This window comes from Equus przewalskii, chromosome 2 (assembly GCF_037783145.1).
Source record: "Equus przewalskii isolate Varuska chromosome 2, EquPr2, whole genome shotgun sequence".
NCBI classification, from domain to species: Eukaryota; Metazoa; Chordata; class Mammalia; order Perissodactyla; family Equidae; genus Equus; species Equus przewalskii.
Window position 1 is genome coordinate 49762615 of NC_091832.1, and position 71399 is coordinate 49834013.

The following is a 71399-nucleotide window of genomic DNA, read 5'->3' on the forward strand; positions in this document are numbered from 1 at the left end:
ACCCCAAACAGCAGACTAGCCCCCTACAGACCAACTTTGAAAACCACGAGCTATGTTGGAGGAGGAAAAAGAAGATTTTGGCTACATATGGAAATTTACCGTCTGAGAAAATGTTGAGTTTGAAGACACCGTAGAGATGACCTAGCTTGAATCTTCTCAAACTTTCTCCTGAAGGCAAAGCAGAGTAAACAGTTCCCCAGTAATGGCATATACAAATTTCTTTGAATTCATGTGCTTTTTATTTCAAAAATCGTGCATCTGCCCATTTCCCCTTTCCATCTACTGGTCCACAAGGCCAGCCTTCAAGCAACCGTCTTGCTTTCACTGAAGCATCGGCAGAACCCTTGCCCAGGCAAGTCATTCAGATGCGACCCATCGGGAGGTTAGAATTCAAACCAAAATAGACTAGGAGTCAGAGCTCTAGAGGAAAACCCAAGAGCGCCTGCTGCGGAGGCTGCTGAGCGGCCCCGGCTCCCCCCACAAGGCCACCTTGACTGCGAGTTCTCCAGTACCCCATCAAGACCTCCCTTTTCAGACTTCAGTTGGCTTGATTTGAGTGGACGTCAATTCTTTTGCAGGTACAAGCTCTTTTACAGATATATGTCTGTTTCATACTCGGTTCTGCTCTCACAAACAATTATTTCTGACATTTTTATTTAATTAGTGAAAATCCTTTGTCCCTGATTAATTTAGATATCCTACAATTTTAATAATGTAATATAGTCTGCTAAAGGGTAGTTCACATCAAAATGGGGAAGAAAACATATAAGATTGAACCATTTTAAGTTGCTGACATTTGACTATTTTTGAACCTACAGTGATTTCATACGGTTCAAATTAATACATCTAAAATTAACTGGCAGGAACAACAAGGAAAACATCCAGGCACCCACTCAATCATTTATTCTCTCAAGAAACGCTCATTGAGAGCCCTTGTGTGCAGTTCAGCCCATTAGAAGCTTGAAGAAGCACAGAAAGGATGATATACAGACTCTACACTTGAGGGGTTTACTGAGGAGGTTATACTATAAGGTAGACAGTGATGCAGGTGATAAACGAGATTTCGATTAAGTCCCACGAGAGACGAGGGAGAGCAGTGGAGGGATTCGGTACTAAGAATATTAAAGTTATCGGGAATGGGATTGTTTTAGAATGGGGCTTTTAAAGATAAGTAACATTTTTATCTTCAAATATTTGGGAAAAGGAAAGTATTCCAGAGACAGGAAAGAAAGCATGAGCTGAGAGAAAAAGAAGAAAGCTGTGAAATTATGGTTCACGCACAGGAACCAGAAATTAATGTCTTGGCTAGAATGCAGTGAAGGGAAACCACGGGGCAAAACATTGGAAGGAAAGATTGCAGCCAAATTACAGAGGACTTTTTAGCAACGAGGAATTACAAAGATTCTCCAACCAGGGACTGCTGTGATTAAAGCTGAATTATAGGAAATATCTTCAAGCAGCATGAGGAGGTCGAACTGGAATGGGGTGACTGGTGGCAATAGTCCAGGAGCAAGGTGGTGGGCAGAACCTGAGACCGCAGTAACACGGGCTCTGGGGGTGTAGCTTGGTCTCACTGGACCAAGGGGACCACACACAGTGGCAATCTCTTTGCTATGTCAATAATGAAGATTGATCGTATCGCCTTCATTCTATGAGATCCTTAAGGAAGAGAATTGAAGGGACTTGCTTCCAACAGGCAGTTTGTGTTAGCTTGAGGTAAGGAGTCAGTCAGAAAGACTTATGTTAAGCAAGGGAAAATGTAACTTTAGAATTCATTTTATTATAAATATAAATGTAAAATTTTTAAAATTTATATTTAAATATAAATATTATGTTTAAATATAATATATAAGTATTATGTTTAAATATAACATATAAACATTATACTTAAATATAGTTTTTGAACTCACTTCTACCTAGTGAGGCCTCAATTCACTTCCTCTATTCGTCTTTGGGCATTTGGAATCCAGTGCTTCTCAGAATTATGAAAACCAAATATTGTACAAAGAATTCTAAAGTTTTAGCCGTGAAAAGCTCTCCAGGTGAAAAAGGTTGACGATAAAAGCAGCCCTGAATTTTCTCCCTTGAATTTCACCTTCTTGAAGCTCTTTCACATTTACCCTGTTGGCGGAGCCATCCTGGCTCTTTGGGTGCCTGTTCTGGAACTCTCAAACCTAGGAAGGTCTTGTGGCTTAGTTTAAAAAACAGATATAAGACTTCCACATTGGTCCATGTTGGAATTACTGGAACCATACTTGTCTTCCTGCTGTAAACAACTAGAAAACTGGAAAAAATATGAGGCAGTAGCTTTTGTACACGGAACAACAGGTACTAGGACTGTGGTTCCAAGAGAAACGAAAAACAGAAAGTAAGCTCTTAAAATTGCTCCAGCTTTCTGCCTGGAGGCACTTTCTGGATGTCAACACAGGGAGGTAATCCCAAACAGAACACAGCAGACTTTCTGAGTGGAGCAAACAGAGAACAGAGTTTGGAGGTGGAGGGGGCTAAAGTAGCCTAAATTTCTGGAATTGTGTGCTGGAGATGAGGGAGCTGTGTGGAAAAAGAGATCTAGAAATCCACATAGTTGTCCCCTTAGATCTATTGCTCAATATCAAACTACACATGCATAGGGTGAAACTCTACCAGGCCAGTCAAAGGAAAATTCAGGGAAACGCTGAACTGAGCACAGTCTGGAACCTGTTTGGGTTCTGACCAAATGGAGTTGAGAGTCCTCACTGAGTGCTCAGGGCTGATGGTGGGAGCTCCAGAAGTGTCCTGCCTTCCTAGTGGGGCTGAGCTAGTGGAGGGTAAGGCCTTCTCTCACCCACTGTAATAAAGCCTGGAAACAAGCCTTCGGAGGCTCACGCAGATCCACAAGAAACTTATCTGGCTGCCAGAATGAAGTCTAATACTCTCAATACCTTAAAAAAAAAATCCAGCACACAAAATATAAAACCTGATTTCTAGCATCCAGTCAGAAATTACTAGACATGTGAAGAAGCAGAAATACATGACCTATAATCAGGAGGAAAATCAGCCAATAGAAATGGACACAGAAATGATGGAATTAACTGACTAGGACTTTTAAAACCACTAACATAAATATGCTCAAGAATTCAAAGGAACATGTGAGTAAAAGAAAGAAATATGTTAAAAAAGAAACAAATGAAGCTTCTAGGAATAAAAAATAGAAATATGAAGGGGCCAGCCCCATGGCCTAGTGGTTAAGTTTGGTGGTGCGCTGGCCAGAGTCTGAATCAAAACGAGTCAAGGACAGTGGAGGGTCTCCTAGGGGTGGTGTGTCCCCGGGCAGCAGCAGCCACAGCGCAAGCTGGGAAGTCCAGGCTCTGTGATAGAGGCCCAGTTCTTCTGCCAGACCGAGCCGTTGGGCTTTGCTCCTGGAAGCAGAGTTCCGGGCCGGGTATCCAACGCTCCCAGATCCTCTCCTTGGTTCCATCCCCCTCCTGCCCAATTCAGCCTGTGTCAGTTTCTGTCGCTTGCAACTAAGCAGCACCGTAATTGATACCAGCGTTTGGACCAGATGCTCTCTGAGGTTCCGTCCAACTCAGTGTTCTGTGATTCTGGAATTTGTCTTCCCACCGGCTGGGCAGTGCCCAGCCCTTGATTAATGCTTCCTGGGCGAATGACCAAAGGGGCACAACTCTCTGCCTTAGACTTTCCCTTTCCCTCGCTTCTCATTGTCTCACTCAGTGATCTAAGAGATACCAACATGGAGGCAGCAGGAGGCCTATCTGCAAGGAAGAGAAATGCTCCTCTACCTTCCCGATAATTTTATTTACTTCTTAACAAATTGGTCAACACAGACGCGTGTTCTCCCTGCGTGGTGTTCGTCCCAGGGGGAGGCAGAAAACGTGGAAGGCGTGTTGTCTGTCCCCAGAGAAGCAGAGTCTGGTTAGGGAGATGAGACCAGCACATTTTAAATTCTAGTGCTAAACAGTGTGGAAGAGACATACGGACTCAGAGAATGGAGAAATTGGTGAACAGAGGGAAAGAAGCTCAGGATAGAGGGGAGTATGGCAGTTTGAGTAGGATTTAGATAAGCAGAAGGGAGTCACATTTGATGGGGCCCGTGGAAGCAGCTGGGGGGCCCAGAGGCGAACATGAGTTGGGAAAGCATGTGGGGGCGGAGGGAGGGCTCACACAGGGCGGCAGGGTGGAGGTGAGCCCCGTTTTCAGGGCCTTGATCATTCTGTGATGTGGAAAAGAGCACTTCCCACTTTTTACTAATGAGTTCAGAAAACAAAGAACGTCAACCACCAAAAAGGAGATCCCTAGGCTCAGCTCAGAAGGAAATCATCCAGAGATAAGGGAGGAGAATTCAGCTTGACCCCGTAAGTATTTTGAGTGCCTACAATGTGTCAGGCACTGTTCCAGGCACAGAGGTACAGCAATAGACAAGCATTTCTGGTCTCACAGAACTTGTGTTCTGTCAAGATCAAATAGATCACAGACATGCTAATACATACCTAGGCATATGTGTGTCAGGTGGCAGCGAGCATCGGAGAAAATGAAGCCATGCTGAGGGTGGACGAGAGTGCAGCTGTGAGGGGGGTGCCTCGGATATGTGGAGGTCAGGCCACCTCTCTAAAAAGGTGACATTGAGCAGAAACCAGAAGGAAGAGAGCAGTTATTTGGATATCTGGGGGAAGACTATTCTAGGCAGAGGGAACAGCAAGTGCAAAGGCCCTGAGGCAAGAGCATGTTTGATGTGTTCGAGGAATAACAAGGAGGCTGGTGTGGCTGAAGCCAATAGACCAGAGGAGAGGGGTAGGGAGAAGGCCAGAGAAGCAGTGGGGGTAGATCCTGATGGGGGACAGGAATAAGGGAACATTATCAGCCGACCCACCCCATCCACCCCGCCCTCTCCCCTCCACCCCTGCCTCAGGCTGCTTGCCATTGGTGAGCTGCACCTGGAGCTGTCACACTTCATCAGGGAATGATGGTGTGGAGAGATTTCGTGACCAGCTCCTCCTCGCATTTCCACTGGTCTTCCTCAGGAAAGCCCCCCTTTTGCCCTGTCAGCTAATCTCAGACCACTGGGGGCGCTAGCTCAGGCTAATGCTCTCTCTTGGTCTATCCTCACTCTGACAACATGAAATAGGTGCTGAATTTCCTCGAGTGACTATAGGACCAACAACTGGCGAAGGGACCCCAGGAATTATCACTCTGAGCATCCATCTGGGCAATGTCAGCCATCTCCACTTGCGTGTAGGTTTGCCCCGGGCCCTGCAGTTCCTGTGTCCAGGCCACCCCAGGCCTCACCACTGGCTCAGCCATCACTACTAGCAGCGGTCCTCTCTCCCTATTAGTGCATGGCCATGACTGCACCAAAAACTGCTTCAGACACAGCTCCGAGCTTCTCTCCTTCCCCTCTTTAAGGCTACCCACCAGGGTCTTGGCTCCCTACCCGGTGGTGGACCCCTTGCCTGCAAGCCCAGTTTTCTCAGCAACTAAGGCTACGAGGGTCTACTCTTTTCTAGCATCTTCTGATTGTCCCTCATGTCCTCATTGGACTTCTCCCTGCATGGCTGCCACACACCCTCAGGACAGAGGACACAGACTGTGGCCGCCACCCAGTGATGTGAAGTAGGGGATCTTTGAGGATTTCACAAGATCAGAGCAGGACAGAATTGCATAGTAATATGGAGGATGGGTTTGGGAGCAATCAAGGACTCCTGTGCTGGGGCCTGGCTAACCCTCAGGCAGACGGGAAGGCCAGGCTGCCTCTCAGAAGCCCTCTATCAGGTGAGTGCCAAGTGGCGGCTCACAGGAGGGCTCAGGATGTCCTCGTGAGGAGAGGGCTCCCCGGGGCCAGAGAGGCTGCTCTGCCCTGTGTGCTGCCCCTCTGCAATTGCTCCACCTCCCCAGGGCTCTGTGGTCTCTCGATCCCCTCATGCCTTGTCCTGTGTCCCTCCACCTTCGGGCACCCTGCGACTCTGCCCGAGTACAGTGGAATGCTGAGGCGCACGTGCTCTGAGCCAAACGGCCTGGCTTCCATCTGACTCGTACCTTTCTAGTGGGGGCGAGTGGCTCAACATCTCTATGCCTCAGTTTCACTATCTACAAAGTGGGATAATGATAGGCCCTACTTCAAAAGACAGTTTTAAGGTTTATATGTGCAAATACAGGTAAAGCTCTTAGAATCATTAACGCATGAAAAACATCTAGCACTTATTATTGATATGAATGACTTCATAGCATTTGCCGGCTCTACCTCAAGGTCCGATGGAGTCACCCAAGTTTTTGCCCATCTCTGGCCAGAATGAATTATGAGTTATGGCTGAATTATGTATTATGGTTGGCAGACATAGGTACTCTCCTCTCCTTAATGAATGAAGAAATAAATGAATGAGCATAGGAAGCCTCAGATCTTCAAGCAAGTGGATAAGTTCTTGTTTGCACCCATTTCCTTGGAGCCGTAGTTTCATTTTGTCCATGTATTGAAGAACCATTGTAGAAGCGCTGGGGTGAGGGAGGGTGCAGGAGAGTGGTCTTATGCAAACAGAGACCCTTCCATTAATGCACTTACTTGGCTTTGCTCTAGACCACTGTGAGGGAAATTCAAAGATAAACGAGATATGATTTCTGCCCTCTAGGAACTTACAGTCTTGTTAAAAGATAAGATGAAAGAAAATGAGACGCTAAATCACAGTGAGAGCTTGGAGAAGGAGAATATTGATGAGGCTTGGAGTATTCTGGGTGGTCTTCACCACAGAGGTGGGCATCAGGGATGAGTACCTGGAATAGGTGGGAGGGTGATCATCTCAGGGAGAGGGTGGCACCAAGGTAAGACAGAGCCTAACATATTTATCTGTGAAGAGAACCAGGGGAGGCAACTTTACCTCCTGAGAGTGGCTCCAGTCCAAAGGAAGATGCATCGTTTCCATCCACCTGCAGTCTTTCTTAGTTCGGGGTAGAGCAGAAGTCTGGGTCTCCAGGCTAGAGCACTCTTAACACCCCTCGGGTAAGAAGCACAGTATGAAGGACAGGCCAACCAACAGCTGTCAGGGCAGTGTTTTAAAAGTAGCGATCTCGTGCTCTTTACAATGACGCGGCAGCTGGCTTTTCTGTACACATGTCACACGTGGAGTCAGGAGAGCAGAGGGTGAAGCTACGCGCCAGGGCTGCAGAGCTATTGAGGTCAGAACTGAGGTTTGAGCCCAGCGGACTCGGGCTGCGCTCGTTGCTGGAGGGAGGCAGGGCCTGTAGAGGGGCTCCCTCTCCAGGAGCCCTTGAAAAGCCATCGCCAGGACTGTCTCCCACACGCGTCTCTTGTCCTCCTCTGGGCCCTTCTTTCCTAGGGACCAGAGTGTTTATATGCAGGGACCCCGAGGCAGGGGAGTACGGGCTACACAACTGCTGAGGGAGCTGGACAGTCAGCGACAATGGAAGATGAGGGAGAGAGCACTGGCTTCTTGTCTGAATCTGCCTTGGGCTAGCTGCGACTTGTCATCCCGCTTTCTGAGCTTCAGTTTTCTCATCTTCAAAATAAAAGGCTGGGACTGAAGGAGCCATGGGATCTATTTTTTCTCTGGAGTTTGACGGAAGGTGAAGTCATGCTGGGAAACTGCAGGCTCCTCCTCTGCGCTGCATCTTCTGACTATTAGCTGACACCCTTTTCTCCAAGGAGGAGACTGGGGGCTTTTCCTGCTTTCTGTTCCTTGCCCTTCCTTTTCATCTCACCTGCATCAGAGCTTGAGTTGTCTGGGTACTACCAGGAGCTGTAGGATCAGGGGCCCAAGCTTCTCTCCTGGCCTAATGCAGCTGCCTTTCCCCGGGGGCGCTGCAGGAATTGGACTGGCTTGGCACTTGCTCTCCGGTTCAGGTAGATGGGGGAAGGCAGGAGAATGGATGGTTGTGTTTGGTGTTGGGGGCTTTGGGGGAGGAGCAGGGCTTGGCAGAATTTCCTCACAGCTTGGAGGGCCCTGGAGGCACAGGGCGCTGCCTGCCCGATTTCAGGGGCTCAGGCACAGATGGCCCGCGTCAGCCTTTGATTGGGGGCAGCTTCTCACTCGGGTGAGTCTAGGGGAGGGGTCTCCAGAGGCCTCCGCCCAGCTGGCTGTCGCTTGCCTGAAACTCCTGCCAGGAACTGTTTAGGGTAGAAGGGGGAGGGAGAAAGACCAGATGGCCGCAGCCTTTAGGCCTCAAGGTGCAAACTCTGTCCCAGCTTCCATCATACCGGGTGGGGGGACAAACACCTCTTGATTAGGCAGCTGTCTGGCATTAACCTGGGGCTTGGAGGGCACTCAAGTGGGAGGCCACAGCATGGCGCCCGCTCTGCTGCTGTGATCTTTGTAGGGGTGGGGTGGGGTGGGGAAGAGTCCTTGGAGGCAGGCTGGCCTGGGATGCTGGACCCCTGGAGACCACAGGTGGGGTTTGAGCTGTAGGGGAGAAGGCCATTTGGCAGGAGTGTCCTGGAGGGGAAGACAGTCCCCAGAAAGAGTGAAGGAAGCGTTTCCCTAGACTGCATGTGTTCTGGCCCAAGGCTTCGAGAGAGCACTTCGTAGCAGTGTTCAGGAGAATCCTCCCGGGCTCAGCTGGCCAGAGGGCCCAAATGGGCTTGAGAGTGAGGCCGGTGGGCAGTGAAGCTAGGCATGTGGACATTCCACCTGTGCAACCAGACCAGGACACCTGTTCTGAGCGGCCAGGGAACTCCCCTCTGCGTGGCTGTGAGGGAGGTGACAGAAAGGTTGGGAGGGTGGATGGGGGGACAATGAATCACACCTAAGGTTTTGGATCTTGCTTTCCCACTCACGAGCTGAGCTATCTTAAGCAAGTGGCTTAAATCTCTCTGAGACTCAGTTTTTCAAGGAAAATGGAAGTGCTAATACCCTCCTGGGGTCAATTTGAGGATTAAATGAGTTAGTGTAGGTAAATGTGCTGTGTAAACTGTCAGGTACTACGAAATGTTGTTTCTACTGTCATTTAGTTATTGTTACAAAAAGAAGAGATGGTCAGTTTGGGCCCAAGGCCCTGAATGTGATGGCCAGGAGAGGGTTGGACAGCACTGACCATGCTGGGGGTGGAGTTCTAGCTCATAATAAACCAGGAAAAAAAAAAGGAAGACAAAAGGTAACTTCCAAGTACAAGAGCAGCGCCAGACCAGCACCAGACCAGATCACCACCAGACCAGATCACTACCAGACCAGCACCAGACCAGATCACCACAGACCGGATCACCACCAGACCAGATCACCACCAGACCGGCACCAGACGAGATCGCTACCAGACCAGTACTAGACCAGGGCAGCACCAGCTTGCTCTGCAGGTTCCGAGGGGAGAGATCATGGGATGGAAAGCAGTGTCCTCAGCCGGTCCAAACCCCTGGGGACTTCAAGGTGAATGATTTCAAGGGATTGTCTAATTTACAGGCACAGGGAGTATTTTAGTCAGTCTGAATAAATAACGCTTCCCTGTGAAACTGTCTTTTCACGGGTGCATAGATGCTGTTGTGATTATAAAAATAGAGATCACTTTAAAAGCGTCACAGAATTCGTTGTGGTGGCTTTTCAGTGTGATGAATTTTCTTAAAGGAGAGAGACTAATTGTTGGGGATGCTGGATGACCTGGTAACTCTAGAAGAGGGCACATGATCGCAGGGTCTGGTTTCTTCATGGAGATAAGACAGGCATCTGAGGAGAGAGGGCTCAGGACCCCGGCCTGGACCAGGGGTGAGGAAGGAGGCAGCCGGGGGACCATGAGAAGACACGACATGTGCAGCCGCGTTTCGGGAAGAGTCTGGCCCCGGGGTCGTCCGGGGCTGGCTTCAAATCCCAGTCCTGCCGCTCTTATTGACCTTGAGTAATGCACAAACACATGCGATAACCTTCAGCCTTCACAGAGGGCATGAAGATCCAATGAAATAGCATTTTAAAGCCGTAGTAAGTCCTTGAAAACGTGAGTTGAGTAATGAGAAGATGGCATCCTCTCTGACAGAGCATCTCCTTCTTGTGTTCTCTCTAGTCCACTGCTCCCTGGAAAAGGAACTCAGAGAAGTGCGTCTAAACTTGGAGGGTTTAGTTAAGAAGAAAAACCATGGAGAATGTTTATTTTCTCTCCAAGAAGCAGGGAAGGGAGGGGCCCGTCGGTTAGCCCTCGCTCCCCTCCTTGAAGGAGGGAACCGAACAGTTGTCCGAGGGTTTTCCAGCTCCGTGTCTGGCTCATTTGGTAGACGGTGCTGTTCCTGGGGGCTCAAGGCCTGAGTGAAAGGCGCCTCCCCCATCAGGAGCCTGTGAGGCTGCAGCGGGAAGGGGTCATCAGAGTGTCGCCTCCCTGAGGCCTTGGGGGTTGGCGCAGAGTGGTGTTGAGAGAATGATGGACCCGGCATCTGTGCCTGGTCCTGCCTGGCAGCTGTGGGGCCTGTGAGGTGGTCTCTTCCCCCTTCTCCTGCCCACACGGTCACCCAGGCCCACCTCAGAGTCCCGTGTGGATGGTGAGCTCTTCCCAGTCTCCTTCTGTGAGGAAGCGTTTGGGTTCCCAGTCAGGTAGTGGGAGCAGCACCTTCACTGCGGTCTGATCCTAGGACCTGAGTCTCAGCTTTGTCCCGTGACAGCAGGAGACGCAACCTCTAGTGTGAGGGCTGCCCAAATCACAGGCGGAGGGTCTGCCCCCACCCCTTTCTGTCCTCCTTTCTAACCAGACTGAGTTCAATTAAAAAAAAGGTGTTAAACCAATTCACATTGCTAACATTAAGGTGCTGATAACTTGGAGTTAGACCCCCCACCACCCCCAGGAACACTTATTTGCATTTTCCTAGAGCAATTGCTCTGCAGAGAAGGAAGTCTTTGAATGAGGAGTCTTGAATTTGGGTTCAATCCCCATGCCCCATCAGCCCTGCAGCCTGGGGTGAGTGACCTCTCTCTGTAAATTTAAAAAAGGTGGGCTAGATAAATCAGCCAACGTAGCAGAATGCAGATTATCCTGCGCATTCTTTAAAACAGTTTTATGAGAGGTACTATTAATGGCACCATTTTACAGATGAGAAAGGTGAGGTCCAGAGCAGCTAGGAGGTTGATGGCTATTAAGGAGCAGAACCAGGACTCAAACCCAGGCTGTACGATGCCAGCATCTACACCCGTCAGCTTCTCCCTCTCATATTAAAAAAATAAACAGTCCTGTGTCATCACAACCAGGAAGAGATTGGGGCTGGGTGAGGCCTGAGGGAAAGTTTGCTTAGCAGCCATCCCCCCCTGCTCACCCCCAGGCCGCACACCTGGCGCTGGGGAGCTTGCTAGACACAGGTGTGGTGTTCACAGTCTCAGAAGAGGCCCTCCCTCAGCCCGTTACCCATCTCTCCCGCCCCTCTTTAAAGTATCAGGTAACATCATGCAGACACATGCAGACGTGTATTTGACAGCAACAGTTCCTAATTTCCAGATGATAGTGGATATTGTGAAAACAAAGATCTTCCCCAAATCCTGTGTGTTAAAGCTAGATAACAATCTGGAATAACAGACGGAAGTAATCAAGAGTAGGTAGATATTAGGCACGCTGAAGGATGTGACCAAGGGTGGGAAGGTGAGCGGTGTGCCCAGCAGAGGCGCCCCTTCCCCTCCCCGCAGGGCCCTGGGGACCAGAGGAAGTGTGGACTGGAGCTTGCCCTGGCCAAGGCTGGAGCCTCCACCTGAACTAGACGTGCTGACTGAGGCTGACTGAGCAGTCGCGCTCCTGCCCTCCCTTCAGTGCCTGGAGCAGCTGGTTGACAATACTGCAGAGGAAGTGACAGTGGAGGCTAGAGGGGAGGCCCAGAGGACACATGCCAGTCTCCCAGGCAGGGCTGTGGGGGGATGCTGCCCTGCACGCAGGGGAGCCTCTCAGGCAGGCTTCATTGGGAGAAATCTTGATGGACTACACAGACAGACAATCCAGTTTTACCCAGTTTTAAATTGCATTCTCACGAGTTTTCCTCAATTAGGATACCTGAGTCTAGCATCCAGGGCCTTCGGCCTGGGTCATTTGGTCTTTAGTCAGCCTTGGAGGGGCAGGTACCACTGTGAGGGGTGGGGTAGGGCCCGGAGTCTGGGGGTAGGACCCTCATCCACTCCTCTAGTTTACACCACCTCCCCCTCACCCCTGCTTTCTGGGGGCCTGGAATCTCTAGGGAAACAATAAGCAAATTGTCTCTCATCCTCCTTGTGCTCCTCTACAGGCCTCAAGTCGTAAGACACTGTGCTCTGATAAAGGGGGTGCCTTCCTCCAGCTGCGCCTTTTTACCAGCTTTATTGAGGAGTAATTGACATACAGATAACCACCCGTGTTTACAGTGTACTCCTTGAGAAGCTCTGACGAATGAACACACCTGTGAAACCACCGGACAGCCAAGACAGTGACCATGTCCACTACCTCCAAAAGCTTCCTCCTGTCCGTTGTAATCACCTTCTGGTCTCCCTCTGCACCCACCTGCCCAGACAACCACTCATCTCTTTCCCTTAGGCTACATTTGTTGGCATTTTCTAGACTGTACATTAACGGAATCGTACAGTAAGTACTTTTTTGTCAGCTTCTCTCAGTATATTACTTTGACAATTCCAGTATTTTAGTTTTAGAAAACAATTTCCTATTTAAAATAAAAAAGCAAACAATATCCGTTTGACTACTAAGAAGCTTTGCATCTCCAGCACAATCTTGTCTGCATCAAATGGACAGTCCCCAGTCCTTGCCGTGCTCGTTAGTGGTCCAAAACAGAGATTCATCCAGGCACTTGCATGGCTCGAGAGTTCACACTCTTATCCCTGAGGAGTGTCCACTGCGTGGATGAACCACCTAGTTGAGGCATCCAGGCCCTGGTGCAACCGTGGCCAGGGACAGACACCAATACATGCCTACAGGGCCCTGACATGCTCATTTTGTAAAATTTGTATTTGACAAATGATAAGCTTACAGATATATTGTTTTAGATGATTTTAAAGTACTTAAATACTTTAAATGGTGGTGTTCTCTTAGAAATAGTAACAGATTACGCTGATCATTTTCTCCCTTATTATTTTCAAAGCCTGAATGCTTCGTTTGGCTGGTCGACTCCAGGCAGTTTCTTGTTGGAGACAAAGCATCATTGGACCATGTGCTAATCTTTTTCTCCTTGATTTTACCCATTTCCAGGCTAATTATATAAACAATAGCATGTCTTCTTAAAATTATTATTAAAGACTATTTTTTTAGAGCAGCTTTAGATTCAGAGCAAAATTAAGAGGAAGGTACAAAGAGTTTCCACATACATCCTGCCCCCACATATGCACAGCTTCCCACACTATCAACATCCCCCATGAGAGTGGGATGTTTGTTAGAATTGATGAGCCGTTATTGACACGGCAACATCACCCAGAGTCTGTGGTTTACCTTAGGGTTCACTCTTGGTGTTGTCCATTCTGTGGGTTTAGACATATGTCTAATGGCTTGTATCCATCATCATAGTATCATACGGAGTTTTTTCACTGTCTTAAAAATCCTCTGTGTCTGCATATTCATCCTACCCTCCCCCCCAGCTCCTGGCAACCACTGATCTTTTTACTGTCTTGATAGTTTTGCCTTTTCCAGAATGTCGTAGAGTTGGAGTCATACAGTGTGTAGCCTTCTCAGACTGGCTTCTTTCACTTTAATGCGCCTTTAAGTTTCTTCCATGTCTTTTCATGGCTTGATCATTCATTGCTTTTTATTGCTGAATAATATTCCATTTTCAATTTATTGATCTGTTCACCTACTGAAGGACATCTTGGTTGCTTTCAAGTGTTGACAATTATGAATAAAGCTGCCATAAACATCCATGTGCAGGTTTTTGTGTGGACGTAAGTTTTCAGCTCCTTTGGGTAAATACCAAGGAGCACAACTGCTGGATCGTATGGTAAGAGTACGTTTAGTTTTGTAAGAAACCACCAAACTGCCTTCCAAAGTGGCTGCACCATTTTGTATTCCCACTAACAATGAATGAGAGTTTCATCACTCTACATCCTTGTCAGCACTTGGTGTTGTCAGGTTTCCAGATTTGGGCCATTCTAATGGGCATGTAGTGGTATCTCATTGTTTTAATTTGCATTTCCTTGATGATGTATGATGTGGATATCTTTTCATGTGCTTATTGCTCATCTGTATGTCTTCTTGGAGAGGTGTCTGTCAAGGTCTTTGGCCCATTTTTTAATTGGGTTCTCTGTTCTCTTATTGAGGTTAACATGCCCATTTTTACCAGGAACTATTCATCAGAGGGAGGAAGGCCTAGGGAAAGTTCCTGATTCGCCATGAGAGAAATCACATGTCAGAGCTGGAACAACTCTAGAGACCAGATGCCTGATTTGAGTTGATTTACGGCCCCCCACACCCCCCAATTTATATATTGAAGACCAAACCCCCAACAGTACCTCACAGTGTGACTGCATTTGGTGATAGGAACTTAACTAAGTAATTAGGTTAAAATCAAGGTAGTAAAGTGGGCCCTAATCCAAAGGACTGGTATTCTTATAAGAAGAGGAAATTAGGACACAAGCACACACGTAGGGAAGACCAGGGAAGACACAGGGAAAAGATGGCCATCCACAAGGCAAGGAGAGAGGCCTCAGGAGAAACCAACCCTGCCTGCACCTTGATCTTGCACTTCCAGCCTCCGTAATTGTGAGAAAAAAAATGTCTTTTGTTTAAGGCACCCAGTCTATGGTACTTTGCTATGGCAGCAAACTAATGGCATCACCTACTCCCCATTCAGTTCAACAAGCACTTGCTGAATGATTCCTACATGCTAGGCTGGGAAGGGGATATATGTGGAGGAAAAGATACAGTTTTCATCCTTAGGAACTTATGGCCTAGTTGTGTCATTTTGCACAGGAAGAAACTGAGTCTCAGCTGGGTGGATTGACTTGCTTGAGATAATAACATGGACCCTCTCTGCTCCCTCTTAATTCCTTTGGTTGCCCCCCCACCCCGACACACACACACCCCGACATCACAGGCTGACCCTGTTTGTGGGCTTGGAGGACATTTTGATGTAATGGAAAAGTGCCCTGAAGTAGGGGCCAGAGAAGCTGATTCTAGTCCAGACTCTGTCCTTGCCAGTTGTGTAGCCTCTGTTTTGGTGCCTCTGTGAAACGGGCATTATAATTCCCACCCGGCGTTCTCCCCAGGTGGCCATGCAGCCCAGAGCAGATGATGTAGGCAGAGCAGCAGGTTGAAAGTATAACTGTGAGGACAGAGGAGGCCTGGGGGCAGCCTCCTGGACCCTGTCCATGGCACAGGGCCCCAAGTCTGCACTTGCCCCCGAGGCAGCTGTTTGCCATTGGCTTCCATGAGAGCTACTGCTCCAGGTGTGCTGATGAGGTGGCCTGCACACCCTCTCTCACCCTCAGCAGATCTAGACATGGGAGCCCTGGCTCCAGAGACAGCCTTGGCCTTGGTGGCATTTTAAGGATACGGTGTGTCGAGTGTGCTACTGAGGAAGTGCTCCTGACGTGCATGTGTGAACCTGTACACTGCTCACCTTCAGTCACCCTGCGATGGTTCATTCCGTGTGTCAATATGTGTCAACCTGGTGAGGCCACTGTACCTAGATAATTGGTGAAACACCAGTCTAGGTGTCGATGTGAAGGTAGTTTTAGATGAGATTGACATTTAAATCAGTGGATTTTGCACATAGTGTGGGTAGGTCTCATCTGATCAGTCAAAGGCATTACGAGAAAGCAGACCGAGGTTCCCTGAAGGAAGAGGGAATCCTGCCTCCAGACTGCTTTCAGACTTGGGCTGCAACATCAGCTCTTCCTCTGTGTGCAGCCTGCCAGCTGGCCCCACAGATTTCAGACTTGCCAGCCCCCGTGACCACGTGAGCCGATTCCTTAATATCTACACACCTACATTTCCTTTTCATTGTGCGTCTCTGGAGAACCTGACTAGTGGACCCCTGTGTCAGTCAGCTCGGGCTGCTGTAACACATACCACAGGCTGGGGGGCTTCAACCACAGGCTTTCGTTTCTCACAGTTCTGGAGGCTGGAAAGTCCAAGGTCAAGACACTCACAGCTTCTGTTCCCAGTGAGGGCTCTCTTCCTGGCTTGTAGATGGCTGCCTTCTCCCTGTGTCCTCACATGGTGGAGACAGAGTGATCTCTGGTCTCTCTTCCTCACAGGGACACTAATTCCATCATGGGGGTGCCACCCTCTTGGCCTCATCTGAAAAGAATTATCTCCCAAAGGCCCCGTCTCCAAACTTCCCTCTATCCTTCGCACTGGGGTTAGGGTTCAACACGTGAATTGTAGGGGGACATAGACATTCAGTCATTAACACCCCTTTCTCCCCATCCTCAAATGACTTGTGTTTACTGAGTGCTTACTAGACACTGTTTTAAACACTGCATATGTATTAACCTACTGAATTTTCATAGCAACGATATGAAGTAAATACTATCAGTGTCCCTGTTTTACAACTAATGATGCTGAGGCACAGAAAGATTAGGAAATTTGTTCAACACAGCTAGTAAGTTCCTCTGAAGTCTGCTTTCTTGCCCTCTGTGCTGTGCTGTCGCTCAGGTGCTAGCCCACATACCTGGGCATAAAATGAGGGCTCGCGTCTGCCCGAACAGCAGAGATGGCAGTCTCCCAGGTGCCTGCACCAGGCTTCTCAGCCACAGGGGTTGCGTGCGCTGCTGGGGACAGTCCTCCGTGATGCTGAGATGTTCCCGCTCATGGTGTTTGGGCCAAGACCTGGCTGCTGCTGCCGTGCTCCTGCTCCCGCCCTGGCTCGCGACAGCTGAGGGGGTGTCTCACGCGGACACCGGCACTCAGGGGCTGCAGATGGGCAGTTATATGAAGGGCCTTACGTGACACTGCAAAAGCAAACCAAGGCGGTGCCTCCGGTCTGGGCTTCCAGGGTGGAGCCAGGGGGGATTTACAGAACTTAAAAGAAATAAGGAGCTTCTGGCTCCAGCCTGAGTTCACATGTTTGCCTCCCCCGCCTCCCAAATCCCACTGAAATGACAGCAAACCTGGAAAAAGGAAACCAACCCGTGCCCGTGCTGAGAACAGCAGGGGTGGCCCTCAGTGCCAGGAGAGTCTGAGGAGTCTCTGAAAGATGTGAAGTAGACAGGGCCGCACGGGAGGACGAACTGGAGAATAATGAGCCACAGCCTGGACCGGGGCAGCAGAGTACTGAGGTCGCCCTCAAACATGGCCTGAAAACACTTAGGCCGTGTGCAGGTTAACTTCCATGATGCTCCTGATAAATATATGAAATACTCTACTTCCTCACTTTCAGTCTGCTGGGAATGGTCCCCCCGTGACATCGAGACGTTCCTTCTCAAGGCACAGTAACTGAGATCTGGGCTGCGGCTGCTGTGTGCCTGCTCCTGGGGCCGGTGCTTTCAACCTGGGGGTCTGGGGACTTGCTAGAGGCCCACAGATGGGCCTAGAAAAGCCAGGAAGCTTCTGAGGTCATGTGAAAACATTGTCTCTTCCTTGGGCGTTTTTCTGGGGCCTTCGGTCCATCGCTTTGGTTAGATTTGTAAAAACCTCCATGACCCAAGGCTGTCATGCACGATTAGAGTTTTACGACTTTCCCAGTTTCCCATAGCTGGTTGGTTGGTGGCTGAGCTGCTCCTCTTGGCTCTTAGTCATTAGTACTTTCTGCCCTCACTACTAAAACTGTGCTTTTCAAAATGTTTCTGTGTATATTGTTCTATTTGAGTCTCACAATAGCCCATGGAGAAGGACAGAATGTGTGTGATCATCCTTACCCGAGAAATGGGGATCTCAGACTCAGCGAGGGTAAAGGGTTTATCTTGCCATAGCAAGATGGCGGTGGGGCTGTCATGGGACTGCAGGTCTTGAGGCTACGGGTGGGTGCTCTTTGCTGCTTCCTTAGTATCCTTATAGATGAAGGGAGCGCTTCTATTCTCTTTGTGCACCAAGCAGACACCAGTAGCAGGATATTCAGATTCCTCTAAAAACCTGGTCCAGCAACCCAGGGTGTGACATCAAAATATATCCTCTCCAGAGCCCGAAGCTTTCACATATGCCTCTTCTCAAATAAGAACTATCATTACAAAGGGTGTGGCAGAAGCAAAGGAAGTTCCAGTTCCTTTTTTATACCCTATGGCATCTTCAAGCATTTTCTGTCTCCCAGTGCCCAGGAAGAGATGACTTTCCCCTCTGTCTGCACTCCCAGACTGACAGTCAGTGCATCCCACTGGGCCCCTTCCTCGGCTTTGGTTGATGCCTTTGGATAACTGTTAATTACTGCCCGCAGTCCCCCAGCATGTAGTGAGTATGAATCAGTGGTGCTGGGGTCCAACCAGTAATCCTTTAACCCTGAGCTGTTTGCAGGCATGGCCTGAGCTGCTTTCTTTCTCTCTGCCCCTCCTTGTCTCAGAGCAGCATTGTGCCAGAGAGATTTGTCCCACATCTGCACCCTGATGGGCAGAGGCCCCCATGCACATCTGTCAGCTATCCTGGCCAGAAACCACAGCCATCAGCTGGAAAGTGCTTAACGGACTGTTGCTTGTCTCAGTCTGTAAGCCATCTGAAGCCTGGGCTCTGGGAGATTCCCGGCTCATTGGCTGGCAGCTGGCCTTTGGGTAGACAACTGTCCTGTGTGGTTACCCCATTCCCAGCCAGGGTGGACATTTTCAAATTCCAGCTGAGCTTTAAATTACGTGATAGGTCTTTGGTGGGTATGCAGAAGTATCATCTGAAGCTCTATTTTCGCTCTAAGTTCTCACTTAAGGCTGCTTGGTGCTGGAGGAAGGGCATGGGCTTTGGATTCAGACAGACCCTGGCTTGTTGGGAGAATTAAATAAGTTAATACACATTTGAGGGCTAAGAATAGTGGCTGGCCCTTAGTGAGCTTTCCTAGGACGTTCGCTATTGTAGAGATTGGGGATCGCGCCTCCAGAGCACTGTGGCTGTTCCTATCATAAGCCTGGTCCAGCACAGGGAGCCTCCAAAACCAAAGTCATCTCTCTTCCTTCCCCTTAGCCTGGAGCCAAGTCAGTGCCTGTTAAAGACACACTGGTGCCTTACAAGTCACCTGGGTGTGGGAGCAACAGGCCTGAACTCCAGGCTTAGCTCTGCCAATCCATTTTATCTAGACCAAGTCACTTTATTTTAAAATATTTTTTGGTAAGGAAGATTAGCCCTGAGCTAACATCTGTGCCAATCTTCCTCTATTTTGTATGTGGGATGCTGCCACAGCTTGGCTTGATGAGCAGTGTGTAGATCTGAGCCGAGGATCCCAACCCATGAGCCTTGGGCTGCTGAAGTGGAGTGCGTGAACTTTACCACTATGTCACTGGGCCGGCCCCAACCAAGTCACTTTAAATTCTAGGATTTATTCTCTTCTGGTGGTGGAACATTGAGGACCCTATATTGGGTTGAATTGTGTCCCCCCAAAATTAATGTCCACCAGATCTCAGAATGCGACCTTATTTGGAAATAGGGTTTTTGTAGATATTAAGATAAGCCTTAATCCAATATGACGGGTGTCCTTGTAAGAAGAAGAAAGGACATAGACACTCAGGGATAGTAAGACATGCAGGGAGAATGCCACGTGATGGTGGAGGCAGAGATCGGAGTGATGTGTATACAGCCAAGGAATGCCAAAGATTGCTGGAGACCACCAGAAGATGGAGGAAGTGAGGGACGATGCTCCCTTGAGTTGTCAGAGAGAACAAGGCCTTGCTGACAACTTGAGTTCAATTTTCTGGCCTCCAGAACTGTGAGAGCATAACTTCCTGCTATTTTAACCCACCCGGTTTTTGGTACTTTGTGACGATAGCCACAGGAAATGAATACACACCCTGAGGAGTCTTCCAGCTCTGGTAGACTTAACTTATTGGGACATACAAAATCCTGTTCCCTCATTTGACTTCATCCACCTGTTTTCACCATCCTGATCTCTGGAGGTGCCTCAGACCTGGGCTGCCCCTTAAAAAACAAAGAGGAGAAGGAAGGAAAGGAAGCAAGGTTGAAGATGGAGTAGGGGTGGGGCAGCGGAGGTCAAAATGGGGGAAGAAGCCCTGCAGAGCCTGGAAGAGTGGATGCAAGGAAGGAGCCCCAGGGCTGGGGAGAAAAGCCCTGCTACATTGTGCGGTCACTCCCAGAGACAGTGCGTCCCCAGGAAAGATGCCTTCAGTGGACCAGTTAAGCAAAGATAGAAATCCAGGAGCCTCACGTTTTGGGGAGGTCTTGCCGTTGACTCAGCTCCGAGGGTGTGGGATACGTTGGACCTGTATTTACCTGTGAATTTCAGGCCTCCTCTCAGCCAAATATTTAACAGGTTATTTGTCTCTGGAAGGTGGAGAAGGAATTGACATTTTGCCCCTATTATATGCTGGGCCTTGTGCTGGGGATTTTTACAAATACTTTTTCATTTACTTTTAAGAACAACTGTGTGGTAGTTACTAATTACTCTAGTTTGCTGAGGAGTCTCAGAGCTGTGGATTGGCTGGAGGTCACATGGCTTGTCAAAGATCCATCCAGGGTGAAGCTACAGTCTGCCTGACATGGAGACTGGGCTGTTAGCGCTCAATCTGGCCAGTTCCCCGTTTTACCCCCATCCGCCTCTTTCCTCTTCCTCAAACTTTTATCCACCCATTTAGAGTGCTCATAGCATATTCTTGCTTGCAGAGAAAAATTCAAAGAATCATAAAATGCCAGAATAAGAAGAAGCTTTCCACCTTTTCATTTTAGGAATGAAGATACTCTTTTCCTGCCTTAGTTTCCCCAGGGTGAGCTGTCTTTTTACTCCTTTGTATCTGCTACATCTCTGAAGTGTCTGATTCTCCAGGGACATAGAGGAAGTGACTATACCAAGGACACACAGCCATTGAAAGTGAGCCAAGCTTTGACCAGAGAGGTTCAACTCAGTTCAGTCCCCTCAACCACACCAGCTCTGGCGAAGCTTTGTTGTCAAAGAAAAGACAATGGACAAACCTTTCTTCTGAGTCCTTGAAATTTCTAGGAAGCAGATGAAACTCTTTCAAGGCCTCTCCCACTGATGAGAAAATAATGAAAGACGAAGAGTTGCCTCTGCCTGGGTGGCTATAAAGGGCTCTAGAAGGCAGTGTCTACAAACGGAGTCAGTCAAGGTCCTGACCTGCTCACTCTCTTGCTTACCACCTTTGATTATCTAAAAATCATTGATGACTGGAAGCATTAATCAGAGCAAGCCAGGCACAGAATGTTCTTCTTTTTCTTTTTCTGGAGAAAATTTTTAAATTATGATAAATTGAAATGGCAAGTAATAGGATACATTGGAATATATGAGGAAGCCATTTGGTGTAAACCTAATTCGGCCTGACCTTGTCTTTCCAAAAGGGCCTGACCGTGGCTGTTGAGCATGCATTGTATATCTGCTTTAGACATTCCCTATGGCAAGAACAAAGGCCCTTGAGATAAAGGTGCAACTTCCCTCCCGCTCGCAACGTTGGCATTCCCTTAAGGATTAAGCATCTTTCCTTAGGTTAGAAACTGATTGCTGCGCTCACCTGTGACCACCCAGCTTGAGACAATAGGCTTGCCTCCTGCTATGCTCTCTGAGATAGCAGACCCACTACCTGCTGTGTCCATCAAGTGCTGTGCCCACAGGGCAATCTTGTGACTATTGTGAGAGGGACATTTGAATCATATGTGAAACATCCCGTGTGGGGGTATATAACCACTCTGTATACTTCACTTCTTTGGTGCCCTTTCTTCCTTCGGGAAGAAAGGCCCCGGGCCATGGTCCTCAGATTTCAGCTCAGAATAAACTCACCCAAATTTTCATTTATAGATTGGTTATGGATTATTTTTGTCGGCAATTATTTATTTATTTATTTTAATTTATTTTTGCAACTCGAGATATTGCTTATATGCAATAAACCACACATATGTAAGTATACAATTTAACGAGTTTTGACATATGTGTATAGCCTTAAAACTATTACCACAATTAAGATACCAAATATTTCCATCACTCACCCCCAAAGATTTCCTGGTGCCCCTTCCCTCCCTCTACTCCCACCCCCAGGCTACTCCTGATCTGCTTTCTGTTGCTATAGATTGGTCTGTATTTCCTAGAGGTTTATATGAAAGAATCATACAACATGTACTCTTCTTTTCCTGAGTGTAACGATGTTGAGATTCATTCATGTTGTGGTCTGCATTATAGTTTATTCCACTTGATTGATGGGTGGCATTCCACTGTATGGATATACCATAGCTTCTCCATTCACCTGTGGATGGCCTTTTGGGTTGTTTCCAGTTGCACCATTGTTTTTTAACCTACACACACAGGGACACTCTGAGACGTCTTCCTTTTGGTACCCAGACATGGCCTAGTACCCCTGACCAGAGCACTCTGACTTCACTGCCCTCTCTGGGGACCAGAACATGACTTTTTAAGTCCTAGAGAACCTGTGGTTCAAGAGTCCCTGGGTTCCACCCAGAAACCAGGTAACCAAATCTCTTTATGAGTAAAAAATGCAACTCCATGTAAGAAGATTAGGGTCGAACTTTACCAGGCTGCACGAAAACAAAAGCATCAAGCAATTGGTCTTGAAAAATCATGAACAATTTTCAAATTTACGTCCAAAGACAGAAACTGAAAAAACAACCCAAAAGGTCATTATTTCCCAAAGCTTGTTTTATAGAACATCCATTCCTCGGGACAGTACTAGATGTTTTGTAAATGAAAACAAAAACAAACCCCCAGATTTCTTGATTACTTAAATTTTAGAAACACCAAGTTAAAGTTAAACAAGTTTAAATTTCTTTATTGTAAGACTTCTCAGAACCGTTAACACATTAATGTGAATGCTCACTATACAGTCCAAGGCGGGTGGTATGGGGTGTGAATTTAATTTGAAATTCTCCAAATGTATTTAACCACCAATTTTTTTCTTGTAAACCAGTACTTCACAAGAACATACTTGAGAAATGCTCTCTTAGTGACTTAATCATTCCCCGAAGCAATTTTAATTTAAAGAAAAAGGAGAGTAGATAATAAAATGTAGAAAATCTAAAGTGAGTTAGACTCAAGATTTTTTTTTTAATTGGGGGATCCCGGTCCCAGGGAAGTCCTCGAATCACAAATAGATGACTCTGTTAGAGCGTCGGGCAGTGACTAAGCATCATCTCCTTTTTTTAAGTCTTTTGCCCCCAATATGACAATATTTATAATATCGTATTATTTTTTCTCATAGGAATGGCTCTACAGTGGACATCTTCCCTAAGATCTCAGAATTGTCACGGATTGTCCTCTGAGCGAGCTCCTCTGGCCCGCGTTCCCTCCGCGCTGGCGGGGATGGGCCTGCGCACACTGAGGCTGCATCCCACAGGTGTGCTCTTCCCCACAGAGTGCGCTTCTGCTAATGGGACTCCGTCAAGCACCGTCCTTCTGCTTTAGGAGCTCTCTACTGTAATCCAAACTCCATAAATAAGCAATTCCTTTGCATAATGAACGGATAAGTCTGTTTCACGCACTTTTATGTTGTTCCAAGTTTGGTTTCGCTAAATTTCCACCTCAAAGATATGTAATTAGAACCTCACCAATCTCCTATCTTGGCCTTCCCCACCCTCCTCTGGAATCCACAACAATCTCAGGCTGGTTTCTGACAGGAACAAACACAAAACAGGGTGTGTGTGTGACAGTGTGTGTGTGTGTGAGCATGCGTGCGCACACACATGTGTATGTCTGTGTGTTGGTTTGTGTGGGTAGCCGGGCGGGGCTTCAGTCTTGTAGAAAGTGAGATGGATGAGTGGATGGGACCTGGGTGCCAGATGTCTCCCTTTTGCTGACTCGGGCTCTCCTGCCCACTGGGGCCATTTGCATTCTCCTCCACCAGGCCCCCGGCCCCATGCAGGTTCACCTTCTCACTGTCCTCTCCACAAACCTGGTCTCTCCTTCCTCAAAGCTTTTGCTCGTGCTGTGCCCACTGCTAAGAGGGCCCTTCCTCCTTCTCTGGACCACTTTTTCCTTCATGGTTCAGCTCAAACTCTGTTTGTTCCATGAAACCTTCTCGTTCCCCGCTAGTCCGTAAGGGTCTTTCTTTCCTCATTCTCGTACAGTGAGTTAGCACCGTGAAGCTCACATTTGCATGTTTTGTGGATTTTTGTGTGGCTGTCAGCTGAGGCCCCTGCACCGGGCCCAGGTCCTGTGTTTCCTTGTGCACACGCCCAGTGTGTAGTGATCCTCTGACTGCTTTCGGTTTGGGAGGAGGGACTGAAGTGACTTATTAGCAGGCTTCAGGCAGGAGCTCCAAGATTCTGCAGCCATTATTGTATCCATATTCACTGGAATTATATAATATCTCAATTTTCTTGAGGGATAGAATTTGAGATGAAGTGGACGCAACCCAAGTTCTATCCAAGGTGGATGTGAGGCTGCCGTGTCAAGACAGCCCTGCTCACAGTGTTCCTAACAGCTCCGGGCCTGAGGTGTGAAGTGTGTTCTGCGTAAGGTCCTCCCTTCCCTTGGCCTCAGCTCTGGAAGAAGATCCCAGCAGCAAATGGAAGAGGACTGCATAATATGGTGGAAAATGTTGTGTTTTAGAATCAGATAAATTTGGGTTTATTTCTCGGCTTTGAACTTCCTGATCATGTGACATTACCTTACCACTCTGAGTTTGATTTCTTCAAGTTTAAAATGACACAAATGTCTCCACTGTGAGATGGCTGGGAAGATAGACCTTTCCTGAAGGCCGTTACCGTCATGGGAAAGAGTGGCAATAGATGGAGGGCAGAGACGGCAGGCATGATCTGCTCCCTGCACATTCCAATCAGACTTACGTCAGGATGAAAAGTCATCTTTTTCCATAGCTATTTCTGAGGCTACTCAGGACCACCTTATAAAACCTCATCTCCTGTGAGTTCCAGCCTAAGTGCATTAACCAGATGACATGAGACACACCAGCTCTGAGACCCAATGTAACCCAGCATCCAAGCCAGTCTCCAAAACACAGCTGCCAGGCCTCAAGCCTAATCCTGGCTCTCTTCCTGCTTTGTGGTGTAGTCGAAGGGGTCTCAACTCCCTTTTCTAAGTCCTATTTTCTGCCCCCAAGGGACAGTGGCACTCCCGATCCTTATCATACTGCTTGTTGTAAACTAGTCATCAAAAGAATACGCCATGAGGTGGATGAAAGGGTTAAGACCTTTTTACCAAGAACTCAGAGAATGTCATAGATGAGAGAGGCCTTAGAGGCTAGCCAATTGAAGCTTCTACTTCCAGATGGGGAAACTGAGGCCCAGAGAGACGAAACTGACCATACTGAAGGACACAGCCAATGGGTGGTAAACCAGGCCTCAAGCAACCGTCGCCTGGTTTCCAATTCATTTCCCTGACAGCACACTGTGGTGGCTTTTGTGCACTGAGGAAGAACCAATGGGTTGGGCCCTTCCTCTGCATGCTTGACATTCCTAAGAACTAGGTAAACTTCTTTCAAATCCCGGTTACTTTTTCCTCTTGCTGAGAGAAAATAGAGAGGAGTAAAATCAGATCCAACAAACAGATTCTACACTAATGGACTCAGAAGGGAAAATCTAGAATGGAACACATTAAGGCTTTGAACTCACCCACTCATTCGTTTACTCACTTAAGTAATTCTGACGCTGATATGTATATAGCATTCAATTTTTCACAGACACACAAAAACACGTACACATATGCTTTAATCTTTGCTTTATACCCAAACTACCCCATCACTTGGTGGCTTGAAACAAGAGCCGTTCTGTTTCTTCCCAAGTCTGTGGGTTAACAGCTCATGCTGGGCTCAGCGCTGGAAGGAGATCCTGACAGGAAATGGAAGACTAGATGATGCCAGGCTTGACACTTGCTCCGGAGGTCGCTAATATGGTTTCAGTCACGTGGCGGCTCAGCTGGGTCTGCATGGTTGAAAATGGCCTCACTCACATGTCTGGTGGTTGGCCCTGGCTGTCATCCAGGCCTCTCTCCCCACAAGATCTCTCATCCTCAAGAAGGCTAGCTCAGCCTTTGTCATGTGGCAGTGGCCAAATTCTAATCTACGAGAGCAAGAGTGGAAACTTCCAATGCTGCCAAGACCTAGACTAGGAAGCCGCACAATGTCACATCTGCCACATTCTAGTTATCATGTCTAGTTGTCAGAGCAAGTCATAAGGCCAGCTGAGAGTTGAGGAAAGGAGACAGAGACGCCATTTCTTGATGGGTGGAAAAAAGTCTCATTTAAAGGGGCATGCATACAGGGATGGGAGGGGTTGTTCTGGTGCTCATTCTATCTATATCTATACGTATATCTGTATCTACATCTATACCTATATCTATATCTATATTTATATCTGTATCTATATCTGTCTACATCTCTATTGCTACCTATATCTGGATATACAGCTGGATATAAGCATAGGTATAAATAGATGGATGGAAAGATCAGTAATCTTGAATACATAGATGTTTCTATATACATGTGAATACACACACAGACACACACACACACACACACACACACTCTTGTCCCTGTGGAGCTTACAGTCTAGTTGCTCAGACTCAGCCTGATATTTGAAAAGTGACACTAAAAAGGGGCAAATGAATGGAGCGGCCAAATGCTGAGTCAGGGAAAGAGCCCTGCGGGCCCAGGCACAGGTGAGAGGACCTGCAGGGACTCAGCTTCGTTGTCCAGCTCACACGAGGTGGGGAGGCAAGATGCGCCGGACCTGCTTAGGTGTTGACGAGCAGACGGTCCAGAGGAGGAGAGCGGTTTGGGTGAGGAGGGATAAATCAGGGTGGGAAGTCAGACCGGGTCGAGCCAAGGGGGAGCCTCCAGTGCTGCCCGCGAATTCAGATCTGGATAAGTGGGAGCCACTGAAGGAAATTGAGCACAGGTATATGTTTTCTTATTTTTTTTAATTTTTACTTTTTATTGCGATAACATTGGTTTATAACATTTCATAAATTTCAGGTATACATCATTATATTTCGATTTCCATGTAGATTACATCATGTTCACCACCCAAAGACTCATTAACATCCATCACCACACACGTGTACCCTGTCATCCTTTTTGCCCTCCTCCCTCCCCGCTTCCTCTCTGGTAATCACCAATCCAATCTTGGTCTCTATGTGATTGTTTGTTGTAGTTTTTATCTTTTTCTTATGAGTGAGATCATACGATATTTGACTTTCTGCCTCTGACTTATTTCACTTAGCATAATATGCTCCAGGTCCATCCATGTTATCATAAATGGCCAGATTTAATAATTTCTTACAGCTGAGTAGTATTCCATTGTGTATCTATACCACATCTTCTTCATCTGTTCATCCCTTTATGGGTACCTAGCTTGCTTCCAGGTCTTGGCTATTATGAATAATGCTGCAGTGAACATAGGGGTGTTTGTATCTTTATGCATTCATCTTTTCATGTTCTTTGGATAAATACCCAGCGGTGGAATAGCTGGATCATATGGTAGTTCTACTCTTAATTTTTTGAGGAATCTCTACTGCTTTCCACAGTGGTTGTACCAGTTTGCACGCCCACCAGCAATATATGAATGTTCCCTTCTCTCCACATCCTCTCCAGCACTTGCTGTTTCTTGTCTTGTTAATTATAGCCATTCTGACGGGTGTGAGGTGATATAGTAGTTTTGACTTGCATTTCCTTGATAATTAGTGATGTTGAATATCTTTTCATGTGCATGTTGGTCATCTGTACATCTTCTTTGGAGAAATGTCTGTTCAGATCTTTTGCCCACTTTTTAATTGGGTTGTTGGCTTTTTTGTTGTTGAGGTGTATGAGTTCTTTACGTATTTTGGATATGAAGCCCTTATCAGATATATGGTTTGCAAATGTCTTCTTCCAATTGTTAGGTTGTCTTTTCATTTTGTTGATGGTTTCCTTTTTCTGAGCAGAAGCTTTTTAGTTTGAGGTACTTCCATTTGTTTATTTTTTTCTACTGTTTCTCTTGCATGGTCAGCCACTGTATTTGAAAATATGCTGCTAAGACCATTCAAGTCTTTAATCCATTTTGAGTTAATTTTTGTGCATTGTGTAAGACAATGGTCTACCGTCATTCTTTTGCATGTGGCTGTCCAGTTTTCCCAACACCATTTACTGAGAAGACTTTGCTTTCTCCATTGTATGTTCTCCGCTCCCCTGTCGAAAATTAGCTGTCCATAGATGTGTGGGTTTATTTCTGGGCTCTCAATTCTGTTCCATTGATCTGTTTTGGTTACTATGGCTTTGTAATACAGTTTGAAATCAGGGAATGTGATACCTCCAGCTTTGTTCTTTTTTCTCAGTACTCCTTTGGCTATTCAGGGTCTTGTGTTGTTCCATATAAATTTTAGGAGTTTTTGTTCTATTTCTGTGAAAAATGTTGTTGGAACTTTGATAAGGATTGCATTGAATCTGTAGATTGCTTCAGGAAGTATGGACATTTTAACTATGTTAATTCTTCCAATCCAAGAGCATGGAATATTGTTGCATTTCTTTGTGTCTTTGATTTCTTTCAACAATGTTTTGTAGTTTTCAGTGTACAGGTCTTCCACCTCTTTGGTTAAATTTATTCCTAGGTATTTTATTCTTTTTGTTGCAATTGTAAATGGGATTGCATTCTTGATTTCCCTTTCTGCTCCTTCGTTGTTAGTGTATTGTTTTCTTACTTTTTTGGCAGTGAGGTTTTGGATTATCTTTTCCCTCTTTTTCCTACACACTCACCCCCCAACCAAGTCCGTGTCTCCAGGGAAGCCCTCCCCACTCCTCCCGTGGAGGGTGCACAGGGATGCAGGGTTAGCCAGTTGAAAACTGTTGCTTACTGGAGCCTCTTCCAGCTTACCCCAAAGCCATGCTCTTCACTGGTCCTGAGATTTGAGGGTCTTCTATCCATTCTTTTTTTCATGTTTATTGGTGCCAACTCTTGGTCAGACATTGTTCTATATCCTATAATCATATTTTCTTATTTAAGCCTCAAAACAATCATCGTCTTGAACATGAAAACAATTGAGGTCCAGAGAGCAGAGGAACATATTCAAGGTCACACAGGATTCTGGATTCTGACTCAGACCTGGCCTTCAGCTTCCCCCTCCCCACTCCAATCCCAGCCTCTTCTCGCCTTGCTCAGTACCCCAGGGAGGAGCTGGTTCGCCACTGGGCTTTCTAGGGTGGCTTCACAAAAGATATGCCATTTGAGCATGTCCCACTCCAGGAATGTTACAGGACATCAAGGGGCCAGTGGGTTTCTGTTTCCCATCCTCTTCCCGGTCGCTGGAACAACATCTGGAGGAGGCGGCAGCCAAGCCCCCTCACAAGGGTGGGCAGCAGCGTGCTGTGCTGAGGCTGGAACGGAGCACCTGTGAAGGCTGCCTGTCTCCAGCTCCATCAGCTAAGGAGGCAGGAGCAGGCTTTCTAGCTCCTGGAGGAGATGGAGAGAGAGTCTGAGCAGGTGGGGCAGGTGGGGAAAGCTCGGAGGGAGGCACTAGAAGCAGAGAGCCCTGGGGACAGGGCAGTTGGGTGGGGCTGAGGCTCCCCTCTGGTACTTTTACCGCAGGGGATTTGCAGCAGCTGGACTGTCCATTCTGGGGACTTGACGTGTTAATTTAACCTTGCTCTTGCATCTGCACCCAGACTTCACCGCACTTTTACATCCATCTTTCGTTTGGTCTGCATGATCTTCCCGAGCCGAGGCTGGTGTGGGTGCTGCTCTTCCTGCTTCTCTCAGGAGGAACTGAGGCATACATCAGGAGGTGGGTGACAGAGGAAGGGGAGGGAGCACCTTTCCTGAGAAGTATGCTGTGCCAGGCTGCCAGGGGGTTGACGCGATAACTCAAGCCATCTTCTCAATGACGTCATTTCAGGGATTAGGGAACAGAGGCACAGAGAAGGAGATGGGGCCCTAAAGGACCGCAAGCTTCTTAGTTACCAAACCAGGGCAAAATGCAGCACTTCAGACACGCAGGGTCTGACACTTGCTCCCTGAGGCCCTGTCCTGGGTCTACTGTCTCAGGAGAGACTCCTTAGGACAGCCCCTTGCTTAGCCCCTCAGGCCTGGGGAGGCCTGGGGAGGATGTGCTCTGACGGCTAGGCTGGAGGTGGGGAGATGCGCTTGCTGCTCAGTCCAGGCCCCTCCTTGGCTGATGGGCTCTGCCTCCACCACTTCCTCCCCTCTGTCCCCAGCTGAGCAGCCAGCCCCAGCTGCCATCGTCCCCTCTTTGGCAGTAGGGGGCCTGCCTTAGCTCACAGGAACTCAGGCCTGGCTGTTTCCTCCAGACACAGCTGGGAGCTTCTCCTCACCACTGGGCCTCTGGGCTGCCTCCTCGAAAGGCCACATGCTCACTCACCGATTTGTCCCAGGGCCTGGGGTCTCAAGACTCAGAGTTCAGACCCTCAGACATTTCGCTTTTCTGTGGCTTGGTCCTCCTCTTTGCATGAAAGGTGGAAGGACCCTACTCTACCCCCCAAAGTTGTCCACGGATCAGGAGAGAGAATGAAGTCAAATATGGAAAACACCATTTCATTGCACAAACTTTTACTGAGCACCTGGAGGAAACCGAATTCTGTGCTGGGCTCTGTGGGTGATGGAAAACACACAGGGAGGGGTCCTTGCTTTCGTGGGGTTTACAGCATACCAAAGAGATCACATTCTGTGCAGGTAATAGGAATATAGTTATGAATAAGGCCTACCACTGATTACTGGGTATTCTTGCACCTTTTTGACATGTACTCTCCAGGATCTGTTTATTTGTTCATCACTCATTTGTCCATCCAGCCATCCACCTGTCCATGCACCCATTCATTCATCCATCCACGCATCTACCCACCCATCCATCCATCCATCATCTCTCTCTCTATGCAGTCATTTACAGAGCACCACAAGGTACTAGTCTAAATCCTGGAGCTACAAGGAGGACTGGACAGCCCCTGCGCTGGGCACGGGGACTGACTGTGGAGAAGGCAGAGATGCAGTGCGACAGCGAGCCCTTCCTGGGGGAGAACTGAGCTGTACTCCTCATACACTCCCATGTAGAGTCCTGTCCCTCTGTCACACTCACCTTAGGTCCTATGTTACATTCCCAGTGTCCTTGGTGCTTAGCATAGCTCCTCGCTCCAAATAAGAGCCCAATAAATGCTGAATGAAAGAAGGAGTGAAATAAAGCAGCATCGTACGCCCTCTGTAAGTCTGCTTCCTCACGTGGGAAGGCGGGTGCTAACGGGGCCGGGGAGAGGTTGAGTCAGTCACAACTATGCAGGCCTCACGGCACGCAGTCCCTGGATCAATGCATATTCCCTTTTGGCTCCTTCTTTAACTGGGGCGTGTCTCCTTCCAACTCTCAACCCCTCTTTACAATCTAACAAGGAGGGGGTCAGACTGCTGCCCGAGGTCCTGACCCAGTTTGACTGCAGACACGCGTTAAGCGGCCAGCGCGAGCGCGGGCGGGGGGAGGGTCCCGCGGGCTCCCCTGGGCTCGCCGCGCGCCAGCGTCGGCCAGGTGTCACTCACCCGCGGGAGGCCTCAGGCTCCCCGGGGCACCCTTAGTTACTCAGAAAATAGAGCAGGCGGCGCGGCGTTCCTGACAGTGAGCCCAGCGCCGTCGCAGTTGGCTTGTCTTCTTCCTTTCCGCAGACGTGGGCCGCGATGCACTCACGGCGGCTCTGTGACGACCGCCTCCGCTCCGGGCAGGGGACGAGCTGCTTCGCCGAGCCCTCCAGTTAACGCGCGCGGGGACGGAAGGCTGCCCGGCGGCCCTCGCAGCCCCTGCCGGAGCCGCCCGCCGGCCTCCGCGCCACAGCTCCCCGGGATCCGGTCTGCGTCGCCCCCTGGTGGGCAGACGCGCCTCCGACAGCCGGGCCGAGCCCCCGCCGATTGTGCAGGGGCGTCGTCCCACGGGATTTCCCGAGCGCTTCTTACGCCGCCCGAGACACCATGGAGGCCCCGCGAGAAGAAGGAGGGGGGCCTGGCTACAGGGAGATGGTTTGCTGGCCTCTGGCCTTCTCCTGAGGGGTACTGTCTTCGGGACCCCTCGTTTGTGGACGCGTTCATTCGTTATTTCAACAGCGTTCATCGAGCACCTGTGTGTTCCAGGCACCGTAAAGCGGCAGGAGTGCACAGAAGTCACCAGAACGCACAAGGCCTTTCCCTCCTGGAGTTGACGCGCTCAGATCCCCGCCGCAGTGCCTGGCCCGGTAACACCGTCCTCACATCGGAGGCCGACGAATCCCTTGCTAAGGTGTCACCTGCCTCGAGCTTGAGAGGCTCTCCCTCTACGCGCACTTAGAGTTTATTCAGGAGGGAACTGCAGAGCAGAGCAACTTCAGAGACTGAAAGGACTGGATGACTAATGGATGACTAACGGTGGAACTTCAGGTACTGGAGGCAGAGATTTTGGGGGTACAACTGGGAAATTCCTTGCATTCCAAAGCACACCACCCGAGCCACTTCCTCCTCTGCCTGTGTCTTGTCCCAAGTTTGGTTGGGGCCACACGGAGAGCAGCGGGAACTGTGAACGTCACCCGGGGCCCCAAGGGAGAGCTCTATCAAGTTTCTCTTTCCCATATAAAGAAGAAAAAACTCCCAATTTTAATCCTTCTTAGTTCTGTCCTCAAAGGGTTTATAATCTCCCGAGAGAGAAGTGTACACTTATTTAATTACAAGAAAGGCACAGACAAGGGCTGGAGGAGTTCTAAGTGGGAAGAGGCTGTGGACAGCTCAGGGCTCGGGGGGTGTACGAGGGGAGCCCTTTGGTCTGTCCTGCTGTCATCTGGGGAGCCAGGCCTGGCTGCAGGAGGAAGGCAGGTGACAGAAGAGGGCATCTGGACAGCAGTCAGGGAAGGCAGCTCCGCCCATGTCCTGGGGCCAGGAGGCTTGAGGAAAGTGTTTGTGTTTGGCCTCTGGAGATGCTCTTGGAAATTGCTAGTCTACTAAACCCACGTCCACTCTCAGTCCCTCCTCACCGCACCCTCCACCCCCTGGGCACTAATGTCAGGTCACTGAGCAAAACGTCACTACCTTGGATGGCCTCTCCTGCCGTCTGCCTCAGACCTGAGCAGACCCATTAAAGCTTTGAGTTTCTATAAAATTTGCATATGGTGGCACAAGTCGGTTCAATGGCAAGTTTCTTCCAAATTAGCTTAGGATTCTCTTTTTTCTCCTTCCCTGGGGATTTAGCACTCTGCTGTATTTCAGATTGGCAGCCAAGTGGGGATGAGCTCTGGTTTGGGAGATGCTAGTGCTTTGATTATGTCTTCTGTATTTTGAAGCGATGTTGGGTGCTGGGGTGCAGTCATACTGTTGTGCATCTTATACATTCTTTAGAAACTTGGAAACCTCAAAGGCTTGTGGTTGGATTAATTCATGTTTGGGGTGTGGAAGGAACCACATTCTACATATGGTACCCTGGACCTGGGCGCTCGAGGCAGCCCAGGGTCCTGTGCTGAAGAGAGACCCCTGCTCACATCTAGGATTCTGTCCGAGACCACGCTCCCAGACAGATTGCAGGGAAAAACTGGGGGCAGAACGTCACTCTGTAGGTGGGACTTAGGATAATGAATAATTTCCTTGGACACCACGCGGAGGTGGTCGACACCCAGCTTTGCTGCTCTTCGGCCTCCTGCCTCCAGAAGGCCATCTAGCCACAGCTCCTTGGGCCCCAGGAGCAGGGGAGGGTGTTAGGGCTGGGCCTGGTCTCACAGTACCCTTCTTTCTTGCTTACTAGTCTCTCCACAGAATTGCCCATGTGTTTGGTCCAGAAAAAACAGGTCTCACACAGGTCTTTGAGCTTAAGCTGCATGTTCCATTCAAGCTTGTCCTGGCGAGTCCTCAATTGGGGTAACATAGGGCTTGCACAACCAATAATCGTGCTACTTGTGTGCAAGCTCCTTCGAAAATGTCACGGGGCGGACAGGTGATCTTCTGGATATGATTAGGCATTCCTAGGTCCTTGGTCACCAGATGTCACCATCAATTTGTTTCCAGTGCACTGTTGATTCTGTCTCTACCTTGCTCAGGAACCCAGACCCCTTAGCAAAGGCCTTTCGTAATCTGTCCCCAACTGACCAGGCCACTTTCATCCTCTCTGCCATTGCTGCTGGTCGCATGGAACCGCTTGTCATCCTTGGACCTTTCCCTAGACTCTTTCAAGATGTGTCCTTTTACCTGCTGTTTCTTCTGGGAATTTCTTTACCACTATTTGTGTGTGTGTGTGAGGAGGATTGGCCCTGAGCTAACATCTGTGCCCATCTGTCTCTATTTTGTATGTGGGACGCTGCCTTGTGGGCTTGACAAGTGGTGTGTGAGTCCGTGCCTGGGATCCGAACCTGCAAACTCTGCGCCGCTGCAGCACAGCATGCGAACTTAACCACTATGCCACCAGGCCGGCCCCTTTATCATTATCTTTTGATTGTGAAAGTCCTTCCTTTCCTTCAAGACACAGCACAAATACATCATCTTTGGTAAAACTTCTCTAACTGCCCCAACCTGAGTTGTTTCCTGTTCCTGTAACAATGCTACTGTGTCGTACAGAGTGCCATCTCTGTACAGCGCTGTCTTTCTTGGAGGTCAGGGACCTTGTTACATTCTTCTTTGTGTCCCAGGTCCTGGCATCATACCTGACACATTTTAGATAATAAATCTTTGTTGAATGATCGGTGGATGTGTCTGTGTGCACACATGTGGATTCTTGGGGTGCAGGGCAGTATGGGCGGGGAGCCTCAGGTAAGAAGGAACATGCCGGGTCCCTGGATCTTTGTCAATAGACTGCATCCTTGATAGTAGTTGTGAGCTTCCAAACCAAATCGGGGAGTGGAAGGTGCCATCTCTGCCTAACCACAGGGAAGCCAGATGTTCCACGACCAAGCGAGGCTGCCGGTGCGGGTGCGGCCTGACGCAGGATCGTTTCCCCAACCAGGCTCCAGTGGGCCCCTGAGCAGATGGTTATTGTTTGGAGCCGCTCCAGCCTCTTTACCAGAATCTGGCTTCTTGCTGCTGCACTGGCTATCAGGCCTGCTCCCCACCTCCTGGGCTGGAGGAGCCAGCCACCTTCTCGCTGTAAGACAGCAAGTGTCCACCAGAGGCTGCTGCTGTCATTCTCTCTCGTTCTGTCCTTTCCTTTCCATTCGGGAGACCTGACTCCACAGTCCTCCGCCCTCTTCTGTTGCGTCCAGCTTCCATGTGGCCAGGTGTAGTTCACTGACCTGCGGGGGGGTTGGGGCGAGGCCCTCGGACTCTTAGGTTGGTGATATATATGTGGGAAAGGCCACATTCCAGCAAAATCTCGAGCGTGAAAGGAAAGAGGATTCGCTTGTCCTCCTCCGCATTCTCCTGCGTACCCCTCTGCACCCCTTGCAAAAGCTGTGAGGCTACGTTGGCTCCTGGCTGGCCTTTAAGTCTCTGGTCACCAAGGAGGATATTCCCTGCGACATGGCCCACTCATGGCAGCTGCAAATGCCCTGGGCAGGACCTAGAATTTTACTTAGATTTGGAATCTGAAGGAGATAGAAAATACACAGACTGGCCCAGGGAACCCAGCAGCCTGCAGCTGGAAACTCCTGTGTCCTCTTCTGCTTCAGGGAGGGCTGCCTCACTGGCTCAGGGCTCACCTGCTTGCTCCCGCTGACCACCTCCCTACCCCTTCTTGTGCCCCCCCCCGCCCCCGGGCCAGCTCCAATCCAAGAGCCTCAGGCAGGGCAGCGTTTCTGCGTTGGAGCCCAGGCTGGGGAATTATGTCTTTTTATTTTTATTTTCCCCAGGCAGGGTAGTTTGGTGAACCCAGTGCTTAGATTACTGTAATTTTATTGGATCTGCTGCGTCACCTGCTGTGTCACCCACCTCCAGCCTCAGACCATCCGATTTCAGGACAGAAATGACCGCTGTCGGCATGCTGCCTCCCCAGACGAGGACCAGGCACAGCACTGTTGCTTCTTGAATCCAAACTACTGTCTGGCTTTCAAGATGCTTCATATTCTTCTCCTGTTTTCATGTTCAACCAACTCTATCTCTATCTTCTGCTTTGCCAACACAGTTGTCTCTACATTTGCCCTGAACGTCCCACCCCTTAAGAATATCCCAAAGCCAAAAATATAAACAAAAGACCCCCAAAAACATGCTAGGCTCCTTTTTATGCTCTGATCTGGAAGCTCCCCTGGTGTTTGCTTCTCTATCCCAACGCCACCGTCTTTTGAGCCGAATTTCAAATCCCATCTCCTAGACAATTGGAATTCACATGGACACCTTTCTTGATGGCCCAGAGCACTTTTGTCTGCACCAGACACGTTGGCATATAATTGTGCTCTCGATGCTGGTGTTGAGTTGTTTTGTGCTCACTTACCCAACTGTGCAGTAATCATTCGAGTGCTCATCATTATGTTCCAGGCACTGGGTTTGCCCACTAATCCAGGAGTCACTTATGAGCTCTTTCTCTCCCCCACAACCAGTCTGTCTAGTGGGCTGAGAGATGCTTCCACAGTGTGCGCTGTGCCTGGCACTCGGGCACGCGCCGCTCCTCTGCCCCACCCCCGTCTCCCATCTGGGCTTCCAAAATAGTTGGCTAACAACTGGCCTCCCATTTCCATTCTTGCCCCCATACAACCCATTCCTCACAAAGCAGGCTGAGCTTTAAAGGACGAAGTCAGGTCATATTGGTGAGTCGCCTGGGTTAAAACCCTCCAGCGGTGTTCTCCTGCTCTTAGAATCAAAGAGAAAGAGGGAGTAAGATAGAGTTGCCCCACCATGGCTTCTCAGGTGCCTCTTGTCTGGCCTCTGCCCCTTCTCAGCCGCATCGCCTGCTTGTCTCCCGTCAATCACTGGTCCCCATGGTTGGGATCTCCCCGGCCTTCTTTCTGTTACTGCAGTGTGCCAGTTCATCTCAGCCTCTGAGCCTCTGCACTTCCTGTTTCTGTCTTGTGTGTTCCGTCCAGATGCTCTTGCACTAATTCTGTGTCTTCATCATTTGGGGTTTCGCTGAAGTGTCACTGACCTAGAGAAGCCCCCCATGACCATGTTACTAAATGTTGCCGCCTGGCTTCCTGGTTAGTTAGTTTCTTTCCCATGACTTTGTTTTGTTTCCTTTGCAACACTTGTCTTATTCATTGGTTTGTTTTTTTGCTCCCACCCTCACCTCTTCCAGAACGTAAGTTCCAGGAAAGCCAGGGACTTGTCCGTCTTGTTTCTGCTGCACAGCCAGCACCTAGGACAGCGCCTGGCTCCAGATACTCAGTATGTGTTTATGCAAAGGAATGAATGAATGGATAAACGATTGTGTGAATAAATGTCTCCAAGGTGAATAAACATGATTCCTCCTTCAGATAATTCACAGAATACTTGTGAAGCAAGAAGACTAATCAACACTTGCAATTTGAGGAAACAAAGGCTGTAATGGAGATATGGACAAGAGCACGATCTGAACGCAGACTAGGGAATGATTAGCTCAGCCTCCAATGAGTGAGTCCTGTTTCTCTGCTTATATGATAAGTTCTGTAAGGACAAACTGTGCCTTACACTCTATCATAGTCCCCACTGCTGCGGTTTCTAAATGTCAGTCATGGACAGGCTGTAACAGAATACCTGGGGAGCTTAGAAGACAGCACAGATATCTAACTCTGATTCTGCAGGTGAGAGTGGAGCCCCAGGGTGTGTCTTTGTATGAGGGTCCCCTGGGTAGTTCTGAAGCACCCTGGCTTAGGGACCACCGTGCCACACTGCCCCACACAGGGCCGCTACATCGTAATGGCCCAGTGTGTCTGCCTGAACCGAAACACGTCCACCCCCTCCTGGCTCTGTTCTCACTCTGATCAGCTCCAGCTGAGCTGGGGGTAAATCAGCTCACGGGCCTGAGGTTCCTGCCACTGGCGGGTGCGTGTGAGAAGACAGGAGCAATCACTCTTTCTCCCAGCATGACGGCCTTAGTGTCGCTCGTCTCTCTCCACAGCGATGGTTATTACCAGCCTTATGGGTCGTTTGACTTTTTAACTGAGCAGCACACGGGCATTCTCCTATTAGTCCCCACCCTGGTGGCTATCCCCTGGCAGCAAAGAGCTGCAGCCTGAGAGGCTGACTTCCAGGCCGCGTGTCTCCCCTTTCCTGTGACAGCCAATGGGTCTGGGGTGGGAGGGCATGTGGGGGTTTGCACGTGTGTGCTTATGTAGATAAATCTCTGTGACTCGGGCCTCAGAGAGGCTCAATGGACTTCTGTAGGTGCTGCTGCTTAGTCACTGGGGCCTGGGCTCAGCAGCCTGGTGGCCTGGGGGCCAAGGTAGGAAGTGACCTCCCTCCAGCAGTGGAAATCCTGGGGATCTTTTACCTGTCCTGGCATCTTGACCTGTCACTGAGGATCCTGTCTGAGAGTGGCGGGGAAGCCGGGCTTGGCCAGCAAATTTCCTGAATGCTGCTGATTCCAGAATTTTTATGCAGGAGAGGCTTAAAGGTGGCAATATTTTGAAGTGGGAGCTGGAGGCCTTTTCTAGAAGCTATGTTTTATAGCAGGCAAATTGTTTGTGCTTGGATTATGTGTTTGTTAGGGGTCTGATGAAGATTATAGGGAGAGAACACCAGAGTTCCCCACCACCCCATGCCACTCGCGCTGACTCTCATTAATGTCACCACTTCTCCTGTGGCTTAATCTTGGAAACAAAGGTTCCCCAAATCTCATGTCCTCCCCTCCCTTCCTCCTTCCTCCCTTTCTTCACTCTCTTATGCTGGCTGAGATTGTCACAAAGCAGTGCGTTCTCAGCCAGGCTGGTTTCTGAGAACTCTGGCTACGGATGGACAGACTACGTACATCACAGAGTTTACGTCAACTACTCGGAACATGTAGGAATGAGGAAGGGTTGGGGCTTCAGAGCAGGCAGTCTCCCCGCAGCGACCGTGGACTGAGGCTCACGTCGCTGTCGGAGGGAAAGCCCTGGTCCTGCACACAGAGGGACACTTACTTCCTTTTCTTCAGTGGCACGCTGCACAGAGCTGATGTGTGCCTTTCCAGTCTGTGATACAATAGAAACAGCCAATTAGGAGGGGGCAGAGGTTGCTAGGAGCAGGGATAATGCCAGTGGGAAAACGGGAGAGAGAGACAGATTGACTGACTCTCAGGGAAGGACAGGGCTCCCGCTGCCAAGCGGAGGGTGTGGGGCCTAAGAACCAGAACAGCCAAGTTCATACCCATGTTCTACCACCAACTCCCTGGGTGGCCTTGGACAAGTCCACAAGCCTCTCCAGGACTCACCTGTCAAATGGCAATAATAACAACCCCAAATACCCCAGGCTCCTAGCAAATGAGGGAACAGGGGTCAGGGTGCCATTTTCTCATTTGTACTTATTTGTTCTTTTGTCTGTTTGCCTGATACAAAAATAACAAACTTGTTTGTTGTAAAAACAACTTAACTTGCAAAAAAAAAAAAAAAGCAATGGAAGGATTCAGAAGGACAGAGGGTCAAAAGAGAAAATATGCTTTCCCAGTTCACCCGTCCCCTTCCCCCAGATGTCGTACCGAACTGTCACCAGAAGGCAGGGTGTCCCTCGGACCCAAAGCCTGTCCAGCACAGATGTGGGGAGTGGACGGGCCGAGCCTCACACCTCAGCAGTTCCAGGGCCTCTCTGTACTGAATCTCAGAGAACAGACCTCTTTTCTGAATGGAAAACAAACACATAAACAAAAGACTTGAAGAAAAGGTCGGTGGCGCGCAGCACATTCTGTTTAACAAGGCAGGGACGCGATGGTGCTCTCAATAGAGACTCCCACAAACGCTGTAAAAACGCGCAGAAGTTCTGGCACTGAAAGAGGACTTCCATCCTTCCGTCAATTCACTCAGGTGGAAAAGCTCGTTCTCCACCTCCGCTCTCCTCGTGCTTCATGGTTACCGCTGAGTTTACCACTTATATAACTAGTTGAGAGGGTAAACCCTCACAGGTATGCAGAGTAGATCCCAAAGGAAACTGGCAAGATAGTTCTTACCAGTTGCCTTTAGCAGTTGGTACAAAATTGCCTTGATCTTTGATTTGCGTCTGTTTCTGTTTCTTTACCTTGGCACCCTCTCCCCAAGATTTCCATCAGTTTGAGCATTAGCTAAGTTAGTTAACCAGATTTGCCTTCTCCTCAGTTTTGGCTCTGCCTTCTCTGGTTGGACGTTGTTTCTTCAGTCCACTGTGTCTAGCTTTCGTCATCTTTGAAGCTGGGAACATCCTCCTGTCTCCATGTGGGCAGCTCACAGGGCAATGATCTCTCCAGTTGCATGGTGGAGATTCTCCCAGACTCAGAATCAGGAGCACCAGAGCTGAGATCTGTGGTCCATTTCACAACTGTGGGTCTCAGACTTCTCTTCTGTAGAATGATTATTCCAGCTCAGATGTTTCTGGCTTCTGGGATTCTGTGCTTGGTCATGGTCTGCCTGTTAATGTTTGTCTACAATGGAACTCAAAGTTGCATTCTTGCCACTGTGGCTGGGTTCTTTGGCCTTCCGGAACCCAGATGTAGCCCGTGAGTACGGACCCTGAGGAGAGGGGCCAGCTACTCCTCAGGTGCTCATTCCCTCAACTCTGCCTAAAGTTTCAGGCTGGAAACACAGAAGAGTTGGCACTCGGAGGACCCAGGGGGGTCAAGTTCTGACGGTTTCTCATCAAGAAGACAGGCTTTTTGAAATTATAGAAATAATACATGACCTGTTAAAAACAAATTCCAACAGTACGTAATGAAATAAAAAGTAAGAATGCCCCTTCTCTCCCACCCCAGTGCCACTCCAAAAGGCCTCCTCTGGAAGGAGTTTATGACGCACGTGCTGAGACTTGCTATGCACAGTCACACCTTCTCAAGCGTCCTGGCATCGACTCACCCCACCTGCACTCCAAGGAGGCCAGTTTGTAAAGTGTGCGCCTTGCTTCTTGCCGTTAATGAAATTTTTGGGACTTTTCCATGCCAGCACTCGTGGATCCGCGCTGCTCTGGAGGCGGTGCCTGGCACCTCCTGAGGGAGGGAGGTGAGCACAGGCTGCAGCGCCGAGCCGCGATCCCAGCCTGTTGATGCGACAAACAGCGCCTCTCGGAGAGCCTTCCATGCGGCGTTCAGAAAACACGGAAGTCTGCCCCTTGGAACACAAGCTTTCAGGGATGCTCATTGACAAAAACAACACCCCCTTCCCCCCTCCCAGAAAAACTGGCTTTGCGGGCAAACATGAGAAGCACTGTGTTTGAGATCTCTCTTCCAATAGCCTATTAAACACTGGAGGAATTCAGTCAATGAGGAAACCTGAAAAAGCATGGCTTCCCTCAGTTTGCTTTCGCCCATCTCACTGCTGAACACCTGCTCCCCAGTTGCCTGCTCTGACCTGAGCAGGAGCGCTCTGCGCCTGCGCCGTCCCCTGAGCATACGGTAGCGCTCTGCGGAAGACGCCGTGGAAACGCTGCCCCTTCCCTCCCAAGACCAGGGCCTCAGAGAGAGGGAGTCGCCGGCATGAGGTTACAGAGCTAAGGATCAGTGGCAGAAACAGGAATAGGACCCGAGGCCTGTACTGTTTCTACCACGTTGCTTGCAGAAGTCCCTTCTCAGGCCATGAAACTTTTGCACCAAAGTTCAAAGAGTTTGGCAAGAAAGCTGCACGTTATCAAACAAGCCTAGATATCATCTGGGTTAAAAAAAATGAGTTTCAACTGTGCAATTAGTTTCGTAAGAACTGTTTGGTAAATTAATTGGTTGGTACCTAGATTCATGCATATTTTTGTCATGTGACAGTGTCATGGCAGGAATTGCCTGGTGAGCCAAAATCTCATCACAACACTATGCCCCTGATGGAGATGAGGTGGGCATGGCCATGAGGGCTGGGGCTGGGTCAGGTTGGGGATAAATCATTTGTTCTCTTTCAAAGCCTCCCAGAAATTTGAGATGCGGAGGGATGGGGGATCCAGTCATGAGTCCACTTGACTGGATCACAGGGTGCCCAGACATTTGGCCAAACGTTATTTCTGTAGATGTCTGTGAGAGTGTTTCCAGATGAGATTGGCATTTGGATCAGTGGACTCAGTAAAGTAGATTGCCCTCCCCAATGTGGGTGGGCATCGCCCAATCTGTTGAGGGTCTGAGTAGAACGAAATGTGGAGGACAGAAGAATTGGGTCCTTCCTGACTGACTGCTCGAGCTGCGCCTTCCATCTCCTCCTGCCTTTGGTGTTCTCAGGCCTGTGGACTTGAACTGAACTATGACACCAGCTGTCCTGGTCTCCAGCTTGCAGATGGCAGATGCTGGGAGTTCTCAGCCTCCGTGACTGCGTGAGCGAATTCATATATGTCTGAGTCTCTTTATATATCTTGTTTGTTCTGTTTCTCTGGAGAACCCTGACTAACACAAGGCTTGAGACTAAAGTATAGACGCCAACAAGTTCTCAGCTTCCCTGGTGGCACTCTGGAAGCTTAGAATGCTTTTTAGAACAAACTCTTAACCTCACTCAAAGAAACTGCTTGTGTGTGCAGACTAGATCTGATCCACCCCTGCAGAGTTCAGAAAGGAAGGAGGGAAGGAGGAAGCTACGCTGGGCCTGCGAATATTGTGAGAGCACTGAGGGACACTGTCTCATTTGAGCATTGCCACTCTTCAAAGGGGTTCTTATTCTCATTTTACAGAAGAGGAAGTTGAAGACATGGGAGGGAAAATGACTTCTCTAGGATCACACAGGGCTGAACCGATATCTCTGTGGGATGTTTCTAAATTACGGCAAAGACATTGCTAAATTTATCTTGCACTAGATCTTGTTTCAGACTGTCTGCGTGGACTTCAGGGCTCCTGACAGTCTGAATGCATCAGGACTTCCCAGGCTCCCAGCTGTGGAGGCCGCCGCCCGTTTGCTGTTCGGGGAAGACGAGGCCTGAGCCCTGGTTCCGTCTGATCCTCCTCGCCACGTGATGTTGGACAGCGTACTTGACCGCTCTGTGCTGAAGTTCCCTCAGCTGTAAGATAGAAATAATACAACCCGGGGGCTGGCCCCATGGCTTGGTGGTTAAGTGCGCACATTCCGCTTCAGCAGCCCAGGGTTCGCCGGTTTGGATCCCGGGTGCAGACACGCCACTGCTTGGCAAGCCATGCTGTGGTAGGCATCCCACATATAAAGTAGAGGAAGATGGGCACGGATGTTAGCTCAGGGCCAGTCTTCCTCAACAAAAAGAGGAGGATTGGCAGCAGATGTTAGCTCAGGGCTAATCTTCCTCAACAAAAAAACAATAAATAAATAAATAAATAAATAAATAAATAAATAAAATCTATCTCCCCCTGTTGTTGGGATTTAAGACAGCAAGGCCAGTGTGCATGTTTAGCCCAGGCCTGGCATGTGCTTTTGATTCATGACCTTCACCACGCTGGGTTATGCTGGCTGTTCCTGTTTCTGATCTCTCTGCAGTGATGCTTGAAGCTTGTACCTCTCTTCCAGCACATCTGATGTGCCGTGGGTCCTGGCTGGCTTTCACGCTCTATGTTGGGTGGCCCAGACCAGACAGTGTCTGCCCCATGAAGGGCCTCACGCATGGGCGGTATCCTTAAACATTTGCTGGTGATTGGATAATTGATCTTCCTTTCTGCTCTATCCCTAGCACTGTCCTTTTTCCTCAAACCGCCTGTGCGATGCCTGGCTCTGGAAGCTCAGCTGGTATCCAAGGACAGTGAGGTGACCCGAAAATCACCCGCCTGCTTCTACTCCCGTGGTGAAGACAGCGGCTGCCCCCTGGGCTGGCCATGATGTCTCACGCTTGGGGTCTCTGGCTTTTCATGGGTTGGCACCTACTGAGGTCGCCTGAGACTCCCTTCTAGGAATGATGGCACTCACTGCCCTCGTAATTTCTCCATTTTTTTCCCCTATTGATAGCTGTGTGATGCTGGGTTGCCGTGGCAACTGATTGATTAGCATCCAATTGCTGGACGAGGAAACGTGCAGCCATAAAGAGTTACAAATGATGCCTGATTGTCTGCTGCCAATAGCCTGATTGCTGCCATTTTCTGGCAGGTAGCTCAGCCCTAACAGGAAGCCTGTGCTGTGCAATTATTGCGACGTGATTGATGCATCACTATAGTTACAACCGGCAGTGTTCCCAACTCGTGAGATTTTTTTTTTAAAGAAGAAAACTCTCCCTTTCAGATGAAAATGCTTATAAATGAGGAAGAAGTATCGAGTGGGCGGGTGACGTGGGGCTTGCAAGGGAGGTGAGTATGGACTAAGCAAGAGCCCAGTTGGAGTTTCAGAGGTCATGAGGAGAGAGAGGGCAGGAGGGTGGCATATGGCTGGGGAAAGGGAGAAGGGATCGATGCTGCCTCCTCTCCCTGTCCCCTCCCACTCCTGGGCCTGCAGCATGCTGAGGGTGGTGCTCAAATTACTTCCAAATGAGAGGCCTGAAAAGTGGGAGGATGCATGATGGAGAACAAAAATCTATGCAGGCACAGGCGGTGTGCTGCTCAGGCCAATTGCTGAAGCTGCTCTCTTGGGTGTGAGCCATGGCCGAAGAGCAAGCACCTGGGCCTGCAAGTAGAGTGAGGGAGAGGTCATGGTGCCCGGTGGAGGCAGCTCGAGGCGGGGCTCTGGGGGGATGGAGCTGCAGTGAGGCTGGTGCTCAGAGGCTTTGGGGTAGAAGAGACCTTTTCTTTTGATCCCTGGAAAAAGTGCCCCTCTTTTTTTTTAAAGATTGTCCCTGAGCTAACCTCTGTTGCCAATCTTCCTTTTTTTCCTCCTTCTCTCCAAAGCCCCCCAATACATAGTTGTATATTCTAGCTATAGGTCCTTCTGGCTGTGCTGTGTGGGATGCTGCCACAGTGTGGCCTGATGAGCAGTGCCATGCTGGCGCCCAGGATCCGAACGGGTGAAACCCCAGGCCGCTGAAGCGGCGTGCGCAAACTTAACCACTCGGCCGCGGGGCCGGCCCCGAAGTGCCCCTGTCGTTCCTCAGTTGGATATTGGATACTTCTCAGGCTGGCAGAGAGGAAGAAAGAGGATGAAGGTGTTTGTGGTTGGGCTGGACTGCTGAAGGAGGCAGTCTTGTACCTGGCCAAAGCTGGCTGCTGCTGGGAAGCGTGCTATCTCCAAGTGTCTTCCAGACCACGTCCAAGTTCAACGATACCTACTCACTGGGCTGCTGGTAATGCTTCCCCTTGGGTTAAAGATGGCTTTTTCCCCTCAGTCTTCTTTTAAAAAGCCAATGCTCCTAGAAGTAGTACTGTTTAGTCACTTAAACCTAAATGTGAATGTGTGTGTTTTTAAACTTTGTTTGAGGTATGATTGACATACAAAAAGCTGTACATGTTTAATATATACAAGTTGATGAATTTGCAGATAAGTATATATCCGTGAAACCATCACCACAATCCATGCCATAAACATATGGCTCACCTCTGAAATTTCCTCCTCCCCTCCGTATTTATTGTTATTATTAGTGACAAAAACGTAAGACCTAGAATAAGGCAAGGATGCCCACTCTTGCCACTTTTACTCAATATAGCGCTGGAAGTCCTAGCCAGAGAAATGAGGCAAGAAAAAATATAAAAGTCATCCAAATGAGAAAAGGAAGAAGTAAAATGATCTCTTTGCAGATGATATGATCTTACATGTAGAAGAGCCTGAAGACGCCACAAAAAAACCTTCTAGAACTAACAAGTTCAGTCAAGTGGGGGACACAAAACCAACACACAGAAATCAGTTGCATTTATATACCAACAGAAACTATCCAAAAATGAAACTAAGAAAACAAAACAATCTCATCCACGATAGCATCAAAAAGAAGAAAATATTTAGGAATACATGGAGCCGAGGAGGTGAAAGACTTGTGCACTGAGAACTGTCAAACACTGGTGGATGTGTTTTTGTACTCACCTTACAATTAACTGACTCCTTTCTATCATAATATTTAGGTATTTTTATTTTGCATTCATTTATTTTTACTACTTGAGAGTAGGAACTGGGTCATTAAGTTTATCATATAATGGAACCCTAATAATGATTGCTGTGTGAATGAATGAACGCAAAGATGGTTACAGTGATGGGACAGCTTCAAAATACATGAGGTAGGAATTAGGTACAGTGGGGTATGATGGGGTGGTGGTGGTCAAAGTTAGAATGGAAACTGCTAAAGACCAGTTCTAGTTACATAAAGGGGGTCTTGGATCCAGCCTTCTTGCAAAGGAAGCCTGGGTTAAGGTGTAAGAAGACAGAATTAGCACTTTAGGCAGACTAAGTTCTCTGGTGCCTGATGTTGACCATCGCTCTCTGGCGCCATGGAAAGGGAGGGGCCTTGTGGACATGCCTGTCACCATGGCTACTGATAATTATTACTTGCCAAGAGGATGGATCTACCCATCAGAAAAAGATTGACATCTGTGAGTTGACCCCAATAGTCCGATATCCTTTTCAAAGGAAGAAAAATGCATTAAAGTTTTGATTTACTATTTGTCTTTTTATGAGACTGTAAGTTTACCAAGGGCTTGAACCGTGTGTTCTCTCTGCTTGTATTTAGTCAGTTCCTGGCACAGAGTAAGCACTTAATATATTATTGTTGAATAAATGCAAAATTTAATAAACAAATTGGGATTAAACTTAATCCTTCTGAGCCAGGGAGTGAGAATTGAGGAAGAGCGAAAATAAACGTGAGACATTATTTTGGCGGATGGGCGTATCTACGGGTCCCAGGGAAGCAGGGTCACAAAGGCCTAAGCTAGTTGCTGCTCCACGTTGTCTCAGCTGTGAACCTTGGGTGGGGTTGCACCTCAGTTTCTCCATGTGTAAGATGGGGGATATAACGGCACTCTTCCACGGGGTGTTTAGAAACGTGAATTGAGAGAATATATGCAAAGCACAGAGCACATAGCAAGAATTCAGTAAATGTTGTGTGTTATTACAGTCTTGGATTCTCGGTCTAGAAGTTGAATGTTTTTTACTTAAAATATACAAAAACCACATAAGTGCTCACTCGAAGAGGTAACGCAGCTTACACTGGTGTAGTGATCAGTGACCCCACGGTTGGGAGGAGTTGGAAAGCAAGAGGTCTCTTCTGGGAGCTGACATAACTCCAGCTAATGTCTTGCTTGTTGTTGAAGAGCAGCTATGAAATACTTGCTTTATGGTCCAAATGTAAAAAGAAGTCCATTTATATTTAAGAGATTAACTATATGCACATTTGTAGTACCATTTAGGACCATTTAAAACCGTCAGGATTGGTGTCCCTGACTTCACATAACCTAGACAGATAAAAGCCGGTTTCCATGGGAACTAGTTTTCCTTTCTCTACCAGCTAATTAAAATCCACTTGCCCAAGTCTGAATGTTTATAAATGCCTTCCAGTGAGTTCTTCCTTTGGTTTACGGAGCTCAGCACAAGCACAGGCATCTTACCATTTGCAGCATCAGTCAGATTCCAAGTGAGTACAAGCTCAAGTTTGCTGGGAGTGACTCTTCATCTATTTCGTTCACTTGCAGTTCGGACTTGAAAGGATCAGTTTCCCCAGAGTACTCTATGCAACTCATAATATCTAACATCCTGTCGTCTTTCTGAGGAACCACAGTTTGGTAAACTTTCTGGAGGAAGTAGCTGAAAGAGTTACAAGGTGGTAATGTAAACCCCGTTTCTTCACGTGTATCTGAGGGCAGTGTGTGCATCTCAGCAACTTTGATGTGACCCTTTGATTCCCCTCGCGTTTGAAAGGCGCTGCTCCATCCCTGCCCTGTTGCCCCTCATACGCCGGGGCTCCGCAGACCTGCAGTGCTCTTGCTTTCTCCAGTCTCTTTTCAGAGAAGGAGGGAGGACAACCCTCTTAACTCAATCTCTGCTGTGTTCTAGTGTTGTACAACTGTTATCTTAATCATTTCCTGTCCCCAGGAAGACAGTCCTCTTCTCTATGTTTTCTTGGCCCTTGGGGGGCTGGGAAGATGCCCGCCTGACTTAGGCTGGGCTGCGCAGAGGAGGGAAGAGAGGACCGTCAAAGCTCAACCTCAGAACTCGGAAATCAGATGCCTTCAGACAAGAGCATCATGGTGTGCCTTTTCTTCCTCCAGCCTCTGGAAGTCAGCACTGTGCTCTTCTCTTCAGCTACTTTCATTTGGAAAGCCCCAGTGGCTTCCCGGAGCCTTGAAGCTGCCCAATTCTCTGTCCTTCCTGCTCATTGCACCAGGGCAAGAGGCAGCTGGCCTCTCTGGCAAGCTTTGGGGTCTGCACATGGCGTGGGCTCTCCTCGTTGCCAGGTTCCTGCCACCTGCTCTGCTTGGAGGAGACAGATAAGGGCCGGGAGGGCGAGGGAGCCCCTGCCAGTTGGCGGGCTGGCTGGGCGATCGCATGCCAGGCTGAGCAAGCTGCAGTCTTTGAGGCTGGATTTGCCTTGGAACAGGCTGGTGCAGGGAATGGCCAGATCTTGGCAAAGGGAAGCCTAGGTGGAGAAGAAATCTTGAGAGGTGAATAGACTTGGGGCAGGCTTCACTGAAGGGCACTGGGGGATCCCATGGCCATGTTGCCCTGAGCTCTCTGGGACAGGCTGCAGGAAGGGACGGTAAACTTCCTGTGTGTGCTGGCTCTTACCCCAGTGCATTGCTGCTTTGTTCATGACTAGCTTAGAGTCTCAGACTTCTTCAAGGGCAGGAATTGAGTCTTTATCCCTCACTGTGTCCCTGGAGTTTAGCCAGGGCCTGGCAATGACCCAGGACTCGTTTAACTTTTGCTGATTTGAATGGAATTGAAGGAAACTGGTGGAGTATGTTTACGGCCAGAGAGACACCTAGGAGCCCGGGAGAAGCTAACAATTTGGCACTACTTTAAACAGTATTGTTAAATATTTTCTCAAAAATTATTTTGAGAAGAGTTTGAAGGCTGAGTGAGCACAGGGCTGCTAAGGAAGATGCCACGTTTTCAGGCCCTTCCAGATAAAGAAGAGACCTGTGGTTAAATAGACACACCCACCTTCAGAGGCGTGGCACAACCACCTGTTACTTCAGCCGGCCCTTCGGGGGTGGCCTCAACCTGGACACCCCCTCACAGGAGTGCTGGCAAATTTTTCCCTCACCAGATTTCCAGGGGTGGTTTACTGCCCTTTGGAACAGCGCTCCAGGCAACTGCCCGCATGTCCTGGCCCTAATCCAGCGTGCAAACGTATTTGTCCGCAGAGATGGGGTAAGTCAGTGACTACTGATTTTGTTTTGTTGTGTTTAACGAATATATTATTATAACAACTTTAAAGGCCCTTTTAAAAGAAGAATAACAAAGTGCTCTCTGTCACAAGATTGTAACAAAATAGGCTTTATTTTTGTGTATTCTGGAGACTTTGGCCATAATCATACATATTTTACCTCAAAGTGAAATAATGAACATAACATTTGCTTTCTTCTTTATTCACTTCGCATTACATCAAATGTTTCTCTATCTTGTTTCATTCTGTTTCTATTTTTAATAGCTGCATACTATTCCATCAAGTGGAGAAACAATTTAGGTTATTACATTTTTTTGCTATCATAAACAGCCATGACAGTTTTGTGTATATAGCTTTTTTCATGTTTATTTATTTATTTTTCTTGCCTAAGTTATTGTCTTTAGGGTTAATTTCTAGAGGGCTCACGGGCCGTGGTGTGCTGCAGTGGGTCTCTCTCTTGTGGGAGCCCGTTTTCAAACCTCCTCCCAGCTCTGCACTCAGGGAGTTCTCCTGAAGTCTGCTGTTCTAGTCACAAAAACTGACAAATGCTGCAAATCAGGGCTGTTTTGTTTTGTTTTGTTTCTGTTTTTGGAGAGCTGGCTTGCTGGCACATTGCTGATCAAAGGGTACAGACTTCTTGATAACTCTTGATATACTGATTGACAGATTAGTTTTTTAGAAAACTTGAACCAGTATATTTATAACCAGTTTGAGACATTTTAACTTGTCGAGATGTAATCATGAAATGCTTGTATTCTTCAATAGTTGCTAAGTTGTGTTTTGTCAAAGCCCCCTTTTCCACTGGGCAGTGGACTTCCTTAAAATATCTGAATCCATTTCCGTAATTTTTAGTCATTTAAAACAGTATCACTTTGGTTGCTAAGGATTAGTTCTGTCTATTTAAAGATTTTAAGTTTTGATTCAAAGCTCAACGTATTTCCTTTGTGCGGGTGAGCTGTGACTCAGGGCTGGGAGTGGAGGGGCTTGTCGTCTGTGGCCCTTGCGAGTAGCGGTTCTCTCTGTCTTCCTTTTACTTACTCTTTGGAATTGAGTTGGCGAAGAGGGAGAGGCTTGCTGTGATTGCCCCAGTGTGTGGGCTGTTTTCCTCTTTGTTGGTCAGATCTGTGGTTCCTCCGTCAGTGTTCTCACGGTCTCTGCCTCTGCCGTTGTCCATTGCTGCTTCCTGTTTGCCCCTGACTGACTACAGCACCTTTCTGTGTAGTCAGTGTCTCATTGGTAATTCTTTTCCTCCTGAAACAACTAAAAACTGGACAAAATACGTGAAACAATATATGAAACAACACATTTGCCATCAGACAACATATGAGAGTGATCCCTGAGAGATGAACAAAAGCAGGGGAAGCCCTAGGATGGCCCCAGCTTGAGAGATTTTCCAGGTTCAAGCTCAGAGAAGGAGAATCCAGGTAGATCCTGAGCTGAGGGGCTGGAGCTGGGAGTCTGGGGAGCCCAAGGAGACCAGAGTAGGCAAGACAGAGCGCAGAGCGGAGAGAGCGCAGAGTGAGGACTCCGGAGATGTGCATAGGGTCCCACTCAAGGTTTTCCTGAGCGCAGATCAGTGCATATGTGCAAGGAAACTACTCAAGGCCAGGGAAGAACCACCCAAAAGGACTGGAGGGATATACGCTGGAGCTCAAAAGCCCTGGGAATTGTTCTTGTTCACAGCAGCAGAGTGAAAAACTTCATAATTCACGGGGCCTTGGGTAGAGTTCTCAGAAAGGTTTGTTTTAGTAGTAGAGCAAAATTAGACTTGGAGCTAATGCTGCTCTGGTCTCACCTAACAAAGCTTAAAACCAGGACATAAAGAGGATCAAATTATTTCCAGTTAACTTAACTGCATCTCAATACAATGCTTGAAAATTTTAATAAGAATATAAAAATATCCAGCAACAACATGGTGAATATCACAGTCTTGCATCCAATAAAAAAAATTACAAGACATGCAAAGAAACAGGAAAATACAACTGCTAATGAGAAGAAAGTTTGGTTTAAAATTTAAAAATCAACAACTGCAATTCACCACATTGACTAATTAAAAGAGGAAAACCACATGATCATCTTGATGAATACAGAAAAAAACGTTAAAAATCAGCATCTATTCCTGCTAAAAACTCTCAGCAAACTAGGAATAACAAGGAATTTCCTCAACCTGATAAAAGGCATCTATGAGAAACCTACAGCACACTTTACACTTACCGGTGAAAGACTGAATGTTTTCCTCTTAAGATAAAGAAAAAGGCAAGGAGGCCTACTCCCAGCACTTCTATTCAACCTTGTACTAGGGAACTTAGCCAGGGTAATAGGGCAAGAAAAAGAAATAAGAAGCAGAACAGAAAGGCAGTGAAAGGAAGAAAGGAAGAAGTGCAGCTGTCTTATTTCACAGGCAACATAACCATCCACCAAGAAAATTCTATGAATCTACCTAAAATCTAAGGAAGCAGCAGTTTATTTAGAAAATTTATAGGGTACGGGATTAGTATACAAAATTCAATATATTTCTATAAACTAGTAACAAACAATCAGAAATTAAAATGAAATTAAAAAACAATGCCACTTCAAATATTATCAAAAATATGAAATGGTTAGAGATAAATCTGAGATACTTGACCTGTATACTGGAAACTATAAAACTTTGCTGAGAGATATTTAAGAAGACAATAAATTGAGAAATAATCCCATGCCATTGGGTAAGAAGACTTAATATTCTTAAGACATTAATTTTCCCCAAATTTATGTATAGATTTAACACAATCCCAGTTAAATTCCAGAAGCCTTTTTTTTTTTGGTGGGAATTGACAAGCTGATACTTAAATTCATAGAAAAGTACCAAGTAAGTATAATGGCTAAAGCAACTGTGAAGAAGGAAAACAAAGATGGAGGGCTTGTCACTACCCGACTGTGAGACTTATCTTTATACGTGATTAAGGCAATATGGTGTATGTATACAGACAGACAAATACATCAGTTGAACAGAATACAGAGTCTGGAAATAGACCACATATATATGGTCAACTGATTTTCAACAAAGGTACAAAGGCAATTTGGTTGATGGAGAAAAGATAGTCTTTTCAACAAATTGTGCTGGAATAAATGGATATCCATAGGCAAAAACCCCCAAACAACGACAACAACAAACTTCTATTCATTCCTTGCACCACATACAAAAATTAACATGAATCATAGACCTAAGTGTAACCCCCCAAACTACACAACTTCTCAGAGAAAACATAGAAGAAAATCTTTGTGATCTTGGATTAGGGAAAGATGTTTTAGATTTGACACAATAAGTATGATCCATAAAAGAAAAACTTAATGAATTGGACCTGAGAACTGCTCTCTGAAATACACTAAGAGAGTGAAACGGCGAGCCAGGCACTGGAAGTATTTATTTGCAAATCAGAAATCTGACGAAGGACTTGTATTCAGAATTTATGAAGAGTTCTCAAAACTCAATAATAAAAAAGCAACTCAGAAAAAATATGGGCAGATTTGAACAGCACTTCACCAAAGAGTATACTGTTGGCAAATAAGCACATGGAAATATGCTTAACATCATTAGTCATTAAAGAAACGCGAATTAACAGCTTGAGATATCATTACACATCTATTGGAACACGCTGAATTAAAGAGACTGGCCATACTAAGTGTTGGTGAGGATATGGAAGAGCTGACTCTCAGCTGCTGGTGGGAATGTAACGAAGCATAACCACTTGGGAAAACAGTTTGGCTGTTTCTTAAAGAGTAAATCGTAAACTTACCATGTGATCCACCTATTCCACTCCTAGGCATTAAAGAGAGATAGAACATATGTCCATATAAAGACTTGTACATAAATGTTCATAGCATCTTTATTTGTCACAGCCAAAACCTGAAAACAGCCCAACTGTCCACTGACAGGTGACCGACTGTAACAAATCAATGGAATAGTACTTAGCAACAAAAAGAAACCTAGGACTGATATGATAAATTGCAAAGTAATGTGCCGGCCAGACATAATGGTCTGTGCCGTATGACTTGATTTATATAAAATTCCAGAAATGCAAACTAATCTATAGTGAGAGCAATCAGATCAGTGGGCGCCTGAGGATGAAGTGAAGGGGAGTTGTTTGAGGAAGGGATTCCAAAGGGGAAGGAAGAAGCTTTTGGGGGCGGTGGGTAGGTTCATTATCTTGATTGAGGTGATGGTTTCATAGGTGCATTCATATGTGAAAACTTATCAAACTGTACACTTTAAATATGTCTAATTTAATGTGTGATAAGCATGTTCATTATACCTTGAGAAAGTTATTAAAAATGACTAAAAATTTTGAGTATGGGCTCGTTATGTCGTGATATACAGTATGTTAAAAATAAATAGTGGAAATATTCCATCTGAAAAGGAATGCCCCAAAATATTGGCCACTAAATTTCCGATGAATATTCAAAATTATTACATAAGGCAAACATAAAAGTTACATAGATACCATACATCAAATGGATAGAAGGTAAAGCACACCAAATTTTTCTAGTTTTTAGTCAAGAAAGGAGATTCTATGATGTTTTAGGATAAATGGGAGTATGGAGCTGCTTAATAAGGGGCTCAGTACCTGCCACAGAATCCACCAGCCCATGGCTTTCATATAGCGAAGGAGAGTTGCCTGGGTTGGGGCTCTGTGCCTGTAGCCCAGCTTGGTTTGAGGAGCCCTTATAAACCCCCACAAACCTACTCATTCATGTGGACATTGACTCAAATTACAAAAGGTGTCACCACGTGAAGAGTAGTAGTATTTGACCTTTTATTTAGAGAGAGCAGACACAGTCACAAATACAATTCAAGGTTTATTTTGATTTAGTTTGATGGAAATTTGGTCAAATTCAGAAAAAGCTTTTGAATGTTATTGAAAAACAAACACACCAAGGGGCACGTTGTCAGGTTCTGCCTGTTCCTGCCTCTAGATTTCTGCTTCTGTCTCTTTGCCTGGAGCAAAAGCGGGTTAGATTCCTACCCTGAAGCACACGTGGGCATGTGTTCCAGCCTTGGAAGCAGCCCATGGGTGATCATCCTGGATCCCAAGAGTGGGACTAAGAGTGGGCTGGATTGGGAAGCAGCTCCTTGTCCTCACACCAGATCTGTGTACCCAGTAAGACGCGTCTTTTTTCATGGAGCAAAAAACTGGACAAAGTATTTTAAGCAAAAAAGCACATTGATTGGCTCAGGTGACTGGAAAGTCCGGGGATAGGCCTGACTTTCAGCATGGCTGGATTGAGAGCGTCAATCCAGGTGTTGGGCCTGGCCTCTTTCTTTCAGTTCTCCTCTCCTTCATGTTGTTTCCAAGGTGGCTTCTGGAAGCTCACGATCGCAGTTCCAGATCTGGTACCCTTTCAGGGTCAGCTCCAGGGAAAAGAGGGCTCCTGTTCCACAAGAATCAGAGGAAGCAACTGGGTCACTAAACCCATGCCCGGGACCGGGGAGAAGGAACTGGATCGTAAACCTGCCGCATGGTCTGGGATGTGGGAAGGAGTGTTCTCCTAAAGAACTTGGAAGAGTTTGTTTTCCAGAAGTATGGTAGGCGATGCGAGGAAAGTTCACTGATGTCCTGGATTAGCGTGTCTGGAGCTCATTCTTGTTTCTACATCCCTGCCCAGTGATTCTGGTGAGCTTTGGGCTTTCAAAAGCTTCGTTAAGTCTTAGACTGATTTACTGTTGAATCATAAGAAAAAACAATATTTCAGGGACTCTAATTTTTGTGGTAAGGAAGATTAGCAAGACAGAGGACTGCATCCCCAAGCTCGAGAGTTTTAGGAGGCCTATTTAAGTGGCTAAACCTGGAGAGAACAAACGGTGTAGAGATGGGCCACGGTGAAGCAGCCACCACCGCCTTGTTCTCCACCGTACGGTGTGTGGGGTCTAGCGGGGAGGGCCCTTCTGGGAACACAGATGCCTGTGGTCTGCACCAGGACACACTTTGGTGTCTTGGACCCTAGGTGACATCACCCTTATACATCGAGGAAATGGATTTATGGAGACTACACCTGCAAAATCTTTTCCTCCCGTGTCAGGCTCAATAGTAACACTAATGACACTAGTCATGGCAGTAACAGTGAAGGGGGGGTAAAAAATGTATAGTTTATTAGCTTGCAGGAGAATTTCTCTTCGGGAGAATGCTCCCTTTGAGAAAATATCTTGATATGATGTCTGGGGTAGAAGGTGAAACTCTGAGAACATGGATTATTAACAGTTACAAGGACAATAAAAGAGGAAAAAGGTTTTCCTTCTGACAAAAGGCTGATGGTTAAGTGTGATGTCCATGGAATGAAGCGGCCCATGCAGGGTCTACCAGCCGTTAGCGTAGAGAGCCTCGTACTCCGCTTTAAGTTCGTTGCTTTGCGGCCACGCCAACGCTTCCTCCACTGCTCTCCGCACCCCAGGAAGATGTGCTGCACGCACGGGTGCCGCGCCTGAGTGTCCTGCACTCACTGACGGACCGACCGGGGGACCTGACTGCCCTCTGGGTCGGTGCGGAGCGTGACAGAAAGACCGTGTGTGAGATGCTTGGATGAGCCATAAACTGAGTGAGCAGAACTCAGAGCCAGGAGGGCCAAAGGAATTTCCCTTAGGAATTTTACCGACAGTTTGGAGTGGGTTGCAGACGTTCATAAAGAATGGAACTGGAGGTGGAAGTTTTCCCTAAAAAGATTGCAAGGGGCACGGAGGTTTAGTTGAAGTCAGCTTTATACAAGTAATCATAATGGCAACTACCATTTATTGTTTATGTACTAATGTCGTGTCTTGCTGGGTTGTTTGTCTCCTACGAGATGGAGTGTCATCCTTATCTCAGTCCTTGTCTTCTCTCTTTTCCTGACACCTCCTGTTGCATTCTCCTCGATTACTTAACAGGCCCCGTTTGTGTCTACGTGGTACCTTGCTCATAGGGTTCACTCCGCAACCTCCTACTGCACAGCACGCTCCATGAAGGCAGGCGCCGTGCCTGTTTTGTCACCCCACATTTAAACGGTGCTTATCCCCAGCACTTGGTGATCACTCAACAGATGGTACCTATTTTCAGCATGGCAGGGAGTCAATATGTGGACAAAATTAAATAAATAAATGAATGCAATGAATAAGTGAATTTTTTAGATGAAGAAACTGGGGTTCTGAGAAGTTCACTGACTTACCCAAGGCCACATGGCTAATAACCAGCAGTGTCAAGATGCCATTGCAGGTCCCAGCTCCAGTGCAAGCTTGCTTCTCATCAGTGTTTCTTCTGCAAACACTAGGGTAACTTTTCCAGGAGGATTTCCAGCTGACCTCAGGATAAGCTTGCATTTCTGTGCCGAATGTTGCTTCCTGTCTCACAAAATTTGGGAGAGGAATAAAGAGTCACCCTGAAATAGCCTGAACCCAGGGGCCGAGGCATGGTCGAGCTCTCCTGGGCCTGTCCACAGCCTGTGAATTACGAGAGCACAAGTCGCTGCGCCCCCATCTGGTGCCTGTGTCATTGCACTGCATGGGATGTGCAGCCACGGCATTCAAACTGGGACCTCGCTTTTCGGGGTGGGAAGAGCCCTGGACCCTATTTCCGCCCTTCTGGAAGGCCGAGGCTCTTCTGCATCCATCTGGGGGAGCAGGAGGGTGCTGAGCCTACTGCTTTGTCATGGAGCTGCACATGTGTGAATGACTCTGGGGCATTTCCCAGAGCGGCGGAGAGGCTGCACCAGGAAGCTTCTTTACCCCCAGCAACTCACTCCATAGGAACAGCACATGTGCCTGTTGGCCTGCACCAGGGCCATGTGACCTCTCTAAGCAGAAAGCGTTCGGCATACCCCTGGTTTTCATGTTACCAGGCATTGAGGAGAGGCAATTTATTTTTCCATTTTTCCCTCTTGGTGCCCACCCTTGCCCTGCACCCAGCAGTAGGTGCGGCCCAAAGCCTCGGTCCAGGAAGCTCCTGCAGGTCGGGGTGTCCTCCATCAAACCCGGCCCCTGCTGCCCACAGCGACCAGCTGAGGAACCCTGTCTGCCGTTGTCCGAAGATGAATCGCAACTCCCGCAACCTGCCTCCGGGGAAGAAATGCCTGTTTCTTGATGGAGGCAAATCTCAGACTCCTGCTGAGCTCCTGGGATTCTGAGCTGGTGCCTAGATAGACTTCTGAGGCAGAGCTGGGTTTTGTGTAGGTGACCTTGAACACCTCTCCAGAGAAGGGCCCGGGAGCCGGGAGTGCATCGTCGGAACACCCCAGAGCACAAGTCAGAAACTCGGGGGTCAGATCCCAGAATTGTTCCTTACACCCTGATGGCCTTGAACCAGTGAGTTAACCTCTGCATCTCAATTTCTTTGCCTATGAAATGTGGAGAATAATTCCCATCTCTAAGGGAGATTACGAGGGCTAATATGTGATTATTTTGTGATTTACTATATTAAAATTAGATATAAAATATTCTCTGGAAAGTGCCTATTATCATGGCACATAGTAGGCACTCAAGAATTGGTAGCTAATATCAGTTATGAGCAAAAAGATGTTCATCACAGCATTGTTTATAAACACAAGACTTGGAAGTGGCATCAATGTATACCAAGAAAGGAATGATTAAATCAGTCATGATTTCTCCTATGATGAACCATTATGCAGCCATTGCAAATCATGATTTTTAAAGAAATGAGAAAATGCTCACAAAAAAAAGTCAAGTGAAAAAAGATTCAAATCATATATGTAATTCAAATCATATATATGTACCCTAATTTATGGAAAATAAACAAAACGAAGTTAAGTACATATATAATTGAATAAGACTCTACCCACCTCCCGAAAAAGGATTTGGAAAAATAGACCCCCCAAAAGCTGTAGCTTCTGTCTCTAAGTGGTGAGAATATGGGCGGTTTTCATTTTCTTCTTTATTCTTTTTGTGGTTTCCAGATCCCGCACAATGAACATTTCCTACAATTATAATACAAGAAAAAGCAAACATTGTTACTTTAAAAAAATGAGATGAGAAGCAGCAGCTCATTTTTTCACAAAGCAACAGCTGCTGAGAACCACCAACTTTCTTGTCCATCCATCCAAACGCCAGTCCCGTGGCCTGGCATGGTGGGACAGCGGTGGCTCCCGGCCTGCGGTCTGCTGGGCCAGGCGCACAGATGGGCTCCGCAGGGCAGGGGCAGGGCCAGCCTTGCCTGTTGCCCCTCTTCCTCTCCACCGGCCTTCCGGCCTTCCCTCCAGCGTTCATTCACTCACATAGCCTACAGAGTTAAAAGGGTTTGTTTCCTTTCAGGCTGTTGAATGCAGCCAGGGTAATTTAGTAGAAAAATGTCATGCTAATGCAATTCAAAGTTCAAATGATCTTTCATTTCGAGGGAAAGAAGAATGTGTGTGCAGTTAGAATGTTAAAACTCACTACTTGCCCTGCAATTCAAATAGAAATATGAGCTGCAGGGGCTACATAAGTCACATGAAGTACTGTGAGTGAAATGCGCAAAATGAATAAAAATGATCCGGAAGCCGTTTATTAGCATTGCTGGGGGCCAGCACCAAACAAGAGCCATGGCTGTCAGAAGCTGTGTGGGGAAGAAGAAGTGTTTGCATGAAATTACAATAATCCTGAAATAATGAGGAAGGCAGTGATCAGTGGGGTCCTTCTTGGGAAGTCGCATGAAGGCCGCGCTCAGCCCCCGAGGAGAACTGTGCCCTTTCAGCCCACGTGCCCTTCCCCCTCCCCAGGCTCCCGCTTAGCTTGAACTTGGCGGGTGGGGGGTGGGGTGTGGAGCTGGGGACAGGCTGTGGTTTCTCGCAAGACTGCCTGCTTGCTCTTGGAGAGCGGTGGAGGCAGAGGTGGGATGGAGAAGTTGTGGCCCCTGGGGCTGTGGCCACAAGAGAGTGTGGTTGGCCCCTCAGTGAGCTCACCCAGGGCAGGTGAAGGGCAGGTCTGTCCCTGGTGATTTCAGCCTGCTCCCACCCCACTTCAGGTCTCCAGTCCCCCTCTGCCACAAAGATGTACTCAGAGGAAAGAATGTCAGTTATTTACATCTTAATATAAATTTGCAGCCTCACTTCACTCATAAGAGATTATTCAGACATAGCTGTTATGATCCATTCAGATTCTTTACTGCTGCCCTCAACTCGTGAAAAGGATGTGAGGCAGCAGTGTGTGGATAGTTTGTCCAAGTTTCTTTCTTTAGTTTTCAAAATTGAATTTGGTCTACTGGTATCTCCATCTTTGTCATGGACTGAAGTGTGTGCCCTCAAAACCCGTATGTTGAAGCCCAAACCCCTAGTGTGGCTGGATTTGGAGATGGGGCCTCTAGGGGAGTAATTAAGGCTAAATGAGGTCCTAAGGGTAGAGACCTGATCCAGCAGGATTAGTGCCCTTACAAGAAGAGACACCTGCGCCTTCTCTCTCGCTCTCTCTGGCTCTCTTGCGCATGCTGTCTCTCCCTCCCACGACAAGAAGAGGTCACATGAGCACACAGTGAGATGGCAGCTGCCCACAAGCCAAGAGAAGAGGCCTCAGAGTGAAACCTATGTTGCTAGCACCTTGATCTTGGACTTCCAGCCTCCAGAACAGAGAGAAATAAATCTGTTCGGCCCTCTAGTCTGTGGTGTTTGTTACGGCAGCCTGAGCAGACTACACAGATCTTCCTCGACTTCCAACAGGGTTGCATCCTGGTAACCCCATCGGAAGCTGAAAATATCATTAAGTCGACAATGCACGTAATAGACCTAACCTAGCGACCATCGCAGCGTAGCCCAGCCTGCCTCACACGTGCTCAGGACTCTTACCTCAGCCCACAGTTGGGCAGAGGCCTCTAACACAAAGCCTCGTCTATGAGATCGTGCTGAACGTCTCCTGTGACGTACTGAACTCTGCGCTGAGGGTGACGAGCAGGATGGCTGTGTGGGGACAGGGTGGCTGTCAGTGTATCGGTTGTTCACCCTCGTGATCGCGGGGCTGACTGGCAGCTGCGGCTGCCGCTGCCCAGCATCACAAGACAGGACTGTCCCCCAAAGCGCCAGCCCGGGAAAAGAGCGAAGTTCAAACTTCCAAGTACGGTGTGTACTGAATGTGTATCGCTTTCACACCGTTGTGAAATGAAAAAATCCTAAATTGAAGCATTGTAAGTCTGGGACCATCTGTATAATCTTTTACAAACAAACAAATCCCAAAGTAACGGTGAGGACATGCTCCATGCTTGCTATGTGAAGGCAGTACTGTAACAACCCTGAGAAACTGAAAAAAACCTAGGATTCAAGGCATGTGTGTGAGGCTGTGTGCACATGTGGTGTGTGTGCAGGCAAGAGTACAGGTGTTCTTCCCTTGGAGAGTGTTGATTTTCCAGGTGTTTCATCTAAGTGGGTGAAATTTTTTCATAACGTATGTCTCACTGTAGGGTGGAGGAGTAGGATGCATATATTTGCTGGTGGGTGGGAGGGGCGTTTAGGACGTGAGAAGAAAGGAAGGAGAGGAACTATGTTTCTTCTCTTTTTACATCTGGTCCCAAGAGTGGGGAAAAAAAAGAATTACATTTATTTATAAATACATATCCCAATACATCTGTTATGCATTGTTTCCCAAATTGGCTTCCATAGAATACTAGTTCTGCAAAGGATATTAACGGAGGGTATTAAAACCTTTCTTTGGTGAAGCGATTTTATAAAGTGCTTTGCATGATTTTTCAAAGCCTGTGCATTGTGGCTCTACAAGAGGCAGACATGGCCTGCAGGGGGTCCCAACACACTTGATCAGGACTCCCTCTTCGCCATTCATTGTGGGGAAGATGCTCAGGGCTATGGTGCTGCAATGGAAGACTATGGAAGAGCAATCACAGACTCTAGCTCTGGACCTGCTTTCCCGCTGCGCGCTCCTGGGCCAGTCCCCTCTCGGTGCCCCAGTTGCTTCGCTCTGAAGTGAATGGCGGGTTGTATGACCTTGGCTTGTCCCCCTTCTCTGACATTCTGTGGTTCTGTTTCCATGACTTCCTGGCTCTACCCACCCACTCTGTACTCTTGGGCATGGCCTCCATTTCCCTACCTATTCATAAGTATAGAAGTGCTCAGCCTGCCTTCCACAGACATCTCCGGTGAAGAGCAGATGAATTAATGGAGGTGAAAGTGCTTAGAAAAAATAGAGGGCTTAATAACTCCTAATGCCTTCGGGGCAGGGGTTATGCCTCCCCTGTCATTCTAAGTGCTGTACGAACTCGGGGAAACAAGTGTGCCCAGCAAGGGACGACTCAGAGCTCAGGCTCTGGACCTGGACTGCTTGGAATCAAGTCCCAACTCTGCCCTTTCTACTGGAAAGATCTCAGGCAGGTCACTAATGTTCTCTGCCTCAGTTTCCTCGGCAGTAAAATGGAGACACTCTCCTGAACCTGTGGTGAGGACTAAATGAGATGATATGGGTTAAGTGCTAAAAACAGTGCTTGGTATTTAGTTAACTCTCAGTAAGTGTTAAGTACTCCTCCTCCTCTTCCTCCTCCTCATCATCATCAAGTAAAGGAATAGAAACAGCCAATGAAATAAAAAGTGAAAAGGAGAAGTGGTGGGGGTGGTCAGTACGTGGCTAGCTTAGAGGCTCTTGACCCTTCACATGAGCTGGATGTTCCCTCAACTGTCTGCTGGCCTCTGCGGGCTAAGAAGTTAAACACATGGGTTAGTCTTGCTGTTAACAAGTGTTTATTGAGCCCTCTGGTTTGCAACCTATAGTGCTCACTATGAGGCATAGATAAAAAGGCCAGCTTCTCCCCCTTAAAAAGATGATAATTTAGAGAGAAATAAAAATTGTAAGCTCCCCAAACAATGAGAGGAGAATGAATGCCTGACAGCGCCTGCCTTTCTTTGGTAAGTCTGTGACTGCTCGTAGGGAAAGGAATAGTTGAAGCTGTCACGGAAAAGGGGGAGCTTGGCCAGGTCCTCAACTGAGATGGGTTGGAAAGCAGAGGGGAGAAGAGAACATGATGAGTAAAGAAACAGGAGGCCTGTTGCATTGGATGTGGAAGAGGACACCAAAGGGTGTAGATTCAGTGGATGGTGGGACATGCCTTGGAAGGTAGGTCCTTGAATATTACGTAGAGGAATTCTGACTTCCCACAGGAGGAAATCAGCAGAGGACAAATTGCTTTTCTTTTTAAACTGTCTGCTTTCTCCTTGTGAAAGTAGAAAAGTCAAACAATGAAAGAGTCATCATTCTTTTCCACTCACTTAGCATTCAGCATAAATCAGCGTTTGCCTTGGGTGAACGGGCAGGTAGTTATTTGCAAGGCTGAATCAAATCATGCCACTGATACGGGTGCTGCCTGTGGTCCTCATCTCCCCATGCTGACTAGGGCTCCCGTCGGTGGAAATGCACTAGTATTGGAGGGTTGGTGGGCATGGTGTTCTTGAAGAAACGTGAGAATGGGAGCCCTAGTATGGCAGGGGGTCTCAAGGAAGAGCTTGTTTCTGAAATCGTGGTGGTGGGAAAGGCTTCTTGGGGTGAGATTGCCATGTCTGAAATTCTAACTTATGCCACTGGATAGACGATTGCATCCTAGAACAAGGAGGAGTGCTTTCATGTGGGTTAATAAAACAAGGATATACTGTCTTTTCCTTACAGCCCTCCTAGAAATTGGACTTCCAGTTTGCAACATTTAAAGCCCATTAAACATGGTCACTATACCGCTATTGATTGCATCAGCCCCGCACCTCCACTGTCAGCAGTGCCAGCCTCCATCCTTCCCAAACCTGGCCACCAACGTGAGCAGTCAGCTATTTAAGCAGAAATGATCTTTTGTGAAAATCTATATATTATTTAATGCCTTTGCCCTTTGTCTCAGCTCTCTCTTTCCACAAGCTTCTCAGCCAGGATTTCAATCTGCTTTGGATGCTTTGCAAGGAGAAATGTATAGTGAACGCCGGTGGGAATCGTGGCTCTCTGTCCCTGAGGGCTGGAGTCTCATAATTTATAGTTCTTTTGTGCTGGGGCTCTGCAGTTCTTTAGTGGGGCCTTGCGGTAAAGTTTGGGTAGGAAGAAATCATTCCACTTAAAATGGTTCTGCTCTGATGGCCTCTGTTTTACTGGAGTTTTTTGTCTCCTTTGTCTTTAAAGCCAGACCCATGTCCTAGAATAAATGTCACTTGAACACCAGAGAAGAAAGAGAGGGAGAAAAAAGCTCCAAAGCATTCAGACGCCAGTGGTGAGTCCAAATGGCTTCGCCAGTTTATTGACCAATCAGCAAATACTTAGTGATCGCCCAACCACACGTAAAGCATAATTCTAGGGACTGTGGAGAATATCAAATGTGAATAAAATCTCGTCCCTCTAACTCTCAAAACTCAATAGCTTCTCACTGTTCACCAAATGAAGCCCAACACATTGCCCTGATATCAAGGCCTCACCCAGACGGGCCCGACCCGCCTCTCTGCCTCTGCCCTGTGCTCTGGTCACACTAGACTAATTCGTGTCCTTTCCATCAGGGGAGAAATGTCCCTCGGACCTGGGATCCCTCCCCCATCACTTCTGTCTACCACATTTTATTCATTTCTACAGGGTAATTTCAAACCCCACCTCCTCTGTGAAGGAAGTCCAGATTCGAGCCTCAGTTGGATGTGAACTTTCTTCCTTTCACCCACTATGGAACCTTGTATTTCTTTTGTTTTCTCCAGAGGACAGTGCTTAAAAGAGAAGGAAAATCAAAAAACGTCTGCTGATTGACTAATTTAATAGGGTTGAAGGGCTTTTAGAGTCCTATGAGATTGTCAGTATCAAAGTGGTGGAGAGAAGCCTTGGTTTGAACTTTGAACTTGGATACCAATTCAGAGAATTAGAACAAGATAAATTTAACTGAATTGCCAAACAGATAAAACAGTAAGGGTTTAAACATACATATATACATATGCACACGTAAGAGTGATGTTTTTACAAACAGCCCAGCCCAGAATGTAGCATACTGAGATGAGTATTGCTCTTCAAAACAGTCCCCTTTAGAGATGTACTTTGTTAAGGCTGCTGCTAAGCAAGACATTGGCTTCCTCGAGGTCCCAACCTTTGATGCTCCCACTCCCATCCGCCCTTTCCCATTTCCTGCTGTTGTCGAACGAGCTAGTCTATACAATTTCCACTGGCAGGAGTGTGGGGGACACAAACAGTGTCCACAGGACTGGGTTCAGCATTGAGGAGAAGGTAATAGGCAAACTGTGTTCATTATGAGTTTACAACTATGTTTGGGAGAAGCGTATGAAAAAAATCAAATGACAATGCAGAACAGTTCATGAAGAGGTGCTGAAATGAGTCACCCGGACAAGCAGAGCCACCTGAATTGAGAGAGGGTTGTGGGTAGGAACTGAGCAGCATGAAAGGTCAGAGGTGAAGCTGAGAGGGTCCCTGAAAGACTTGAGGCAGTGGGGTGGGAGGTTGGGCATTCTGATCGGGGGCTTAGAGTGCCCAGTTGTAACTCACCATTTTACCCCCTACACCAGCCTCTCTGCTCCCCAAATCTCCTCCTGACTCTGTATTTGGGTTCATACCACCGAGTGTGCCCAGAGTCTCCAGAGCAGAAATTGCAGTCAGTTGGCCTTTTTGCTCTCACTAGATGCCTTGATCTAATCAGTCACCCATTATTACATTTCACATAGATTGCTCTTGTCTCTAAGTTCAGCCTATAAACAGAAGCCCAGGTCCTCACAGCTTTTGTCTTTTCAGTATTGTTCCAGTTATCTATGGCTGTGTAACAAACTACCCCAAGACTTAGAGGCTTAAAACAACAACGGTTTTAATATACCTTTTGATTCTGTGGGTCAGGAATCTGGGCCAAGTGATTGTTCAGCTTCACACAGCATCAACAGAGGTCATTCACAGGTATTCACTGGAGTGTTTGCAGGTCTGGAGAGCACAAGATGGTGCACCGTTACGTCTGTCTCCTTGGTGGGGATGGCTGGAAGGCTTGGCCCGGTGAGAACCATCAACCAGATTGCGTACGCATGGCCTGTCCAGCATGATGGCCTCAAGGTGGTCAGACTTCTTAAATGGGAGTTTAGAGCTCCCAGAGTGAAAATTCCAAGAGACAGTAAGTGGAAGCCACTACTGTCTTAAGGCCAGGTCTGGAAACCGGGATGGCGTTGCTTTTACCATGTGCAAACCAGCCTAGAGCACAAGAAGGGACATAGATTCCACCTCTGGACGGAAATTGTGGCTAGTTGCAATCTACCACAAGTGTACTTTTCATTTGACAGTAGGGGGCAATGGGAAGATCATTGCCCTGGCATCCGGGAGACCTGGGAACTGGACTCAGCTTTCCTGACGGCCTGCTGTGTGAGCTTGAGGGAACTCCTCCACATCCCAGGCCTTTGAGCTTCCTCAGTGCTGGGTGGGTTCAGTGGTTCTCAAAGTGTGGTCCTCAGACCAGTAACATCAGCTTTACCTGAACACTTGTTAGAAAAGCAAATTCTCAGTCCCCTCCCAGAACCACTCGGTCAGAAATCTTGGGCAAGGCCCCAGAGATTGTGTTCCACCAGACCCTTCAGGCGGCTCTGATGCACACAGAGGTGAGAGGGCCCCGGGGTGAGCTCATCTCCACAGTCCCTTTCAGCTTTCTGTGATTCCAACTGCATAAGAAGGCCTCTCATTCCACAGGGCCAGAACTGACAGTCAGGTAATTGAAAAAAGAATCAATTAAAATAGAGAAATGTTATTTACATACTTGAAACTTTTTATTTTAGTGATAGAAAGCCAATCTTTTGATGTAGGGTCCAGGCCTTTCTTTGAGTATGAGTCTACTGGTTGGATTTCTATGACAACTTTTTCATATAAACTGTGTCTTTGACGCATGACCTAGGATTTTCAGGTTTCTTAAAAGCAAAGCAAACACTGAAGATTTTACAAAGGGATCTGAAGAGTTCATGTCAGTGGCTCATCTTTATTGACTATTCCTGAAGCATCGGACTTGTTGGTTTACATAACAACAACAACACTTGTAGTACTTAGTTACGTCATTACACTGACAAGAATTACTGGAATGAACAAGTGTGGGAACAAACTCAGCTGGTGGGGCAGAAGGCTCAGTGAACCGGACAGTTGCTTGCTCGACACGAACATTCACTTTGCCGTGGGCATCAAGCATTTTGTTTTATAGAAGAAATGAAGAACCCTGATCCATCTGGAGAGTTGGTTCAGTGGAAACTGAGTAACAAAGCTTCTCCTGTACTGCCGACTCCTCCTTCCCAGAACTCTTGTCTGCTTCCCTCTTTCATCGCATTCTTGATCCAAGTTTAATTCACACCCTTTTCCCTAACACTGAACTATTACAAAAGCACCCTTGCTGGTCACATTGCCTCCACGCTTATTTCCTATTGCTTACCTCCTATTGTGTGATGCTAAAAATCACGTCGTTCCCATTCTCAGCAGGGCAGAGTGAAAAGAACACTGGATTAAGGAGCTAAAGACCCGGTCTGAGTCTCTACCCTTTCTAGTTGTTGATCATTGCACGACTCGTTTAACTTTTCTAGGCCCTCTCCCTCAAACAGAGGTCAGAGAAGCCAGTATTCCACACATCTCAGCCTGTTGTGATGGTCAGGCGGCCTCAAACAAGGGAAGGCGTTCTGTAGCCTGAAAAGAGGTGCTACAGTTTTCATTTGCTTTCCATTGCTGTGTGATAAAGCCCATCTACCCTAGCTTACTTCCTGGCTTTTCTCCCAGACCCTCCGCACGTGCGTCCTTCCTTCCCTACCGAGACTGCTCTCCTCAAGTTTCCGTGTGCAAATCTGACTCCTTCCCGGCTTCTCCGCCTTCAGCTGCTGTCCCTCAAGTGCCTTTTCCTTTTCTCAGCTCCTGGAACTCTCCTCTGAGTGTGAACTGAACTGAGAACCACCTTCCGGTTCCAGACCTGACTCTTGAACTCAGTTGCTTTATCCCCAACCGAGCGAGTCTTTACGGGGAAACAACTCACAAGCAATTGGCAGAGCATGAGCAGGACAAAGCAAGTCGCCTCCTGGGCTCCTAAGACACAGTGGAGAAGACAGCAGAAGGTTTCTAACCAGAGCAGAGAGTTCTGATTTCTCACTGTTCTGGGCAGGGTTCAGCACACCCTGAATATAGAGGAGAGCGTATTTCGTTCTGACAGCCTGCAGCTCACCAATGAAGGAACATCTTTCCTTGTCTTGTTGGGACAGGACTGCACGCTTGTCAATGGAGCCCGGGAGATGCAGAAGTAACAGCAGAGGCTAGGTGTGTGCTGGTCCCTACTGGGTCGCCTATTTTGTGATCATCTCGGGTTGCTCGTGTTGAGACAAGCTGGGCGCTGGGGGCTGAGCAGCCAGGCACAAGTCAGCCTCAATTCCTTTTACAATGTGTGGATTCAAAGCCGATTTCATGCTTACATTTGAACGTGGCCTGATGCCTGTATCAGTTAGGATTCCATCCAGGTGCAAGCACTCTTTCTTAGAAAATGTGACTAACAGTGGCTTAAATAAATAAGAGGTTAATTTATCGAATGCAACAGGTCGCTGGAGATAGTCTTCAGGTGCAGCTGCTCAAGTCATTGAAGACCCAGCCTCCTCTCTCTCTCCTTGTCCTGTCATTATTAGCATCTTTAGTGCTATCATCTTTAGCATGTTCAGCTTTCGTCTTTGACATTGCAAGATGGCTGCTGTTCCTTCAGGCACTGGATCATGTCCCAGGCAGGAGGAAGGGAAAGGGTGAAGTGGCAAAGCACCTACCATTGAGCTGAGGAAATTTCCTGGAAATAGGACTATATTTAACAGCAGTTTATACCAAGTATTCTTTATAATTGGTTGTTGTTTACTTTGAATATTACCTCGGCTTAAAAGCTGCACTCAGTAACTTCTGCTTTATCTCATTGTCCAGAACTAGGTCACAGGGACACCCTGGCTTGGGTGTGAAAAATTGGGTGCCTTAACTTGGGCCTGTTGCCACCCCCAAACAGGACTGTATTTCTGTCACCAAGGAAGAAAGCAAAAATAGATATTGGGCAGGCAATGAATAAAGTCTGCCGTAATTCCTAAATTCAAACTGTGTATTATCGTGAAATTGCACCACTTAGCTTTATATTTAAAGCCAACAGATTTCAGTTATTTTAGGGACAATTAGGTGATGAAAGAAAGTCTCATTTTAAGGTGACATTTGCTTGGGGAGCCTAGGCCATATGTCCTTCCAGACTCAGCTCAAATACCACAGCCTTCAGAAAATCCCCATCTCCCTGGCTCTCCTCCAACACCGACTGCTGCCTGTCCACTTGGCGTTCCTCACCCAACCTTCAAAAGATACGTCCCTTGGGGGAGAGGACCACATTTTATCATCCTTTTTATTTCCCAGGGGCCCCCAAATAGTGCTGAACGCAGCATAGGTGCTTGTTAGCTATTGATTGTTTTCTTCAGAGGAGAGAAAAGCATGGAGTTAGCCTTGAACTAGAGATGAACGTGGGCAGTAAGAAGCCAGTATTTCTGGGACTAAGAGTGTGGGTGAGGGGGCAAGGAGAGGTAAAGGTGGAACAGACCTGTGAGGCCATCCAGTCATTTATTCTTTCACTTAATCCTTTAAGGTATTTATTGAGGACCTATTTTACGCCAGACAAAAAGACAGCTGTCTTGAATTCTGTACTCTGTTGGCCTTACAGCTTAGAAAGACTCAAATACCAACAAGATCATTTTGCAAAAATTTGCAGTTACAGATTACCTGTGGACAGGACACCTCACCTTGGCCTGGTATGTGGATGGGAGGTGCTCATGTTGGTGGAGCCCTCTGTCGTTCTAGCCATCAGACTTCAAATTCACTGTCACATAATCTCAGTTAATTCTCAAAGCAACCCTTCGCCTTCTCCTCACATTTGGGGAAACTGAGGCCCTGGGCAGTGGTGGGCTGCTCTGGGTCACAGGGCTTGGCAGCGGCAGAGCTGGATTTGTGCCCAGGTGTCAGAAGGTCACCCCTGTCCCGCTCTGCAGCCCCTGGTCCCTTCCAGAGCCAGCTCTAGTTGTCCAGGAGAACAAGGACACTGTCTCCTGAGAGGTAGTGGAAGACGGAGAGCACATCCTGGGGCTAACGGACTGTCACCCACGTCACAGGCATTGTTTTTGTTAAGTGAAGGAGGAGGAGGAGTCAGGAGAGGAAACTGGGAGCAGTCGCAACCCTCTCAAACCCTCCAGCTCTCTCCCTGGCTGCTGCTTCGCCGTCGCTGCGCCTGGCTCAGTGCGGTCCATGGCCGGGCGCTCTGCACGGGTGGGAGAGCAGCTGGTTTTCAGGGGTGGAGGGCACCCTTTCAAAGCACCTCCTCTGACTCATCTCTCGAGCCCAGCCCTGATCGCTCGGCTCACTCACTTCCCTGTTGACAGGCAGACCACCTGAGTTTTCAGCTATCTGCTGCCCTGACCCAGACAGGGCATTCATGACTCAAGCACTCATTGGGTGCCTACCTTATGTCAAGAACTAGGTCCTAGGGAAACAGGAGTGAATATGTTGGACAAAATTCCCTAGGCTCATGAAGGCTGCATTATAGTAAGTTGATTCTTTCCATCAGCTAGCGCGGCTTTGAAGGAAAGGGGTAGGGTCAGTTCAGGACGTTAGTTTGGTGCCTGGGACAGGAGTGGTCAGGAAAATGCATGGCTTGCTGCACGGTGGGGGGCCTGAGGGGCAGACTGCTAGGGTGTGGGGGCAGCCAAAAAGCACCAACCCCTAGAGCACCACAAAGTGGAGGAAAATTGTTTCCCATGTCACACTTTCTGGGGCCATCCAACCTGGCCAGAAACAATTCAGTATCCTCAAATTCTAAGGAAGAAAAAAACTCATACTGAATCTCCCCAGACTGTGAGCGCTCTGAGGGCCTGTGTCTGCCTGGATCATGGCCTCCTTGGTGCCTGGCACTTGGTATGCGGGCAGCAGGTATTTGCTGAGTGAACTGCTGAATAAGCTTACGAAGGCTCAGGCACTGCACCTTCACGTGTGTTTCCCTATTCTTACTCAAGTCCAATGGCATCCATATCAGGAAAGGAGGACGATCCCTGTTTTCCCATAAGAAACCTGGGACAGGGAGCTGTTAGGGCCTAAATAGCAGGAATAGGATTAGAAGTCAGGATTGTGTCTCTCCAAGGTCAAGGTCAGCACCCTTTTTACTTGCCTCAGTTCTTCATTCTGCTCAACTCTGGTCTCACCTAGTGGTGCCAGGCTGTGCTACCATGAGAAAATGACTCTGAGAGCTGTGAATCTTGAGCCGGGCTCTCCCTGTTGGTTCCCTGGGGGAAACGTCCCTCAGGCCCCTCCCTGAGGTGTGGTCTAGGGCTGCCTCCTCCACCATGATGTTCTCATTTACTCTCAGGACTTCATTCACCATATCCATATATATATGTATACTGGTGGTTCCCAAACATTTCTCTCCATCCTGTAACTCTCTCCTAGAACTGCTCACCACTGTGACCAGACTTCTTCTAGACGTCTCCACTGGCATGCCACACTGGGACTTCATACTGACCCTGTCAGGTGTCCGCCTTTTTCCTTTTGACGTGGCTCAATGTTGGCGTTGCTATCTGACCCAAGGTGCATGATAGAAAGGTAGGCTGCCCCCTCCCCCACCTCCTATCCAATACATCCTTAGGCCTATTAATTCTGTCTCCTGAATATGTCCTAAACCCAGACTCATGGCTCACCCTCTGTGACACCACCCTGGTCCGTGCCATCATCACCATCTCTTGCCAGAATTTCTGCAAAGGCTTCCCAGCTGACCACCCTGCCCTCAGGTGCTACTTTAGTTCATTTGTCATGTTGTAGCCAAAGGAGTCTTTCTATAACATAAATCTGATAATTTCATGCTCTCTATTAAAATATCTAAGATATTTTAATAAAATAATATATGTATGAAATAAAATAATATATGTATAATACATGAAACAAAATAATATATCCTCAGTATTTACCCATTTACTAGAAGATTAAGTCTAAGCTCCATAATAAGATTACAAATCTGGCCTCAGATCAACGTTATGCCTTGTCTCTTGCCCCAGACTTTTTCCTACTCCAGCCAACTCTGCCTTCCGGCCTTTAGAACAGAACAGAACAGGACTGGACGGGGCAGGTCCCAGCCATGCCACGCTTCCTCCCTCTCTGACTGTGGCCCCGTTGTTCGTTCTGCCTGAACCCTGCCCCCTGCGCTCCTGCAGCTCCCCTTTGCCATCGCTTCAGTCTCTTGGCAAGGATAACACCTACTTATTCTTTCGTTTTCCTTAAATCAACATTAATTCAACATTCAAACAGTCGTTGAGTACCTACCAAATACAGTTCAAGGCGCTGAGGGTTCGGCAGTAACAAAATAGACGAATCGCCTCCTCTCAGGGAGCTCCGCATTCAGGAGGGACGGACACATGGCCATCAAGATAGAGAGGCCAACATA

General features: G+C 47.8%; 3 long non-coding RNA genes across 4 annotated transcripts in view; all 3 read left to right on the plus strand.

The window, feature by feature from the left end:
* The first annotated feature begins 7160 nt into the window (after positions 1 to 7160).
* On the plus strand, positions 7161 to 23427 carry LOC139081187 (uncharacterized). The gene is made up of 2 exons (XR_011536309.1): positions 7161 to 7846; positions 23166 to 23427. It is a non-coding gene; the product is annotated as an uncharacterized lncRNA (long non-coding RNA).
* Positions 23428 to 31551: 8124 nt separating this feature from the next.
* LOC139081191 (uncharacterized) lies at positions 31552 to 41163 on the plus strand. Its single transcript, XR_011536314.1, has 3 exons — positions 31552 to 32292; positions 37227 to 37362; positions 40643 to 41163. It is a non-coding gene; the product is annotated as an uncharacterized lncRNA (long non-coding RNA).
* Positions 41164 to 48723: 7560 nt separating this feature from the next.
* The window catches only part of LOC139081188 (uncharacterized), a 78445-nt gene continuing 55769 nt past the window's right edge, over positions 48724 to 71399 (plus strand). The window contains exon 1 of one of the 2 annotated variants that reach the window (XR_011536312.1): positions 48724 to 49025. This is a non-coding gene — a long non-coding RNA (uncharacterized lncRNA). The remainder of the gene's footprint in view (positions 49026 to 71399) is intronic. The other variant, XR_011536313.1, reaches the window with a different exon arrangement.